At 31.2% G+C, this 51,920-nt stretch overlaps 5 protein-coding genes across 8 annotated transcripts; 4 read left to right on the forward strand and 1 right to left on the reverse strand.

Annotated features, from left to right (window-relative positions):
* Window positions 1-2,619: 2,619 nt before the first annotated feature.
* On the forward strand, window positions 2,620-6,842 carry LOC105761123 (uncharacterized). The gene is made up of 7 exons (XM_012578829.2): window positions 2,620-2,942; window positions 3,966-4,149; window positions 4,281-4,637; window positions 4,850-5,525; window positions 5,644-5,744; window positions 6,107-6,196; window positions 6,274-6,842. Exons 2-7 carry the CDS (start codon window positions 3,997-3,999, stop codon window positions 6,544-6,546), a joined length of 1,650 nt encoding a protein of 549 aa, XP_012434283.1. The 5' UTR covers window positions 2,620-2,942; window positions 3,966-3,996; the 3' UTR covers window positions 6,547-6,842.
* An 881-nt stretch (window positions 6,843-7,723) lies between these two features.
* LOC105761122 (uncharacterized) lies at window positions 7,724-12,707 on the forward strand. Of its 3 annotated transcripts, none has more exons than XM_012578827.2 (12): window positions 7,724-7,880; window positions 8,192-8,296; window positions 8,406-8,576; window positions 8,670-8,794; window positions 8,950-9,071; window positions 9,179-9,261; window positions 9,558-9,716; window positions 10,225-10,365; window positions 11,198-11,380; window positions 11,530-11,624; window positions 11,727-11,824; window positions 12,332-12,707. In XM_012578827.2, the coding sequence occupies exons 1-12, from the start codon at window positions 7,848-7,850 to the stop codon at window positions 12,433-12,435; spliced, it is 1,419 nt and encodes a 472-aa protein (XP_012434281.1). In that variant the 5' UTR covers window positions 7,724-7,847; the 3' UTR covers window positions 12,436-12,707. The 3 variants fall into 3 exon arrangements, with proteins under 3 accessions (XP_012434281.1, XP_012434282.1, XP_052480506.1); XM_012578828.2 differs by having other exon boundaries at window positions 8,222-8,296; XM_052624546.1 differs by having other exon boundaries at window positions 7,851-7,880; window positions 8,192-8,282.
* A 1,696-nt stretch (window positions 12,708-14,403) lies between these two features.
* On the forward strand, window positions 14,404-21,314 carry LOC105761121 (protein SEMI-ROLLED LEAF 2). Of its 2 annotated transcripts, none has more exons than XM_012578823.2 (19): window positions 14,404-14,744; window positions 15,093-15,229; window positions 15,770-15,844; window positions 15,957-16,072; window positions 16,190-16,304; window positions 16,545-16,673; window positions 16,821-16,868; window positions 16,952-17,148; window positions 17,300-17,777; window positions 17,865-18,014; window positions 18,188-18,595; window positions 18,697-18,846; window positions 19,118-19,196; window positions 19,285-19,409; window positions 19,553-19,744; window positions 19,835-19,975; window positions 20,054-20,191; window positions 20,274-20,486; window positions 20,639-21,314. In XM_012578823.2, exons 2-19 carry the CDS (start codon window positions 15,095-15,097, stop codon window positions 20,750-20,752), a joined length of 3,003 nt encoding a protein of 1,000 aa, XP_012434277.1. In that variant the 5' UTR covers window positions 14,404-14,744; window positions 15,093-15,094; the 3' UTR covers window positions 20,753-21,314. The 2 variants fall into 2 exon arrangements, with proteins under 2 accessions (XP_012434277.1, XP_012434278.1); XM_012578824.2 differs by lacking the exon at window positions 14,404-14,744 and adding an exon at window positions 14,787-14,902.
* An 11,327-nt stretch (window positions 21,315-32,641) lies between these two features.
* On the forward strand, window positions 32,642-37,471 carry LOC105761120 (homeobox protein knotted-1-like 1). The gene is made up of 5 exons (XM_012578822.2): window positions 32,642-33,338; window positions 33,425-33,535; window positions 33,678-33,816; window positions 35,951-36,201; window positions 36,954-37,471. Exons 1-5 carry the CDS (start codon window positions 33,081-33,083, stop codon window positions 37,155-37,157), a joined length of 963 nt encoding a protein of 320 aa, XP_012434276.1. The 5' UTR covers window positions 32,642-33,080; the 3' UTR covers window positions 37,158-37,471.
* A 4,490-nt stretch (window positions 37,472-41,961) lies between these two features.
* On the reverse strand, window positions 41,962-43,205 carry LOC105761119 (nicotianamine synthase). Its single transcript, XM_012578821.2, has one exon. The coding sequence runs from the start codon at window positions 43,087-43,089 to the stop codon at window positions 42,130-42,132; it is 960 nt and encodes a 319-aa protein (XP_012434275.1). The 5' UTR covers window positions 43,090-43,205; the 3' UTR covers window positions 41,962-42,129.
* Between the last annotated feature and the right edge of the window lie 8,715 nt (window positions 43,206-51,920).

Below are 51,920 nucleotides of genomic sequence, written 5' to 3' on the forward strand. Positions count from 1 at the left end.
GTAGTATATTAATAAAATCAAATAAAAGAGGTCATTTGTGAATCCAAGGCTTGGTTCAGAATCGAACCTCAACATTGTATCGTTTACTATCTGCATATTATTTTTTTATAGACCCCAAAGTATTGATTTCTTTGTATCACCCCCCCCATAAAAAAAAAATTGAAAGGAAATGTATATATAGGTGATTTCTTTGCACTTTCATTTTTCAAATAATTGTTGTTGGAAACTGAAAATTGGATCAATTAAACTACTAATGTATCTTTCTTTCCTTGATCCCAAAGCAGAGATGCTTTTCAATTAAGGTTGACTGCGCTAAATGTTTTTAAAATTTAAAATATTGTAGTTGAGTCCTTAAAAGATCAGTATCATATCAATCACGTCCTTATGTAAATTTAGTTGTCAGCTTGGTTGCAAGGGCAACATTAGAGGAGGACAGGCAGGGTCTGGTCCTCCAAAGTGAAAATTTTGTCTTTCATTTTTATTTTGGCCTTTCTAAAATTTAAAATTAAATTTTGATCCTTCCAAATATTATTATAAATTTTTGTTTGTATAGTGATAAAATTGCATTTCAGTTCTCTCATCAATTTTAATTCAAATCCAACCCTCCCCATGAAATTATTCTAGCTTCGTGGTCAAATTATAAACCTGTGGACAACAACATCTTTGATATAACATTTTAGTCCTCTTGAAATCTTAGTGTTATTTTTAATATATTATACCTAAGTTATTCATCGATTCACAAATTTTAAATATATTGAATATCAAATATGATATGAACTGGTATTGATGGTTAAACCCGCAAAAAGATACAATTAGTATAATTACTAATATTTTGAAGAAGGAAGTTTATTTAACAGCTAATCATACTTTGTACAAAGAGAGGAAATCTCAATATTGAAAGCAAAGTGTTTCAACATCAAAAAGGGTGATCAGTATAGTCATGCTGGCAAGTAGACTCATAAAAAAGGGTGAGGTCATGGTTCGTCGTTGGATATCTTATTCTTAAAAGATGATTCAAATGTTGATGGTGCAAACATCGAAACTTTCATGTTGCAAATAAATCAAAAACGTGTTTTGAACCAATTATAGAGAGGTCTCTAACTTTAGTCAAGAGTAAAAAAAAAAAATCATGTTAGCAATTCGTTAATAGATTAATGAAATTTTTAGAGGTAGTGACTCGTTTGAATAATTATCATAATTAGAATGACTAAATTGCCAACAAAATTAAAATAACCAAAATAAGAACAATGCTATTTTTATCTCATTAACCCGTCGTATCTCACCACTTATTGCCCAAATGGACCCTCATTCTATAACTCTTCTTAAAATTCACCTTTTTGCATTACTTTTTACAATATATTAAACGTTTAAATTAAAAAATAAATCAATTTACCTTCAAACAAATAAACTATCACTTAACTTTCATAAATTTTATTTTAAGCACCAAAAAAAATTAATAAAAAAAGGACATTACTATTATGAACCATTTACATTTTGGTCATCATCATTAATTTGAGGTTAGACAATGTTATTGTATACTAGAGGTGCTAATGGGCCGGGCGCCTCGGCCCGGCCCGACGGCCTGCCCGAAATATGGGAGGGTTTGGATAAAAATATATGCCCGAAATATGGGCTTGGGCAAAAAAATGAGGCCCATCTAGAAAACGGGCCGGGCCTCGGGCACCACTTTTTCGGCCCGGGCCCGGCCCGATATAATAAATATATTTATTTTTTTAATTTTAAAATATTTTTTACATACTTTTTTAATTTTTTTAAATTTTAAAATACTTTTTTTAAATTTTTTTAATTTTAAAATATTTTAAAAATATTTTTTTAAATTTTAAAAATTTTTAAAATAAAAATGGGCCGGGCCGGGCCGGGCTTATGATTTTTTCCCCAAGCCAGGCCTGGGCAAAATCTTAGACCCATATTTCGGGCCGGGCTGGGCCCGGGCCTAGGACAAGGGCTGAAATTTTTTATGGGCCCGGCCCGGCCCATGAGCACCTCTATTGTATACTTATTTTATATTTTTACAAGAATTACCTAGGTTTTTATAGGAAAAGCCTTGGGGTTTTATAAAGAAAAACCGTTTTTTCCCTTTTAGAATTATTTTTAGCTTTTTTAATAATTTTTTTTGGGTTTTTATAAGAAAAAACTTGAGTTTCATCTTTATAGTTGAATAACTCAAATCCTCGTAAAAATTCAATTTTTCTTTCTTTTTAAATAAAATTAATTCTAAAAAGAAAATAATTGACTAGAATGAAGATTTACTAAAATTAGATGACTAAACCGAGTGTACAATCAAATTACCTAACCCTAAACTAACAATAATGACCAAAATGAAAACGGTTTATCATGATAATGCCTTTTTTGTAATTTTTTATTTTTAGTACCTAAAATAAAAAAATTATGAGAGTCCATAACCAGAGTGAAGTTTACCCCAAAAAATCAACTTTTCACTTTTCAGTTTTCACTGTTCAGGGACCAATATCACAACAGCAATGCCGATGGGAGTTAAGCCACGTCAAGCCTTTGGATCAACATTGAAAAGGTTCCACCAACAGGGAAATGGTTCCAAAAATATCAACCTTTGTTGTTATGCTTTTGTGATAATAATTTTCTCTTTCAACAAGCCACCACCCAAATCAAGTTTCCTTCTTTTTATCTCTTTCACAGTGCTGTAATTACATGAGCCAGCAATTACTCAGCAGCTGGTCGGCACCAGTTCCTAGTCCAACCTTAACAAAACCAAAAACAAAATAGTGTTCTTTTACCTTCGACTCCGAACTTTCTCTATCCATTCACACCCTGCCGCGTGTATTGGTGTACTATCGCCAACACCCCCTTGGTTTTTAACTCTTCATTCTTTTTCTTTCCTTCTTCCCATGGCGATCCAAGGTGTTTTCCGTTAGGCCCTTTTTCATCCATTTCCACACAAAAAGGTAAAGTTCTCTCCGTTATCTTTTTTTTTCTTCAGGTTTTTCTTATGTGGATGTTTTGATTTTGGTTTGTTTATGGAGTTTTTGTTATTAGGTTTGCTTTATCTTCTGGGGTTTTCTTATTATGTTATGATCTTTATTGAATTTTGTTAACTGAGTTCGTTTTAGCCATATATTTGGGATGTTAGCACAGACGTTTAGAATTTAGATCACTTTTGGGAATATATAAGTCGATTTGTCTTGTATGTTAATCTTAGCTAAAATACTGCTAGTAACCATGAAAGGAACCGACTTGTCTCTCTGATATATTCCACTGAGAGCCAAATTCAACTATGTAAACTATGAAAGGAACTTAATTGACTCACTGGTTTGTACTGAGAGCCGAATTCAGTATTTGAAAGGAACTGGAATTGGTTGACTGATATATTACTTAGAGCCAAAATCAACTATGTAACTTTGGAAGGAACTTAATTGGCTCATTGATTTTATAGGGGCTGAATTGACTCACTGATATTCTACTGAGAGCCAAATTCAGCTATGTATCTATGGAAGGAGCTGAATCGACTCACTGATATTCTACTTAGAGCCAAATTCAGCTATCTAACTATGAAAGGAACTTAATTGACTCACTGATATTCTACTGAGAGCCGAATTCAGCTATGTAACTATGAAAGGAACTGAATTGGCTCACTGATATTCTACTGATAGCGAAATTCAGCTATCTAACTATGAAAGGAGCTGAATTGGCTCACTGTTGTGCTACTGAGAGCCAAATTCAGCTATCTAACTATGAAAGGAGCTGAATTGGGTCACTGATCTGCTACTTAGAGCCAAATTCAACCATGTATCTTATCGTATATGGTGTAGAATAGGGGAACATAAAGATTCTAACTTTTAGATTTCATCTATGCACTCTTTTCTCATAGCTTTAGCATGATTGATGAAGGTTTACTTCCTTTTATTTCCATAGATTGTCAATTGGCTAACATGACACTCTTAAATTTGTTTGGGATGCACTGACAACAGTCTTAGGCTTGAGCTTCAGTAGTTTGCCACAATGGAAAGCCTTGGAGGCTTAGGGTTTAGTAACGTAAGCACTGCCACAAGGAAGAAAAGGAGTAGTGTGTCCCGTCGTCCTCGGAGTGAGTCACAGCCTCATACGGAGTTCCATGATTTGTCTTCCTTGTCATCCACACCACCTTCAGACAATGTAAGCAACATAAAATGAGATGATCTTTATGATACAATTCTTGTACTTCTTGGTTCTCATTAAAAAGTGTTCTATTCGAACCTATGCAATTCAAGGCTTTATAATTAACTATTGACATTGAATTTATTCAGAACGTGGTCAATGTTGAAGATGAAGCATATGAGGACTCTGATGAAGCTTCCAATGATGGTTCTTTCCAAGGCAGCAGTGACCGGAGGCATGGGAGAGTTGATTCAAAAAGAAGCAGTGAAGGTGTCCTTGCCCCAACTAATTGGAAAAGTACGAGTATGGCAGGAAGTTTCGGAAGTGTTTCAGATGGATTAGAAAATGAGAAGAAAGTCAAGAAAGTTAAACTTAAGGTTTGTGGCGTTACGCATACCATTGATGCCAAATCTGTAGGTGATGGTGCATCTGGTGCTGGGTCTTCTTCTTCAAAATCCTCTCGCTTTTCGGATACCCCTCGATCACTGAAGAAATCAAGTATTAAGGTTGCTATTATACAGAATTCCCAAGTCATACTCTTTTCTCATAGTAGCTTTTGATGTTCGTGTAGCGGATGATTTGCATCTTTCAGCTCAATATGCATGGCTTGAATTCTCATAACCAATTTTTTTCCTGCATTTTTAAATTCTTACTCTCATGCATGCCCAGAAGGTTAAACTTGTTGAGATTCCTGTGTCTGATCTGTAATTTTATGCAGGATAACTCTGATGACCACTCCTTTACATCAGAGAGGGATAGCACTTTGCATGGGGTTCGATGGAAGGATTTCTCAAGAGGCGATTTAGGTGTACGGCAGGTAGATCATGCAACAGGTAGGCTACCTGCCGACAATATCTCAACAAAGGAAATAGACAAGCATGAACCAGTTCGTAAGAGTAAGCGAGTTCCTAAGAAACGCTCATTAGAAGGTGTGCTTGATGATGAGGAAGATGATGATGAGATTCGATACCTTGAGAAGGTCAAAACAGCCAGATTAACTGCCGATTATGGTATAGAACATGGAGAAGATGGAGGAAGAAAACAGCTGAAGATATCAAAGGTAGCGACTAGGAATATTGATGGTCTTTATGGCTTAGATGTTGGAGATTATGGTTCGTCAAGAATAAGCAAGGAAGCTAAGAAGTCAAGATCGGGAAGAACCTCTGAAGATACTGATTATGTGGAAGAGGACGAAGAATCAGTTTCAGATGTTGAGATAGAAAATAGGAGAAAGAAAACCAAAAAGGAGGTTGTTGATTTCCTGGGGGACTCTAAGAAGGAAATGACTGTTACTACGCGTCAGCGAGCACAGCAAGCTGGCAAAGATCACTCTTCTAATTTTGGTATTGCTCCAATCGAGTTCCCAAATGGATTGCCTCCAGCTCCACCCAAAAGTACGCATTGTTGCTTTTGCTTCATTTTTTCCCATTCATGCTATCGTCAAACATGGATTCCGTTGAACATTTTGTGAAACCTCTCTTATATAAGTATCTGTGCATAATCTGATCACAGAGCAAAAAGAGAAACTCTCTGAAGTGGAGCAACAACTGAAGAAAGCTGAGGCTGCTCAGAAACGTAGGGTGCAGGTCGAGAAGGCAGCTAGGGAATCTCAGGTATGCACCATTGTTCCTTCCTTTTCAATTTTGCTTATTTCTGAAAAGGCTAGGATGAGTTTGAGAATATGGTTCGACCAAGGCTCCCTCTTTCGGAATGTCAGTTAAGTTAGAGAGGAGGCATACAAATATCATTGATGTTTGTTTTGATATATTATGATTTAACAAAAGTCACAATTACGTTCACTCATTACAAATCCATAATGGAACTATGCACATAATAAACCAAAATGCACCCGGACAACTCAAACCTGAATAAATCTGGACATGGTGGGACCTGAACCTGGAATCTCAAGGTTCTCAAAGTCTCCTTCTTGCCATTAGCTGCCTATGTAGGGATTAATCTTCCTTGATTTATCTAGGCTGAAGCTATCAGAAAAATTCTCGGCCAAGATTCAAGTAGGAAGAAACGAGAAGATAAGATAAAAAAGAGGCAAGAAGAAATGGCACAGGTAAAGATCACACATGATACCTTCTTTCTATTCAAACCATATCTTCCATCTCTATATATCTTTATCTTTTTGTGCAGGAAAAAGCTACAAATTCTATGATACTTGCATCAGACACCGTAAGATGGCTTATGGGGCCTTCAGGAACAGTTGTAACATTCCCCAATGAGGTTGGTTTACCAAGTATATTCGATCCTAAGCCTTGCAGTTACCCTCCACCTCGAGAGAAATGTGCAGTTCCATCTTGTACGAATCCATACAAGTACCGAGATTCAAAATCGAAGCTTCCCCTTTGCAGCCTTCAATGCTACAAGACAATGCATGAAAAGATGTCTGCCCTTACTGCCTGGTAGTGAAATGCACTACCAAAACGTCATTTCTGTGTGTATATAAGTTGTGTAAGGGATAGTTTATTTATGATACAATGCTAATATATGGAGTATAGGAGAGAAAGGTTACATACAATTCAATAAGGACTTGAATGTCCCATTTGTACACTACAGTATAGTGTTGTGATATTTGTATGAACCCATTTTGTTGAATATGATATAGTTGAGATAGAGAGAGCTGAGATAAATTGTTCTAAAAATAATGTATGTTAACGGATTTCATGTTTATCTATTTACAATGAATGTTCCTTACAAGGTTATCCCTTATCCCTGTAATAAACATGAATTTCTAATTATTGATACTCTTATCCCAATCATAAACATGACTTTCTAATCATGGATATGGTTAAATTCCTATATGCCACTAATTGTCATAATGGTAAGACATATTACTTTTCGAAGGTAAAATATGAGTTCGAATTTTGGAGACAACGATGTTGAAAGTAGTCACAAACCTCAAATATAGACTGTAAAATAGATATGGAGAATACTAAAATAAAAATAATACGTTGCAATATGATTCCGCTCAATGTTTTTATTTTTCTATTTTTCTTTCTTTTCTTAAGTTTTATTTGCTTCTCTTAATTATTATTTTTAATAAAATATTGAACTGAAACCCAAAATGATCCATATTGCAAGTATTGTAACATATTGATTTCTTTTTTTTAATCTCCATATCCATCTTACCATCCATTTGTACTTCAATGTTATTCATTAAAACGAAAAAACAAAGACGAAAATGTTTTCCATTTCTTAAAACCAAATGTAATAGGGTAAATAAAATAAATACATACAATAACATTTTAAATTCACTTCTGAATATTTTATTCTACTAAGTCAAATAATTATCCTATACTTAAAACCTAAATTTTTGAAAAATTAAAATTAATAAATTAAAATTTCGTGCAGATTCTTAATTTTTTATCAGTTTTGAACCATTCGATTTATATAATTAAATCGTCTTACATTCGATTCTTGATTTAACCAATTAAATAATAGATCCAGTCCATAATTTACAATCATGACACACAGGACTGGACAGCATAATTTTGATATAGCAATACAACGGATGGGCTTTATTTTAGGCCCCAAAGCTCCACATCTATAAATCCACAAATAAAAGGACTTGAAGCTCAAATCAAAGTACTTTTTATCGGCCTCGTCGACTCTGGTTCTGGAGTTTGCTCACTGAAAACTCAACAGAGCAAAGCAATTCCGCACTCTTCCAGAATCTTCCTTAGCCAACTTTTCCTCTAATCTTTTTGATGGCATGCAAGCACAGCCGTGATCAAGCCATGGTATTTCACTTCTTCTTTTTGCTTTTAATGGGTTCTTTTTTCATTTTCATTCAAAGGTTCAGTATGAAGCTCAAAAGATGCTACTTTTTGGCTTCCCAAAGATGTTTTCTATGATTTTTTTACATTTATTGCTTTAGTTTGTTGAATTCATTATGGAAATTGAGCTTTGCTCGAGGACTGTTTAAGTTAATTAGATACAAGAGTTGATTTGTATTCAAGCTTAAAGGTTTGACCTTTGGAATTTGGATTACTGAAATTCTATTTCTTATTAGTTATCATCTGGGTTCTCTTTGTGTTCTTCTTCCTTTTAGGATTTCCAGGGCTTTTTAAATGACTTGCAGGACTGGGAACTTTCGCTCAAGGACAAAGGCAAAAACAAGAAAATGACATCTCAGGCTTCTGGTAAAGAACAATTGGTAACTTTTCAATCCTCACATTTTGTTTAAGTATGGGACTAATCTGAAGGGATAAAGAAAGTTCTGATAATTTGATATTGTGGAATCTTACATGGTCTCATTGTCACAGAATATCACTGAGAAAGGAAGGCCAACAGGGAAGAGGTCCCTGAATAATTCTTCGTCAACTACTAGTTCCGAGCAATATGATTATTTGAAGAATTATGATAAACGGAGCAATTTGTCAACTAGCTTTGTGACTGAAGAGAATATGCCTGATGCTGCTTCTGAGAAAGAACTGGTGAGAAGTTCAGTTTTCATACATTTTCCTTTTGACCAATGTCTCAGCTATATTTGGCGTTGACTAGAGTAAAATGCTTTGAAATTTTTGCAGGGAAATGAATATTTTAAGCAGAAGAAATTTAAAGAAGCTATCGATTGCTACTCAAGAAGCATTGCCCTGTCTCCAACAGCTGTAGCTTATGCTAATAGGGCTATGGCCTATCTTAAGATCAGAAAGTATGCCTGACACTCTTTACATGTTCACTTATATTGGTAGCCTCCTGTAGTTCTATTGTTTTCTTTTAATGGCCAAATGTTTGTGATTGGCTTGCTGCATGAGTAATATATTTGATGAGGAAATAACATGAATGTTATTTTTATTCTCTCTTTAGATTTCAAGAGGCTGAGGATGATTGTTCAGAGGCCTTAAATCTTGATGATCGCTACATAAAAGCATACTCCCGTCGAGCAACGGCTAGAAAAGAACTTGGGAAACTTAAAGAATCCATTGAAGGTATGTTGAGTGCAAGTTGTCTCTTGGATTAACTCCTAAGCTGATTCATTTCTACTGCTTTTATTTAAATTTGATAGATCTTATATGGTGGACGTAGTTGATTGCAGATGCTGAGTTTGGCCTGAGGTTAGAGCCTAATAATCAAGACATGAAGAAACAGCATGCAGAGTTTAAAGCATTGTATGAGAAAGTAAGCAGTTTTTGTTGTTTCATCTTCTTCTATATACCTTCTGATTTTAACTTTGAAATAGCTCAATGACCTAAAATTATCTAGAAAAAGTTGTGGTTGATCATAAAACTGGTTTCGAATCATGGATGTTAACCAGGCCATGACTGAGCTGAAGGCATGCAGCCTTCTCCTTTTCTTTTAGTTTTCTTAGCAAATTGACGGGGATGGTTTTCGGAAGATTTTCTGTTTTGTTATTATTTCTTTGTTTCTCTAAGCAATCAATTGGTTTTTCTCATTGTAATTTTCATCAATCCCAGGAGATTCTGCAGAAGGCATCAGGGGTTATAAAAAAGTCTATGCAAGGAGCTCAGGAAGTAGGGAAGTCTGCGACAATAGATAATGGACTTGGGATGCATACTATGTCAGACAGTACACAAAGGAAAGGAATTGCTGCAGTTCAAGGGTCTCAAACTAAGGTACCAACTTTTAGAACTTCTTTTTTCCTCTTTTAACAGTTGGTATTTAAAAAAAAAGTCAAGGATATTTATATGTTGAGGATGAAATGGTTTTGGAGTTTCACTGATATTCATAAATACAGTTCTTGTAACAATTTCTCGATTATCTGGTAAACCTTGGTAACTATTTAAGCACATTTTGCATGGTTTTTTTTTTTATTCTTGTTTAAGGCATAGCATTTCTTGGTAGTGATAGCTATATTCATGGCTGACAGTATATATTACATGCTGATGAAGTAATTAGAATCTGTTGAAAGGCATAGGTGGAAAGGAATGAATTGCTCGTTCATTTTTCTTCATAGACCAGTTTTGCAATGTGGAATGACATATAACTCTAGATTATTTTTCAAAGGAAAAGATGAATGTTGAGTTCATTTATATCTTGAAGCCCAAAGTTTTTCAAATGTACTTTTCTAGGCTAGAATAGGAAATTATTTGTTTTTACATTTAGCATGGTCTGTTTTGGTAGGTTTCTGAATGTGACAAGCAGAAGAAACCTGAGAAGGGATCTGTAACTTTGGAGGAAATAGGAAAAAGAAATACCAGTGCTGGAAATACTGCAGATGGTACTCAACTAGATGCAGAGATTGCTGGTCCAGAGAACATTAAGGTAACAATATATAGTTTTTATATATTATTTCCATTGAGACTTCTATTGCTCACACTTCCTTTACTTCTGAGAACGGTATGGTTTTTTTCTTAAGTAATTAAAATACTACAATCCCGTAAAAGGTGCATCTTCCTCTTGTATTGTTTGTACTTTTTTGCTGCCAATTCCTCACTCTAGTGCTCATCCTTATAGACTTCTTCCCTCTGAGGTGGTCTCCTGATGACCATCCCATAAAATTTTTATTAACCTTTTTTAAGAAACACCTTGAATTACTACTTTATGAGTTACAAATTGGATTTGAGTTTTGAAGCAGGGAAAAATTATTTCATAAGCAAATATATTATCCTGAATTTGAAATCCCACTACTTCATATACTCTAGAATTGCTTTAGGTGTTTTTTATTGGCTTAGGTAGGGAGTCAGTGGTGTACTTCAATGAGCAATTGTAGTTGCATTGCCTTAAATTATTTGAGATCAATCTATAAGGTCCGTCTTTAAGTGTCTTAGGGTTCAGTGTACTGTTTATTAATTTTTAAGATGAATTCATTGCATAAATCTATCCTTTGCAACTTACTTCTATAACTAATAGAATGTATCAAGTTATTTGTGTTCTCTTTCTTATTTCTTTTTCTCTTAAATAAAATTAGGTTGACTGTGCCCTCATTTGATCTTCCATAGAGAAATAGCAAGACTAGAAAGCAAGATCTGAAGACTTCATTAAACCTATTCGTTGCTACCTTTATAACTAATAGAATGTATCATGTTATTTTTGTTTTCTTTCTTTTTCTCTTAAACAAAATCGGGTTGACTGTACCTCTTTCAATCTTTCATAGAGAGATACCAAAAGCAGAAAGCAAGAGCTGAAGGCTTCAGTGCAAGACCTCGCTTCTCGTGCAGCTAGTCGAGCCATGGCTGAAGCTGCAAAAAGCATCAGCCCCCCAAGTACAGCATATCAATTTGAGGTTTCCTGGAGAGCCCTATCTGGTGACCGTTCGCTACAGGCTCATCTTTTGAAGGTCTGTGTTAGTTCATATTTTCTATTTCTGTTTTACATAATAAGGCACCTATATGGGGTCCTTTAAGATGAATGTCCATGTGAATGTTATTATTTCTCGTCCAAGTCTCTTCAGTTGTGCCACAACTGATTTTCTTTTTTAATTTGTAGGTTACATCTCCAAGTGCTTTACCACAGATCTTTAAAAACGCAATGTCTGCTTCCATGTTAGTTGACATTGTTAAATGTGTCGCTACATTTTTCAGGTAAATGAAGTCTTTCTATGATCTCTACTGCCTGGGACTCATGCCAGTTTATATTTATGTTTGGCCAGATTCTTAACTCCTTATTGGTTTATCAATTGGCAGGGAAGATGTGGATTTGGCTATTAAGTATCTAGAAAATTTAACCAAGGTTCCAAGATTTGACATGCTTATTCTGTTTCTTTCACCTACAGACAAGGCTGGTATGTTTATGTGATTGTTTACCAACTATACCTTTTTCTGAGTCATACAAATTCCTCTTGAATGTTTAATAATATAGATCTATTTCCTAATTAATATAAAGTTTGGATAACAGAATCTTTGGTTCACTAAAAAAGGGGTTAATTGCACCAGACAATCAGAAATCCCAAACTAGAGACTAAGTTCTAAATTGGTCCCTAAACTTCAAAACATTCCAATTGAATACACAAACTAAAGTATAGTTCTAATCTAATTAGGTCCTTTCGTCAGTATGGCCATTAGCTTTTGCATTAAATGCTAATATTTATTAATCCATCCATTCGTGTTTAAAATGGAACCATGTTAGATCCAAGCTGTCAGACAGCTAAACTGATGAAAGGACCTACTAGAATTTAGCTCTTAGTTTGGAGGCTGGAGCTACCTAGTGCAATTAACCCGAAAAAAAATCTCTTTATTTGAACAAGGTAGAGAAGTGAATCAGAATGCTGACTTGAGTTGCTATTGAACAGATCTTCTCAAGGTATGGGATGAAGTATTTTGTAATGAGGCAAGTGCCATAGAGTGTGCAGAGATCCTTGATTACTTACGATCCGTATACGGCCTCAAGAAATGAAGGATATGCATTTGAAGAAATGTTTTGAGAGCAGTGAAAGCTGGTCCCTTCTGTAAGTCATTCATTTTGAAATGCTCACTGCAAATTTCTTGGTAGTAGCTGCTATGGGGCTTGGCCTTTGGGGTGGGGTTCATATGAATTTCACCTTTTGCTAAATCTCATGATTAAAGGATGGAGAAAAATCTAGGAAAAAGCAAATTATTATGGAAATGTTTGGCTTGGATATCTTGTCACAATGTTCCAAAGACATAATCAAAGTCATTTTCATTTAATGCCTTTTCTTTTCTCATATGGTTATGATAATTATTATTAATGCTTCCTTCTAATCCTTTTTCCTGTTTGTATTCAAATCTTGTTTGCTTCCATGACAACAATGTGTTTGACCCTTTTCTTTTAAAAAAATTTCATTTATATATAATTTGGGGATGTTTTGTGCAATTAATCCATAATTTTGTTTTGATGGATGGTTATATATGAAGATGGAGTTGGGAATATGGCTATTTGTAATCACATGATATTATTTATAGGTGAAGCCAACTCTACTGGAAAGTAATCCATTTGTGGTCAATCATAGGTCCCAGCGTTTAAAGTTATACAACCTGTAATTCTTCATATTATTGTTAAATTTATTATGGTAGTTGAATCATGTATCCTCATTTTCCATTCAGGTCACTGTCAAACCCAGCTTGCCTATCACTCTCTCTCTATATATATTCTCATAATTCATCTACTTAATTCTCGTATGATAGCACTAGCATTTAATATATTTTCCCCATGTGATTTATACAACTCAAATTGTAGGACCTTGACTGACAACAATTCTATGTTGTTTTGATTAAATTGCATCAGACGTTGATTTACAACAATTATTTTGAGTTAAATTATGTATTAAATTTTAAATTGATTTATATAAACTTCAAAATAGTTTAATTGAATCCTCAAATTAAAGTCTTGTTCCCATAAAATTTTTGTCAAATTTAATTGTCTGTTTTGTCATTAAATACAAGTTTAGATATGTCATGTAACAAAAGTTGAATTTAGAGTAAAGAATTCTAGTAGTGTTAATATTGGACTTGCATCTTAAATTTGGAAAATTGGAGGATTAAATTTTTAATGCTTCATTTGGGAAGAATTTGAATTTGGATTATATTTATTACGCAAATTGTAATAAATATAATGCATGTATTACGGATAAATTAGTTAAGATCAATATAAAAATATAAAAATATTTATTAAATCCAAAATAATTTTAAGAAATCCAGATTCCTAATTAAATAAGCATGTAATAAATCTATAGATTAGAGAAACTTTCATGGAAACAAAAAATGTATACACAATATAGTAATTTATTAATTTAATTATACTCCATTCTAATAATGAATTCAACATAGATCAAGGAAAAATAATAATTAATTAAATCAATGCAAGTTGATACCGTACTTATCAAGTTTATTAACCTCTTATAGCTCTCATTCAAAATAAATGACCAAAAACTCAACAACTGTATATATATATATATATAGACATATATATATTTTGGTCACAAATAAAATCAATTAATCAAATATCATTTCAAATAAATTCTCTCATAATTTATATTTTATCTACAAATTTAAATTCGATATTTTAATTTAAAAACATTGAGTTTCTTTAAATAGATATTTACAATCATATGAGCTAGCTTTTGCTCTCATGCAAGAAAGGAAATTTCAAAATCTATGTAAATTAACAAAAACAGAAATTTCCTCATTTATTTTAGTAAATTAATGTTTTCATGAATGGAAGATTCTCAGAATGAATCCAAAGAGTAGCATCAAATACAATTATGGACCAAACACCATTCCTAACCATGATTAAAGTGCATAGTCCAAAGCCTAACAAAGTTTTACAATGACATGGTACAAAACAATCCATTATCCCCTACATTCAAAATAAAGGTATGTAGAAGACTTTTTTGTGTACAATGAGATTCCCTGTACCATAAAGCAAAAAATTCAAACAAATTCAAAGTTGATGAACAAGTGTGTTCTTTTTTTGGTTCTTTGAGTGGGTGGTGTTGTCTCTGAGTTTTGTGGTCTTCCAAGTTCTGGTACAAAGACAAAACATTTCACTTTTTAGTTTTTACCACCAAACAGACATATATTGGGAAAATCCTGACACACCCCATCACGTGATTCTTTGCTTATATGCACTCTCTTTGATATTGTTCCTTTGAATTCTCTTAAAGCACGCGCCTTTTTCTCTTTGATCGTTTTTTGGCTAAGTTAGCCTCAGCCTTGCAGATCTGCCAGTCACTGCTGCTGAGCAAGGTTTGTACTTTCTTTTTCATTTGCTCTTAGTATCCCATTAAATTTTATTTTTCAAAGATGGGTCTTTGATTTTTGTATTATACATTTGATTCGAGCTCTTTTTATTTGTTTCTCCTGCCTGGGTTGGTGATATTTTGGTCTCTACATTTAGTTTTAGGGTACAAATAGCTCATCCTTGTTCTTATTTTAGCTCGAAATTTTCGCCTTTTGTTTTTATCCAATACCACTACCAAAGATGAGACTTTTGTTGGAAATGATGGTTTCATGCTTTGGAGCATCAAAGATGAGACTTTTTTTAGGTTTATTTATTGTTTATGGTCTAAAATATCTCCCTTCTTGCATGTACAGATATGGGGTTCATCTCAAGGAAGATCTTCCCAGCTTGTGGAAGCATGTGTGTGTGTTGTCCTGCTTTGAGGTCAAGATCTAGACAACCTGTTAAACGTTATAAGAAATTATTGTCTGAAATTTTCCCCAAGTCCCCTGTGAGTAAATTGTTCACTCTTTTTTGTTCTTTTTGGCTTATGAATTTTGGTAATGTGTTGATGGCCAGTAGGTTCAGTACCCCCATTGTTTGATGATGAAACTTACCATTATATGTATGTATTTGAGTTTTTGGTGCAGGCATTTAAAGCTATCTAGTTGGGGGTTCTTTAGTTTTAAGGCAAGGGTTATAATAGAGAATCTTTGATTCTTTAATATGCCATTAATGGCTGGTAGAGTTATCTTCTTTTCTTTCAATGGGAGTCTAAGTTATTATTGCTTTTGTTATAATTGGTTGCTTTGGCGTGACTGTTCGTAAAGCTATTGAACTCATACAGGATAACATAGTTGATGGTTTTATAATTTTTAAAATGTCTGATCCTCCTGTTGGATCTTGGAATGACCGAGAGAAATAGCCAAATTCTTAGCTGAAGCAATTAGCAGTTTAATTGGTTCGATTTTGAAGAGTAGGTTCAATATGTGATGTGTTTACTTTTTGATAAGCTATAATTCTAAATTTAAAGCCTCACCGTGTATTGCAGGACTCCCCTCCCAATGAAAGGAAAATTGTCAAATTATGTGAATACGCTGCCAAAAATCCTTTCCGAATTCCCAAGGTACTAATAATAATGACTATGTTTCTTATTTGTCTGCAAATTAACCATAGTGCAGCCTTACTATTTTATGCCTGCACGCTGATATATTTACTATTCCTCGGCTTTTTAATAGATTGCCAAGTATCTTGAAGAAAGATGCTACAAAGAGCTGCGCTATGAGCACATCAAATTCATCAATATTGTTACAGAAGCTTACAACAAGTTGCTTTGCATGTGTAAGGCGCAGATGTAAGTAATCATTTTCCAATTCTTTTTTTTAATTCATTTTATTTCTGTGTGTTTGTATGGAGAGTCATTGACTATTTGCATGTTCTTGTATGATAAACTTGCTTTTTCACCTTGTAGGGCATATTTTGCTGTTAACTTGCTGAATGTTGTTACTGAACTGCTCGATAACTCTAAGCAAGATGCTATGCGGATCCTTGGATGCGAAACCTTGACCTCGTTCATCTATAGTCAGGTTAATGGTTGCTTTCCCTTTTAAGATAATTTTTAATTGTTTCCTGGGTTTTTACTTAGAGGGGAATGTACAAACATTATTTACTCTCTGTGCTATCTGATATGAAAATCATCTAGTGCTGCAAGTATTTTTTTTCTGACAAGGGATGCATATGAAATTTGTTTTTCATTTCCATGTATTGAATGGATATCCAAATGAAATTTAATTATTATTAGATATTTGTATCCATGCAATGATCAGGTGGATGGAACTTACACACATAGCATCGAAAAATTTGTTCATAAAGTGTGTAAGTTGGCACGTGAGGACGGGGAAGAACATCAGAGACGTTGCTTGAAAGCATCTAGCTTGCAGTGCCTTTCTGCCATGGTAGTTTAAAAAAGTTCATTTCCTTTTCTGTTTCCGTGTTATCAAAATTAATCATGTAATGAAGCAACTTTCTCAATTTCCAACTTTTTCCATCCATATTAAATCTCGAGATATAGTTTAACTCATTAGGGTTTTTTTCCTTGGTAGGTCTGGTTCATGGCTCAATATTCCTATATCTTTGCTGCTCTTGATGAGGTTAGTGCATTTCATAGTTATTTTCTTGTAATTCCCTCACTGTTGCCGGTTTGTTTTCAAAATTTTGATGTTCCCAACTGCAGATGGTATATGCCACTTTAGATAACTATGAGCTAGACACTCGTATTGATGATGATAATGAGAGAGAACCCCATCATAATTGGGTAGATGAAGTGGTTCGGTGTGAGGGTAGAGGTGCCATTGTGGTCTGTGATTCCAGTCCTAGCAACATGATTATCCGGCCTCAACCAGAGAAAAAGGATCCCTCTCTTTTGACAAGGTACCATTATTACTAAGCTGTAAAGGAGAATTTTTATATGATATAACAAACTACTTTATGAAACACAGTGATGATAGAATGGTTTTGTACCTTTTCGGGTCCCTTTCTGTTTTCCTAAACTGCATTTCTTTTTTCGTTTTCCGTTTTACAGGGAAGAGATTGAGACGCCTAAAGTTTGGGCTCAAATTTGTATTCAGAGAATGGTTGAGCTGGCAAAGGAGAGTACAACATTGCGCCAAGTACTTGATCCGGTATTTGTCTACCTTGATTCTCGACGGCACTGGGTTCCTCAGCAGGGGTTGGCAATGGTGGTTTTATCTGACATGTTGTACTGGGAGGCTTCAGGGAATCACCAACTTATTTTAGGTGCTGTTATACGTCATCTAGACCACAAAAATGTGTCCCATGACCCTCAGCTGAAATCTAATATCGTACAAGTTGCGGCTGCTTTAGCTAGGCAAACTAGATCTAGAGGGGTGCTTGCCGAAACTGGTTTCGTTAGTGATCTATGCAGGCATCTGAGAAAAAGTTTCCAAGCCACTCTTGAATCGGTAGGGCAGCAAGAGTCAAACTTAAATATCTTGCTTCAAAATTCCATCGAAGACTGCTTGTTGGAAATAGCAAAAGGGGTAAATTTGAAATCTTTTTTTGGTACATTCTGCTGTGTTTCGTGCAATGCTTTTAGTTTACTTGAGTTTCTGTTGTTTTTTTACTAGATTGATAATGCACTACCTCTGTTCAACATGATGGCAATATCACTCGAGAAGTTGCCTTCTTCTGGCATTGTTGCTCGTGCAACAATTGGATCATTGATGGTCCTTGCTCATATGATTTCATTAGCATTAATCTCCTCTCGCTTACAACAGGTACGATCTGTTTTATGTGCTGTAGCTTCCCCAATTACTGTTTGCAGAAATTTCCCTTTTTTGTATTCTTTTGTCAAATATCTAGACACTTTAGCATATGTAAATTACTTTTGGATAATGATTGAAGTTATTTTTAATCACATCTCGCCGAACCATTTGCTAAATAATCATAGGTGTTTCCTGAAGATCTTCTTGTTCAACTGATGAAAGCAATGTTGCATCCCAATGTTGAGGTCCGTATGGGAGCACACCACATATTTTCAGCTCTTCTTATTCCAAGTTCTAGTCATCCTCGACATGAAGTTGCATCTCTGCGTTCCGGTTTTGTCTATGAACCAAGAAGATGGCGTTCCACCAATGCTTCTGCATTTGCATCCATATCAGCGTTGCTTGAAAAGCTCCGAAGGGAAAAGGATGGCATCAAATTGGAGAAGAATGGTTGTAATATTCATGAAGATTTTAAAGGAAAGGACAATATGGAGGAGGACTCGAAACAAGGCCTTGTCGTGAAGAGTTCCCGTAACATCTATACTATAACCTCTATTATTGACCGAACGGCTGCATCAAACATGGTTGAGGCAGTAAGTTTTTTTTCTTCTCACAATTACGTTATACGTGCAATTATCTAGTCTACCACTTGGTCATTGATACCATCGATATGTTTCTATTAATTTTTGCTCAGGAACCATACATCATGAAGCTGACGGAGGATCAGATAATGCAGTTACTGTCAGGTTTCTGGATACAGGCCACTCTTTCTGATAATTTGCCTTCAAACATAGAAGCCATATCACACTCTTCCATGTTGACGTTAATTTCTTTACGATTGAAGGTAAATTGAAATGCTACATGGTGTTAACCTTGAGTAATTCGGAACTTCTTTTCCTGAATTTATTTTTGGGTCCTATGTTGCTTGGATTCTAGTGATGGTTTCATTTAATTAAAACATAATACGGCAGCTGCCGAGAGAGTCATGAGATGATCTTCACAAAGAAAACTTTTACCAAGAAAAATAACATGATAAGTGGCTGCTAACTGATCTGCATATATGGTTTTTTTACTTTGTCCCTCCGCTAATAGTATTCTAAAATGTGATGTCACAGAACATTAATGACAATCTCGTTGTCCGCTTCTTCCAACTTCCCTTGTCTCTAAAGGATATCTCCTTGGACCCTAGCAATGGTATGTGCTCTTAATAGGCGGGCTTTTATATTTTAGGACTGGATATTTAATTTGTTAACTTTTTGTTTTATTGTGTGGGGTTTCTCAGGGACGTTAACTCCAGCGTTCCAGCGATCAATCCTTATGCTGTCAATGAGCATGCTGATGTTTGCAGCTAAGATATATCAAATACCTGATCTGATCGATCTCATCAAGTCCATAGTTCCATTTGATGTAAGTTGTTTTCCTTGAATTGCTAGATAAGAACTATTTTTGGTTGCCAAATGCGAGAAAGTTGGCAGTTTTTGTGGTATAGAACTCATTAAATCGGTATACTGCAATGTCACTTATTTGCAACCATGCTTATCTATTTTCAGGCTGATCCTTATCTAGGCATCAATGAAGACTTTCAAGTGTTTGTAAGGCCTCAAGCGGATGTCAAATGTTATGGATTGGTTTCTGATAACCAACTGGCCTCTTCTTTGCTATTGGAGTTGCGGGATAAAATAGATGAATCCAACAACATCTTGATGGATATCTTGGTTCGAAATTTATCGACCATTACTGAGGTTGGATGCACAAAATTTATCCACTGCTACTTTAGAAATGCCCTCTCTGTCTATTAAGTTTCTAATACTACTTTTTTTGTGCTTGCTAAGCTCGAGATAGATGATCTTACGAAGCAGTTGACAGAGCCATTCACACCTGATGATGCATTCATGTTTGGCCCACGATCTATTCTTGACTTGGACCACAATCAAATGACTCCCTACTCAAAAGAGTCTCTTTCTTTTGATGAGGTAGCGGTTAAGCTGCGAAGTGTGTTACTCGAATAAATTTTTTCAAATCTACCTAAATGGTCACCGCTTATGTGGCAGGATGTTCAAACAAGTCAATTACTTGAAGATGATGCAAGAAGTGAAGCATCTGTCCTCGACCTGTCCCACTTCATTCCTAAAGCGCCCGCATCCCCTTCTATCTCCAATGTTATTAACATTGGACAACTCTTGCAATCGGTAATCTCTTGTAATTTTCTGCAATTACATGCCATGAATCTTTGTATGATCATATGTTTGTTTAAATTACCGTATTTTTTAGGCACTCGAGGTGGCTGGTCAAGTTGCAGCAACATCCGTCTCTACATCACCTCTCCCGTATGATACCATGGCTAGCCAATGTGAAGCATTCGGCACAGGTACAAGGAAGAAGCTCTCCAACTGGTTGGCCCATGAAAATCATCAAAATGAAGCTGCCAATAAAACTATACTGACAACCGATGCTGCTGATAGACACGTGATGATGCTGAAGAAGGTAAATAACAAATTCCTTAAAATGTTGGGTTGAGTTTCTAACGAGAACTGCTAAAACTTGGAAAAATGACATAGAGAACACGTTACTCAGTTTCATGACATTAGCATGATCTGCTTTCCTTTTGTAACCTTGTTTGCTGGTCTCTATTACAGATTTCAAACGGGAATGCTTTTAACGGTGCTGTCTTGCAGCTCGACCCATGCTTATCAATGAGGTTGCCTCCTGCTAGCCCATTCGACAATTTCCTTAAAGCAGCCAGACATTAAACAAGGATATTGTAGTTGTTTTTATGTTGTAAAGTTGAAGGAAGTAACTAGATTGTAGTAACCCTTAGGTTTTGAAAGTTAGTGATAATTTGAGGGCATACATTCCCTACTATTACTAATCCTTCTTGTGGCTTGTGTGTATCTTCTTCTTCAAAGTTGAATGAACTAATTTGAAGCCAACTTTTAGTCAGTTAAATGTAATCATGCCATTCTGTTTGGCTTTCGTGCTCCGGTAGATTTGGTTTTCAAGAAACTCTGTTGTGCTCAATGGGAGTTTCAACTCGGATCAAGTGGTGGACAAAGCCATGACCAAAGCAGCGGAATCCCATGCTCTATTGGTGCCTCGGAGGCATTATGGAGTACTGGGGTTGTAGGCATTCATGGAAACTTCTCCCTCCTAGATGGCACAAGTTAAACATCAATGGATCTGCCTTGTCGACCCCGGTAAAAATGGAACCTGAATGATGAGATAGTAATGGTGACTGTAACTGGGGCTCAGTCTTGCAAGAAACAGTAACATCTATCATTGTGGAACTTTATGCTTGTTTATCCCTCTTCAGCAGATCCTCTTTTTATTATTTTCCAGTACTTCCCTTATTTTATGTCAACAGCCATCGGACTGTATTTTACCCGTTATGCATGCTGAGGCCACTTTTGTTGGTTAAGTTTTAACGTTTATTTTGATAAAAAAAATTTGAAAATCAGAAATTAAAAATAAGATTAAGTTTTGGTAAAATTGATTTCTTATTTTTAATTATTTTTATTTTAACAAAAAATATTTTTAAATTATGCTTTAATTCATTTTTATTTATTTTTAAATATAATTTTTCATATTCTTTCAATTTTAATTATTTTTAATATAATTATTATTAATTTTATGAATATTTTATCATTAAGTGAATTTATGGTATAACAATGAACTTTGTTTTATTTTACACATATATTTTGAAAATTGATCAATTCTATTAGCAATAAATGCATGTGGCTTAGGCTTTTATTTTATTATATTGAGTTTAGATGCTTCAAAGATGACATCTATAGCTACCTCTTGACTTGGGCTTTGATACAATGTTAATGTCTATTTGTTTGATCACATGAGATGATAAATCAGAAGTTTACATTAGTATTATTAAATCACGTGCATAGTAAATTTAGAGTTTACTATTCCAAATATATTAACTTAGTTGACATGACCGGTTAGACTATCTCGATTAATAATGATGCGACAATATGATAATTTACATCGACATTTATTAAAAAACCTGAAGGTTTTTCATTTTTAAAGATTTCTCAAGTGCTCTTTGTTCTCAAAGAAGATGATTTATTAAAACCTCATTAACAAAAGTTGAGGTTTAATTCATTGCATTCTGAAAGAATATGAGTCCATTGATCCAACTAGTGGATGTTTTGATATAATTTTGGTAGATGTATATATAAGATAATCACATGAGTTAGCAAATTGCAATCTATTATTTGTGAGATCACTTATTCAATGATTGTTTAAGAACAAAACTTTTAATTATGCGATCGAGACAATTCTTGCTAATATTGGTGAGTTTATTTATCAAGCTTTAAAATATTATTGTATGCTAGATTGTTAATGCCAATAGCTATCGCAAAGATTGTTGCTTACATGTATAAAATGATTTAGTAGAATTAATGATTAAGTGCCTCTAGTTGGTAGCTAAACCATTACTTTGGAAAACAAAACTTTTGTATATATGTATAAGGATATGATATTTTATAGGAATAGACATTTGTACGTATCATGCCAATAAGTTTTGATTTCCCATTATAATTGACTTTTGGTCGGGATCAAATACAATCCATTTTAGAATTTTTTTTGAATGTGCGATATATTTTTAAGCTGCTCCATCACAATATACAAAATGGGTATTCAAAGAAAGTTGAAAATATATATTAGTTATGACTCTCCTTATATTATTCAATGTGTTGAATAAATTGGAAATTCAATTATAATTTGATAATTTTCCCAACATTAAGAGGAGAGAAATAATAGCTGGATAAAATAAGTTACTTGGAATAAATTATCATTATTTAGATCCTCATAAAAAGTAATTTAAACTGCTAGATGTATTTATTAATCTAATGAGAATAACCAAGTGTTATATACTAAGTGATGTTTGGAAATCCTAGTTGAACAACCTTGTTAGAATAAATGAAAGTATTGCATACCGAAACATGGTAGATCAATTAGCTCCAAATATAAAAATTATCGTAAAAGAAAATAATAAATCAAGATAGTCTTTTTTTTTGAACAATAAATCAAGATAGTCATGTAATAGAGATGAGTGCTCTAGAAGAGACTCAATACATAACTAATTATTAAAACTCTAAAAGAGATTCAAGTATCTAAAACTGACGATGGAAATAATGAAAATAAAGATATCTCGGTAAGTTATGTTAATACGAGAAATTATGAAACCACGAGAATGAAAAGTTGCCGATAACAGTTTTGTGCAATTTTTTATTGAAATATTGAAAGAAAATGAGGATCTTGAAGAAATTTGTTGAAAATTAAAGACATGGAATAGATTGCCAAAATGAAAAGACAAAATGAAAGTAGAATTAATTCGGGAAGTTTTTGGACCGGTCGTCCAAATATCTAAAGGTATAAAGCTCGTGAGGGTATAAACACATAGTTTTGCAAAAACAGAATAAGAAAAATAAAGTTTTTTCGTTAAGTCCTAACATCAATTATGAAAATATATAATATTCTTTTATGGTGGGTGAAATAACTTTAGATATCTTATTAATTTGACAATTTATGAAAGACTCGACATGTCTCTAATAATTATTGTTATATATATATGAATCACTATACGTTGAAAGTTTATATTAAAATCCTTGAAGGATTTAGAATGTTAGAAGCATATAAAATTTTTGAGAAATTGTTCAACATAGTTGCATAAATATTTGTATAAATTAAAATGATTTGAACATATGTGTTTAATTCGACTTCTTGAATAATAGTTGAAGGAATAATATAAAATGATCCAACATGCGTATGTATATAAGGATTGTGATCAAAGTTTGCTATAATTTTTGAAGGAACTCCTAAAGATATCAAAATATATTTCCCCGAAAATCTTCCTCACTCTTGTTTTCTAGAAGAATTATGATATAAGCTTTAGCAAATTGGTTCAAGTAATCGTTTGAAAAGTTAATATACGCACTGTACTCATTTTCCCTTAATTGAGATTTTGTCTTACTGGATTTTCTTGGTAATGTTTTAAATGAGGATGATAGATATGTGTACTCTTTTTCTTTCATTAGTAATTTTTTCCCACATGAATGTTTTCACATTAAGTGGATGTCCATCAAAATCAAGATAAGTTTGATGTACTTTAGGACTTTAATAATCATTAGAAGTAGAGTTTTATATCATGTATACTTTTTATATCTGTAAATATAGACTTTGAAAAAGTTTTGTAAACATCCCAATTTATCAGTAAAATTCAAAACTCTCTTTCTATTTTTTTATTCTTTATTGAATTTATTATTTATTTCATAACATAATTTTTTATTTTTTATTTTGAAATGATTGAACTGTATAGATGAACTAATCCTTTCTTTCTTTCTTTTTCCTATTTTTGCAATGAAAATCATGTTCTGAATCAAATTTATTTTAGTTTAATATATTATTTGGTATTTAAATTTGACATTTTTCTAATGCGGTACTGTATTATTTTTGATCCAATCTAGTGCCTATATTTGACAAAAGTTATATATATAGATACCTAAAGGTAACATTGTTAACTTTCTTAATGTTTAATTGAGTTTAGAGTTGATTTGATGAAAACCATAATTAGCTAATAACATTAGTAATTAACTTTCATCAAATCAACCTTAAAACTGAATTAAATCAGTCTACTAGATCAGATTTGAAAAATTAAACAAATTCACAATTAATACTAAATTTATTCTATTAACAAAATCATGAAAAATCAAACCTAATATTATTAATAATTAACTTTCGTCAAAATTAAATTTGAAACCGAATTAAATACTAAACAATTAACATTGTTATTTTTAGTATTAAAATATGTAACTTTTGTCAAATACTAATATCGGATTAGACAAAAAAAAAATATAATTGCCATATTAAAAAATTATGCCAAATAATATATTAAACATTTACTTTTTAACATCACTTTCATCCCCTATCCCTATCCCTATCCCTATACCCATCCCTAGCAATCCTTAGCCCTTTCCCTTTGAACCTTTGAAGTAATGTTAGGTTTTGAAGTATGAACATGTGAGGGCGGGGCCAATCCTCTTTGCTTAATTAAATTAACTTGCACTTCCACACATCCATGCCTACCTTCGTTTCAACCACCAAATTAATTAACCTATCTTACTCCTTCCCTCTTTTTCCTTCCCATATTTTCAAAGATGGATCGATAAGGTTGAGGTTTTAAAATTTTAACAATTCAAGTTCGAGTTTAATTTTTGCACCCATGTATGAATTCTCTTTAAATTTATTTTGCTTTAAATTCTATTTTGTGTAAATCTTATCCAAAAATATTTTAGTTGTTCCTACATTATGCCGTTGGATTATTTGTAATTGTGATTGTATTTACACTTACAAACTAAAAAAAAAAAATTTCACTCGCCAAACTCGTAAATGAAATACAAAGTTTTTCTTATATTTTTTTCGCCCACAAAATTACAACCCGAAACCTTAACAAGGTTAAACTTCATACTTACTCATTAATATTCTTTGGCTTAAACTATACAACATTTGATTATATATTTTTCATAAAGGTTAGGTTAGGTTTTAGGGTAAATCATTCCATCTTTCAAAAAGTAGAACTAGACTAATGAAGAGGAATGTGCTAGCTGTTGGTTTTACATGTGAAACTAATTATAATTTGTAACAGTGTTAGAATCAATCATTAATTTAGCTGCAAATGAATTTAAATTAAGGGTCCTTTTGGATAAGAGTTCATCTCCAGCACGGTATGTTTAGTTTTTTTTTTCGTGTTACAGTATTAGTACAATATTTAATCTCACTGCTATCCTTATTTTTATACATATCACCTTATCAAAAAAAACCCTAAATCTCAACCACGTATATTTGATCAAGTTTATACTCATTATTTCCAAAAGAAACAAACATAGTAAATTACCAAGAATCCAGAACTGGAAATGATTCCATTTGACTCAAATTAGGTCTATATTATATATTTTAACTCATGAGACAAGATAAGATATAATGGACAGAAGATTATGCTTTTATTGAAAAGGGTGAAATAATTATAATCCCAAAAGGTGGGGGATCTCTTTTCTTATTATTGTTTTATTTTGGTGCAAGCAATCTTCTTTTTCCACCCCTAATTATTTTGAGAGCAATGATGATAGATGTGTAGCCATAGCTAGGAACCCACTCATACATTATAATATCCATCCCATCAAAATTAAACCAATAATCATGTCAAATTAGTATTTCTTTTGTTTGTGTAAAGTGTGGCATATCATCTCCAAGATTTGCCTTAACACCCCACTTTTTTCACTTTTACAGATGCCTTAATAAATTATATATTCTTTTATTACCACACTTTCTTTTCTTGTCCCTCAATGCCAAAATCCACTCATTTTTGCTAATGAATTCTATGTTAAATAATAAGGTTGAGGTTCTGAAAATTCCTAGAGTTTTATTTATGTGAATATATGTGTTGTTTTTCAGATTTGTTTTGATTTATTAGTTAGCTAGATACATGCATTAAGGGACACTGATACACATTTGTTAAATATGTGCTAGTGTCACAGATCACCTAAACGAGTTTGTGATCAAGGCACATTTTAGTCTCTCTTATTCAGTGGGGGTCATTTGGCCAACATAACTGACTCATTGTTTGGAAGAGGCTTAAGGCCTATCTACTTGAATCCTGATTAAATTGTAAACACTTCAATAAATTGTATTTTTTTATCAGGATAATTATTGTAAATCTTTTAGGGCTCTTTTATGTAGATGAGAACTAATCTCAGCAATTGATGTAATTTGATCTATACCGTTGGATTTGAGTGAACTCAATTATAAATAGAGCCATCCTCCTTCATTTGTAATCATTTAATTTTTGAGTTAAAGAATACTTTTTGGAAGCATTTACTCATACATTTGATGTGCTATTATTTTCTTACGTCTTTTCTGTTCAAATTCAAGTCCCTTTGTTTTTTCGAGTTGCTTCTACTTTATTTTGGTGCCTTAAAGAAATTTCGTTGTAAATTCTCATTTTCGAGAGTCAGGTTGACTTAGACAGATTTGAAGCAAAGAAATCGTCTGAAGTCATACGATTTGTCAGACTAAAGTTCTAGTTCTAGCTTCGTGACACTAGTACTTTCATTTTAGGAAATAAAGTAGCCATGATTCACATATATATATATATATATATATATATATATATTTGGTTAAATTAGTGGGTTACATGGTTGTTAGTTATGTATTTTGTTTAATTTTTATTTTTAATTTTTTATGATTTTTGAAATTTATTATTTATTAATAAATATTATAATTTTGTAATAAATTTATTGTTTTTATAATTTTAACAATTTTAAATATTTAATTATTTTTCAATCTACTATTGGTCAACTATAGCCAAAGACCACGTTAGCAATCAATAGCCACATCAGCGGTCAATAATGTACATGTGGCATGTCCTAATTGATTGCTGTTTTGTTTTTCCTTTAATTTAGGATGAGTTTGGATGGATGGTGCGTTTACCTGCGGTTAGTGTAAAAATAGCGGTGGCGGTGAGATTAGATACTGTAGCGATACTGTAGCGTGAGACAAAAAGTAAGCTAAATGCACCGCACCGCACCTAATCGCTCATCCAAACCTACCTTTAGATTAATTTCAAGCACCAATACGAGAAAACAAGTATATTTCAAGAGCCAGGAATTTTTTTTTTTTCGTTTCAATTTTACCTTAGTCGCAACTCCATCAAACAACAAGTTAACTCTGAGAAGTTAAATTTTGCATCAATATGAAAAAAAAGAAGAAGTTAGATTTAATCTTAGTACTTAAAAAGTCAAAAAATTATGTCCTTTTATAAATATCAAACCAATCATTAAAATATTTAGTATTTCGTTAAAATTTGCTAACCGACATATTAATTAGGTTGGCTTCATATTACGTGACATATGATTGAAAGAAAATAAACAAGTTAAGTTGGAAATTTTGATGAAAAATTTTACTAGAAATTTTGAATTGAAAAGTAAGAAAATTTAATTATGGATTAAATCCCAAATACTGTAAAAATATAAGTACTACCAACATATTTATCCTATTAAATATCTTTAACTCAGACTTCAAAATATTATAATTGAATTTTCAAGACGTTTTAATGGAGAGTTAATGACAACATATATATGACACCAAACATATTCAAAATATATGAATGAAATTATAAACACGTATGTATTTACCACATGAATGATTTAAATATGACGTACTAAAAAGTAACCCGTATAAATTATAATGAAATTATTTTTTTAACATGACGATAATAGAAACATGACTACAAATTATTCTACGATTTAAATTATGCTCCAAGTCGAATAAAAGAAACATTTAAAATTTAAATTGATGATCTAATTAATACAATATTAATACTTTAAAAATTCAATTAAAAGATTAAAAGTTTAAAGATGAATTAAAATTTATGTGATAGTTTGAAAATATTTTCTAGAATTAACCTAGAATTTAAGGCTAATCTAGGAATGGGTAATTGTTATTTTAGGTCTTTAAATTTTTTAAAAATTAAATTAGTAAAGATAAAATTATACTTTGACCCCTTGAAATTATGAAAATTGATTTATTCCTTTAAAATTATAAAGATATAGTTTATAAAAATTAAAATTTCATTCGGCCGTCCTAAAAGTTATTCTAACTTTACCTGAATAAAATAATTCAAGCGATAATTTAATGATTGTGAAGGAAGATATATATTATGTATTCAGTCAATGGAAGCATCATTATTTCTTTTAGGCTTAAAATATTAACTCAAATTGGTAAATTTTTCACATTAGCTTTTGGATTTTCTTTTATCATATCAATTCTTAAAGTTGGCATCTGTTATCAATATTAGTCCTTGAGGTTAATCCTGTTTATTTTTTAAAAATTTTAGTGACGTGTACTCATATTATTTTGACATCTGTTATTTATTTTTCTTATATATTTATAATCATATAAAAAAGGTGTTACTTTTTTTAAATATTATTTTTAAAAAATATTTTGATCATGAATTTTGCTTTACAAATCTATGGTTTTCTTCTTCTAGACTCTTCCTCTCACTTCTCCTATCACTATCAAACACTTCATCAGTACCAATTTTGGAGGGTTTTTTTTTTTTACTTTATTCTGAACTTTGCTTTAGATTTCCTTTTTCCTCCATGGGCTGTTCAAATCCAAATCTTAAACAACACTACAATATATATATATATATATATATATCAAGACAACCCAATTTGATTTCCCCTTTCCATCCATATCTTATCTTCATTACTCCACAATAAATAAAAGTACCAATTTTATGATAGTAAAGAATTGGTTTAATTTCCTTTTTACTCTAATGGTTGAGTATTAAGTAATTTTTGGTTGTGTCTCATTAAAGGGAACAATAAAATATTTATATATATAGTTATTATTCATGGAATTGATGTTCTAAGTAGATTCTATGTATGCAGGACACATGTACTGTTTTGGGCTGCACCCTGTGGCATGTGCTAGTTGAGACAAAGAGCTCCCGTTGCTGACTTCTCACTGTAAAGCTTGCGCGTATTCATTCAATAGGACTTAGGCAAGACGCGGATAGACGATCCAGATCTTATCTGATTCTCGGGTTGGTGATCATAAGTAAATAAGAGCACTTTTTAATTATAATTTTTATTTTATTAAATTAGTTTTATATATTATTTATTTATTCATACATGTGTCACTACAAGGTTGATTGATTTCACCACAAATAACAAAAAAAAAGTTAACGATGGTAGTTGTAGAGGCTGATGTATCTAACGCTTGTTAACTTAGGGGCTAATATGATCCCAAAAAAGTGAAATTGATAACATTATATAATACTATAACATAAACATGCATGAAAAAAATGGGTATATTTAAAGTTTTAATAAATAAAAATATATAAATTTTTAATATTAACTTAAAAAGCATAATTTTAAATAAAAATATAAAATCAACATGCCAAAAATATGCTTAAGTTATCCCTTATGTAGATAAGTGGACTTAAAAGAAATATTTAAGATTCATTAAACTAAATTGAATTTAAATAAACATAAATTATATTAATACTATATAAACTCGATTTCTTCTCAACCTTACTTATTAAGACGTCATAATGATTTATTTGGCTCTCCAACTTTACAAAAAAAAGTTAGTTTAGTCCTTCATTTAATTTTCCGCCTTTTTTAGCCTCTTAAACTTGCATTTTTTGTCAAATCACCCAAAATGAATGTAAAAGTTAACATTTTTTTAACTTTGCTAACATCGCATACTCGTAGATCCCACATGAATGACACATCAATATTTAATTAATTTTTAAAATTTTTAAAAATTAAAAAATATAAAACTATTTTAAAAATTAAAACCATTAAAATTATATTAATTATATAAAATTATTTTTAATATTTAAAAATTAATTAAAAGCTAACGTACTATCTACATAACAATCTACATGTATGCCACAAAAGCAAAGTTAACAAACGCTTACTTTTTTATCCATTTTTGGTGATTTGATTAAAAAATACAAGTTCAAGGGCTAAAAGAGGTAAAAAATTAAATGAATACTAAAATGACTTTTTTGTAAAGTTAGAGGGCTAAAAAGTCATTATGCCTATAACATCTCTGATGCTACATTTGGTAGGAGTATTATTATTTTACATATGTTTCAATATATGAATTAGCAATAAACTAATTTAATTGGTAATATTTAGCTATTCCCATGACGTATTTTTAGTAAAGAAAATGAAAATTTCCCGCTTATTTTGAAAAAGTCTTATTTTTTACAAAATTTTTTATTTATATTTCAAAAAAAAATCAAACATTAATTTTATTATAGATTCCTATCTATCTGCTCTTCCCTGTCCAACCTTTAAATAGGAGGATAATTCACTTTAGCGCAATCGAACTCATGATATTTTGTACTAACAACAATGTCGATGCCAATCGAGTTAAGAGTTAATCGATTTTAGATTTTAAAATTTAAATTTATACGAACTATTTTTTTATATCTAATTATTGTAACACATATGGAATGAATACATTAACCAAACCAATCATTATAATGTTGATGCACGAGGCGAAAATTAGAACTTTGTTTTCAAAGAATCTATTTCCTCCGTTAATTTAGGTTTTACAAAGAATAATTGTTTCATAATGTACCCTTAAAGTTGGACCCAACACAAACAATTTCACCACTATTCATAAAAACTGTGTTTCATCTCGAATATTTTATTATATTAATTTTTATTTAAAAATTAGGTTTAATTGGTATTGACATTGTTGTAAATATAAAAAAATGTGAGTTTGAATGCATGTATTATTTTCCTATTTAAGGATTAAAAAGAACTATAAAAATTCTAAACAGAGTATACAAAAAAACAGATAAGATAAGAACCAATGTTAAAAAAGTTTATAATTGTTATACTTTCACTATACCTCTCTTCATTTGAAGTTAAAATTTAGTGGAGCTTAATTTCATGGCTTCGATTGAAGCATAGTCTCATCCTCGCTTTACTAAAACGTTACGCCATGGTACATACAAATTTTGATTCTTTTTCTCTAAAGGAGCATTAACACTATCAATGCACACCCAAATTATGGATGAATAGTACGACCTTAGGCTTTAATCTATGCATGTTTATATGTATTGGGTCAATGCAAAATTTTAGGTTTATTTATTTGGTCCGATCTGAAAAATGTGCTTAAATTTTTTTTAAGACCGACCCAGATAAAAAATGCTAAACTCGATCCGATCATTAACTTTTTTATATAAAATAAATTTTAAAAATATTATACACTGAATATACTAAAAATATTAAAATAAATATTTTCTAACAAATTGAAAATACATTAAAATAAAGTCTTTATACTTAAATAACACTAATATAATTGTAACTTAATACGTAAATGTCTCTAAAATAGTAGCAAATATAATAATAAAATAAGAGTTATATAATATCTAAACAATAATAACAAGATAGTAGCATTATAAAAACAAAATAACAGCAAACAAAAGTGGGAATTTTTTTTTGACAAATTCAGGTCAACCCGAGCCTGGATAAAATTTTACCTGAGACTCGATTTATTTAAAAAACAGATCTTATTTTTTTTCTAGACCCACTTTTTAGATTTATATTTTTATCCAAAATATTTTACTTTTCAAATGGACCGTCGGATTGAACAAGTGATCTCAACCATATATTTGTATATTTCTTTTCCTTTCCTTTTTGTTAGTTGATTATGGACAAAAAAAAAATAAATTGCGTGTATGTAATGGTAGATTTAATCTTACCAAAAAAATGTAAAATCCTATTATGGTACGTTCCAACAGGGTGGCTAACATTGTCGATGGCAACCATAAAGAAAAGAACAGAAAAAGAAGGGTACGTACAGTACAAGTATGTATGACAGTAAACATTGAGTGAACAGCATAGAACAGTCGTCCACAGTAGTTTCCCTTATTTATAGGGTCCTACAATATATATCCCTCTGTGAGACGACCAATGAAACCTTCACAATGCCATTGCCATTGTCCACTGTGGGTTTTTTTCTTTTATATATATCTTCTCTTTTGACCACTCAAATACATTACACATATTTTCATCATCTCTATCTATAACTATACCTACCTTGTTTCAATCTAATGAATGATAATCTTCACTGTTACAAAGCGTGTGAGCACCTGCAGTGAAAGACCCCTTCCTTCTCTATACTATCCTCTGTGGGTGTGCAACGTGCAAAAGCAATCCACACCCAACATTCTCTCTCTCTCTCTTTCTTTCTCTCAGGTCTTCTTGGAAAAGAAAAGCAAAGTCTGGTCTTTTTCATGTGTTTGATCAATCAACTAAGATGTGAAAACTGAAAAACAAAACAAAAAACCCACTTTTCCCAAAGCTCAATATATGTCTATGCTTCTTAGCTTTGCCTCTCTTCTTCTCTTTCAAAAGGTATTTGCTTTTGGTTTCTCGAAAGGCAGCTACAGTGTCTTCATCTAAGCTCACCCAACAACGTAATTAGCCTTTTTTTCCCCAATATAAACAAGTTGCATGTGTGGTGTTAGTCTTAGTTACCATGGAGGACATATACAGGCTTGATGATACAGTAATCGCGTGTTCAAACGATGTTGTAAGGGTTAATGACTTTGCTGCAGCCGTTACCACTGACTTTCTCAGTACACCAGTTGATGATCATCATTTACTTCAATTTGATCATCAAGAAACTGATACAGGTGTTACTGGACCATCAGCTATGTCTGATCTGATCAAGACCCAGATCGCCGCTCACCCTCTTTATCCAAACCTAGTATCTGCTTACATAGAATGCCAAAAGGTTGCTTTTGTTTTTCAACTCTTTATGGTTTTTGTTTATGATTTATTATCATAATAATATACATGTAGCTACATGTATGTATATAGGTTGGAGCACCGCCTGAACTGGCCTCACTGCTTGAAGAAATTGGCCGAGAGAGCCATACTATAAGTGGTTGCAGTGAGATAGGAGCTGATCCAGAACTTGATGAGTTCATGGTACTTAAATAGTCTAAGATTCTTAATTTTGTCTCTTTTTTCTATCTCATAATATCTTTGTTTGGTTCTCGAGAAAAACGTTAGAGGAAAAGGGACTTGTTGCATGAATCGTAACATCCATTATTATTATTTTTGCTTGAAGGAATCATATTGTGAGGTTCTTCATAGATACAAAGAGGAACTGTCCAAGCCGTTCGATGAAGCGACGACGTTCTTGACCAACATTGAATCACAGTTAAGTGATCTCTGCAAAGGAGCACTGACCATGGATTATCGCTCTGGTAAAGTTTTTAACTCTGCATTTTCTCTCTAAATGATTTTTTCATTTTCTTTTTTTCCAATGAATGTGGAAACTAAGAAAAGCTCAGTCTCTTGTTACTGTGCATGTAAAATAATGTATATATAATATTATTTTCTGATGATAAAGTTGAAATGTTGAAAACCCTTATAGCAAGTTCCACAGACAGTACTATCTATAATTATTTGGTGCTCCTTTTTGTCTACTTACCTATTTTCTAACCTTTTTTTTTGTTTTAAATATTTCTATTTAATATGCTTCTATCAATATTATCTTCAAGATTCGAATCGGAATCTTTATCTTAAGGATGCAATGTAACTTACCATTGTGATTCCTTCACTTGAGAGAGGACAATGTGACTTACCGTTTTGTAAACATGCTTGAGCTGTAATTTTGCTTCTGTTTCATGAATTTCTAGGGCCTGCAGGTTACACCACCATCCTGGGGAATAATGTGCTTTAGATGGCTTCATTTTTGTGAATAATGAAATACATAATGAGTTGAAGTAAACTTAGATGCATAATTTCCTTTTTAATTAGAAAAAAAAAACTTAAAATCTCTCTTAATATATACATAAATATTATTATAAAGGTATTATAAAAAAATGTTTAAAACAACTAAAAATAAATTGAGGGACTAAAGATAAAACCTGAGATTAGTACCACTCTTATGGTTCATTCAAGCTTAATATATCATTTACTATATGAGATTGACACTTTTTAGGGTGATATTGTGGTGCTAATAATATCAACTTTTAATGTTTAATTTGAGTCAAGGATTGATTTGACGAAAACTAACTGCTAAGATGATTTAATTAATTATGAATTTTCATTAAATAAATTTTAAAATCCGAATTATGCAGTAAAAATTATCAACATTATTTTGAAGTACTAAAATGTACTTATTATATCCACTCTTTTGATGCAATGCTTGGAATTATTCATAATATCTCTCAACTCTTAAATAAGAGGATAATGCGTTACAACGCATTTGAATTCACATCCTCCTGTCTCGATGATAATGTTGATAATGTTAAATTATGTTTAGGCTTATGTTTATTTTAGAAGTTATAATAAGGTTTGAATCATTGGTTTTATGATATCTACTTCTCATAGGTAGACCATACATTTTTATAAATGTTATAGAGGAACCTAGGTTTTGCATGAGCAAATGAGATTCATTTTTTTTCTTTTTATGGTTTTGATTTAAACATTTTATCTGCTTATTCATGAACATGCAATTCATCAAATTTGATATTCTTAGATTGACAATAGCTTAATTTATAAAATTAGTGAAATTATTGGTCAAGCCCATTAGATTAAATTAATTTCTTTATTATTAAACGAATCAATTTAATCTATTTACTATTAAAAATTTAATTAAAATTAAAATTTAACATAATTAATATTTATTGTTTAAAAATGACAAAAAATAATATATCCATTTCTAATTAAATTTCAAACAAAAATTTCATTTATATAATTATAATAGTTAAAAATATTAACTTTGTTAAAGAGTACATAGCATTTTTAAAAGGGTGAAAGTAAATGGTAGACCCTCTATTACAGGAGTTGTATCAAATTAGTCCCTTTATTATGAATGTATCTATTTAGTCTCTATACTATTAAAAAGAATCAAATAAGTTCAAATTTCTATAAAATTAAAGTTCATTGTTTAAAATGATATTTACTATTTGGAGTTGAATTGCAAAACGGAAAATCATTTTTTAAACAATAAATGTTAATTCTATAACAAATCGGCCTTATTTGACTCTTTCAATAGTACAAGGACTAAATTGATTTCTTTTAATAATAGGATTAATTTGAACATTTAAGGTATTGTTGTTAGCATAGGAGGATGTGGTTCGAGCATATTGGAACGCATTTTCCTGCTATTTAAAAGTTGGAAAGAATTATGGATAATTTTAAGCATAGCGGATATAAAATACAGGATTTATAATAATTGAATTTTAACTTCATATAAAACCAATATCTCATGTTCTTCTGTATTAGTAACAATCTCAATGCTAATTAGGTTAAGGCTTAATCAGCTGTTGTTGATATATAGTTGAACGTTTAGCATACAAGTACGCACGTATCATATGCTTTTCTTTGCAGATGAAGGTGCTGAGTCTTCGGACGAAGAGTTAAGTGGCTGGGAGCTGGTGGAAGCTTGTGAAAGTCAAGAATGGCACGGCGGGCGTCGAAGCCAGGACATCAAAGGAATGCTGATGCGCAAATATAGTGGCTACCTCAGCAGTTTAAGAAAAGAATTCTTGAAGAAAAGAAAGAATGGTAAGCTACCAAAAGATGCGAGGCTCACACTGCTAGATTGGTGGAACAACCATTATAGGTGGCCATATCCTACGGTAATTGCAGTTCCGGTTTAATTACTTTTGAGTGTCTTTTCTTCAGCTTTCTTTCTAGACATGATTACATGACACAAAGCAATAGAGATACTTGAATGAGTGTTGAAATTGTCAGATATTGATTCCATTTTTTTAAAATTTATGTATTTACTATTAATACAATATTAAGATTATGGTGGTTTATGACAGTTTATTTAATGGGCAAAGAGCCATAGATGATAACGAGTGATCGTAATTTAAGTTCTTGTCAGGGCTGGGTTCGAGAGGAGGAAGAAAGATGGTTGAGAGTGTGAGTATAGAAAGAGATCTTGGTTCCTTGGTCTCTACGGGCCTTAAAAAGGGATGCTTTTGTTCATTTTGCAGACACCATGTGTTGTCTCGATATTAGTTTCTTACTCTTTGGAACTCGAACAATGGATAAATATGATGTATAGTTGGTAAACATACTGTTCAGGACAAGGGTATCATCTCCATGATGTGTGCTCATGGAGCCATGAGCTCGCGAAGTTGAGGGCTCACAAGGTCTTGGCTTTATAGGCATCCTTAGCTCGCAATGTGATTCTTAGTCTTGTGTATTGACTTTTGAGGTTAGTAGGACATGTAAAAGGAATTAGGTTCTGATTCATGATTAGTGATTGTTTATTGGGTGCTTTGAACTTCTTGTCATCTAATAGTTCATATTTGATTTTTTCTCCCATTTGTGGTTGTGGATCTGGTCCACATTAAATATTACCTTCTGTGTGGTACTGCAGGAGGAAGAGAAGCTGAAATTATCAGAGATGACAGGACTAGACCAGAAGCAAATCAACAACTGGTTCATCAACCAGAGGAAGCGCCACTGGAAACCGTCGGAAGATATGAAATTCGCTCTAATGGAGGACGTTGCCGGAAGTATCAGAGGAGGACCTCCGTACTTTGATACCGGAGCTGGAACCGGAAGTGCAGATGATATTTGATCAGAACCACTGTATGTATTCATTTTAGGCATCCTTTCCCACATGTAAAATTATTTACTCTCACAATATATTGTACTCTGCAACCCATACAAATATATGTACATGTTACTCTTATTTTCTTGTTCATTAAAATCCCACCGTTGATGTAAATTTGAAACTGCTGGTTTCCTTATGGAACATACTGATGCTTTTTCCTTTCATTTGTACTTCAATGTTGTATTCAAGTGTGTAGCTTTGTAATAGGAACCTGTGCAGGCATGCTGGATTCTGTCAAGTCATGTCTGCTTTCACTAAAACCTCATCTTTTTGGTACACTTGGCTGCTGAGCCTTATGTTTGCTTTTGCTTTATTTTTTTAATTTAAAGGATAGGGTAAACTGTAAAAAATAGTTATTTTATTTGTTTTATGTACATTTTAGTAATTTATATTTAAAATATTATGATTTAATAATTTAGTTATCTTATTACAGCATTTAGTCACTAAACGTTAATTACTATCAATGATGTAATGGTAATTGTAAGTTGGCGTGGCACATTAAATCATCATTTTAAATAAAATTTATAGGTTAAATTATATAATTGGTTTCTATTTTTGAACTTTCCTTCATTTTTATTTATTTAACGTAATTTTTCTATTTTTTATTTGTTAAAATTAATTTTATGCTTTTTTTAACAATTTAAATTGGGAAGATCAATCAAAGAGAGGAAGAAGCATGAGAGAATGCAAAATAGAGGAAAAAAAGTTAAAAGAACATAAAATAAATAAATTGCTCAAAACGAACAAATATAGAGATCAATTGTATAATTTAACTTAAATTTTTGTTTGAAATGATTATATAACGTGCCACATTAGCTTACTATTATAATCGTTAACGATAATTAACGGTTTAGTGGCTAAAATGTAACATGAGGTAAATAAAAGTGACTATTTTGGTAATTTACCCTAATGAAAATGTATTGTTATCTTTGTCTAATTTTTTAATATTAATCTCATTATAAGTTTTATCTTATCAGCTCTTTTTGATACAATGCTTAGAACTACCTATAATTCCTCCTCAATCCTTAAATAGGAAGATAACACTTGAACCCACGATTTAGTAGTCGATGTCAATCGAGTTAAGACTCAATTGACACAAATCAAAATTTTAAAATATTGGCTTTAATAGTTTAAATTTTTATAATATATATTTCTAAAATTTTTAATAAATAATAGGTCAAAGTTATAAAAGAATTTACTTCTAAAAGTCAAAATGTGACAAATTTAGTACAATGGAATACATCGTTTTATTTAAAAAAAATTAAAATTATGAATTTGGATTAGAATTTTATTTTAAATGATAAATCAGTGAAAATAGGTTGAGTTAGAATTTTGGGTTTTGGATATAAAACATTTTGTATAAGTCGATTAATGAGAAATTATTTTATAGATCTTTCTTATTATATCATTCATTATTCATTTTCAATTATTTAATGACATTTCAATAATTTTTTTATGGCATTGATACATGATTTTAGTATTTTTTTTACCTTGAACCTTAAACCTCGAATTTTGAACCTGAAATCTTAAGCCTCAAAATTAAACCTTGAACTCAAACCTTGAATCCCAAACTCAAACATTGAACCTCTAACCCTTAAACTCTAAATCCCAAAATCAAACATTAAACCCAAGTTCAAGGTTTAAGGGTTAAAGTCCAAGATTCAAGATCTAGAGTTCAGGGTTCAAGATAAAAAATTATTAAAATTATGTATCGATGACATAAAAAAAATGTTGAAATGTTATTAAATAAATAGAAATGGATCGTATATGATATAGTGGGAAGGATGCATAAAATAATTTTTCGCCAACTAACAAGATTTGTTTGACCATATAAATAATTTGGATCAAAACAAAACAATAAAACACTATGATATAAAATAGAGCTTGAAGGATCAAACTCTACTCTAATTAGAAGGATTCAATATATACTAGCTTACGAAAAAAAGTGGACCTTGAAATATATCCCTAGAGAGAATAACAAGATTGCAGATGCTCTAACAAAAACGGCTCTCTTAAACGACGAAGTTTTACACATGTTTGATGATCTCTATGGAGATTAAAGAGATTCTAAAAGATGAAAACACTACTGGCAATTTATTTATCAACATTTCTATGTAATTCTTCGTTTATTTTACCAAAAAAGAAGAAGCATGTGTTGGGATAATTAGGCCCAGTTGGAGTTCTTGCAAGCTGCAGCAATGGGTTACAATGGCCACACCATTTATCCTTATTTACCAGCTTCATCTGATACCATTATTCATTCCTTACGGCCCAAGAATACACCGACGTAACTATTTTCCAAGTTTATCCGACATGTCTATCGCCAATAGGTGAATTTAAGTTTTAAATGTTTTTTCTTTATCATTTTGATTCGAGTTTGAATTATTTAGAGTTGATGCTAGATTTTTTATAAGTAATTTTGATTCTTTCGAGTTCGAATCACTTTAAATTATTTATTGAATTATTTTAAATTTAAATTATTTGAATTCTGGGATGGATTCATATTATTGACTATTTGTAATCAAATATGTGAGTTTCTTTTTGTCACATTTGTTTGATTTGGTTAGCTTATTAGTCATTGTTAAATTAACTGTTTTCCGATACAATATTAGGATTAGGGGATGGGGCAACACGATTTGAACTCATGTCAAACGGGTGTTTAATAAGAATTTTAACCACCATTTCATTTAAGTCAAGTTTTTTCAATCATTAATCTTATTATAGATTCTTATCGTATCTGTTCTTTTTAATACAATGCCTAAAACTATCCATAACTCCTCCCAACCCTTAAATAGGAAGGTAATACTTTTATATAATATATATATTTTCTCTTATAAAATAACGTCTTTTCAAGTTTCAAATTAAAAGAGAAAAAAAGAGTAGTGGAAGAAAGCAATTAACAAATTATAAGAGAAAGAAGAAGATATTATCACCAAAGACGAAGAACAAGAAAAAATATATAGTCGGTATTTCTGGATCTATCATTGCTTACTCGTCCCTCTCCATTAATCAAAACTTATAACTTGATGAGAAATACATTTTTGTAGATATTTATATTTCTTATGCAATACTTATTTTATTTATAAATCCAAAACTCTTAAATTAGAAGAAAAAACTACTTCATTAGCCTCGAGTTCACATTATCTTTATTGTTGCAATAGCAACAAATACCAATTGAGGGTGGGTTTGAATAGACGGTTGAGTGCACGTACAGTATCACTACAGTATCTAATCTCACCGTCACCGTTATTTTTAAACTAACCGTAGATAAACGCATCACCCATCCAAACTCACCTCGAGTTAAAGTTTAATTATCCTAAATATTTATAAATTTAAAAATATATTTTCATGTACACTATAAAGACATAAATAATGGAATTATATGTGATTTGAAGTTTGGAATTGTGATGGCAGATAAGGAAAAAAGACTGCAGAATCCAACAAAAATTAAGGTCTTTTCAAACTTTCACCTTTGCTTTGTGTAACTTCTCTAACTGCACTTTCCATATAGATAAGCTTTATAATTTTGTACAAAAACGTCAAATTCATGATTCTCTAATCTACTTTTTTTTCTTTTCTTTTCTTTTACAACTCTTACTCCGAACTCAAAATTATTTTTTTCGAGAAAAAGGAATACCCGATCAATAGGTCATAGTTATTTATAACTCTTTATCAACTCATTCGAGTTATTTTTGTAAAAAGTGAATACCCAGTTAATCATTATTACACATAATCTTTTCTCAACTCTTAAATAGGAGGATAAACATATTTCAATGCATTTGAACTAGACCTGTTTATGGGTCGAGCTACCCGTCTAAAATTTAGGAGGATTTGGGCAAAAAAATTAGGCTTGTTTAAAATATGGGTCGAGCTTGGGCTTGACCATTCAAGGCCCGAGCCTGGCTTGACCTGTTTTAAGTTTATAATACTTTATATTATGTTATTTTTATATATGATATAATTTAGAACACATTAAAAAATAAACCTATACTAAATATATAATACTACTCTAATGTAAGCATTAAAATAATGTTAAGATGACTATATAAAAAATTTCATTAAGAAAAAATGTATAAAATTATTAAATATTAAAATAATATAATATAAATATTTTTAAAAAAATAAAAAAATTAATATGAGCAGATCTAAAATGAGCTTGGGTTAGTCATTGTAAATATGGGTGGATTTGAGCACAAATTTAGGCTCAGATTTCGGGCTGAGCCAGGCTTGAAGAAGCATAAAATATCATGCTTAGGCCCGACTCAAACCCAACTCAATCCGGTCCATGAACACCTTTAATTTAAATCTACATCCTCTTGCATTGACAACAATGTTGGTGTCAACCGAGTTAAGACACAATCAATAGTTAAAAATAATAATTAATGTAAGGAATTTTAGATTTTAAAATTTAATTTTAATCGGAATTACTTTTATAATATTAGATTTGGACTAAAGAATAATATTAATAATAGTATAAGCAAATTATATCAAATTAAAATAAGAAGAGAAAATATTTTATGGTACAAGAATTAAAACTATAATTTATTTACTTTTTATTATTTCGGCTGGCAAAATCAATGATACAGTAAGACCTTAGGCTAAAGGTGAGCAAAACAAGTGTACTTGGTTGCCTGCTTATATGGCAAGCAAAGCAGAAAATAAGACCAATCATTGAAATATGCATCACCTTTGATATACCATTTCTGGAACTTAACTATAATTATCTTAATTACATACTGTGCAATAACATAAAACCCACACATAAAAGTTGTTCAATGATTGAAATCGAGATTAATATTAACTAAAAATATTAATATATCAAATCTCTCATCATTCCACCCGTCAACGAAAAGATACAAACATAAAAGATACATGTTTGTAATAAATAACGTGTTAGACAAGCAGCAAAAACACAGCAAAGGGTACATTGAAGGCTTCACGAGAGTTGGTCCTCAATATCAAGTTCTTCCATCAGGTTCACATGGTTTAAGAGGGGATTAAGCATGTCAATGTCGAAACACTTGTTGGGAAGTTTCATGGGCCCAACAGGATGCTCAGCAGAGCAGTGTTTAGGCATTGGGAATTTACGTGCAATGATCACGGAGTTAATGACTTCATCAGTAGGATGGAATATAGAGAGGACTTGGAATCCTCGTAAGTCACAAGGATCAACAACGGGATAAAGGAAACCCCTAGCTCCATGAGCACTTCTCAACATCAAAACAGCCCCAGGGTTCATGTACTTAGCCAAATGTTCAACGACTCGGACTTTTTCGTCTTTGTCCATCCCAACAAGAGCTGCTAAGAAAACGACATCGTACTCTTTCAAACCATTCGTGACATCCATTATGTCTGTGGTATGAAAGAACATCCGTCGAGACAAATCGGGATCCGACGAGACTAATCGAAGAGCTTTCGACTTAGCCGAAGGGTCGATATCGTAGTTGTGGAACGAGGTGGTTTTAAGGTGGAAAGAAGCTAACACGATCGAAGTGAGCGGAAGGGGACCAGAGCCGACGAAGGCAACTTTGTTAGGCACATTTGAGCAGTGTTTGGTGAGGATATTGAATTCGAGTTGGCTGAGTTTAAGGTAGTTTGTGTAGTAAGGGAAAATATTGAGATGGTGAAGTGGGTTATCATAGGATGCTAAGATGGTGGAGAAATGGGTTTCTAATAGTCCCTCGGCTTCACCACATAGTCGAATCAATTTGGACCTCATCTGTTGAACCTTTTTGCAAAGCTTGGTGACATCGATATGGGTGGGTGGCATGCATGTGAGGACGAGTTGGGTGAAGAGCATGTTGACATCTTTGGAGGGTTTGAGACTGTCGAGGGTTGAGATTTGGTCATATAAGTCGGTGATTTTTTGTACCAAGGGATCTTTCTCGCAAACCATTGTCGACGCTACGAGGTTATGGGAAATTTAACAGAGACTTCCAAAGGGAAAATGAAGAGAAAAATGGCAAAGGAAATAAAAAACACCCAGTTGAGAGAGGTAGAGACAATCTCAAAACCACCAATGGCGTCGTTATTTATGGGCAATTTTTGGGGGACCACACCATGCCTGAGGGTGGGCTTTGTTATTTTACTTTAGGTTAAAATACGTTGTTGGTCCTCTCTACTTTAACAAATTTTGAGATTTAGTCTCTATACATTAGAAGTTAATATTTTAATCTAACTATTTTTTTTTAAATTTAAAAATCCTAGCTAATCATTATCTTTGTTGGTAATTTTTATCAAAGTTTATCAACTTATTATATGTTGGGGATAAACTCGAATTAAGCAACGAGCAAAAACGAATAGCGAAAATTGGACACAAATATTTACGTGGAAAACTCTTTTGAATAGGATATAAAACCACGGGTAAAGAAAAACTTCACTAAAATGGAAAAAACCCAAAGAGGAGTACAAGATGGAGAAACAAAAACAAACCCAAACTCAAAACAGAGAGTTCTCCGAAATTCACACAAAACTCTCTCTTAATTATGTTGTTGAATCAATCTCTCTAGGGTTGCTAAAAGCCCTTTTTATAGGCTAAAATTTATGGATTAGTCTGATTAAAATATCTCCAGAGTTATTAGAGTTCGATTGAGAAAAGAAAACAGAGTTTAACTAATAGAAAAAAACCCGGTTTAGTAGGGAACACGTAATCACGTCGTGACGACATTTATCAACTTGTCGGGACGTCGACTCTTCCTCGTGGCGACATGGACCCTATTTCATCTAAAATGCGAGGCATACTCCACATTATATTTTTTTCTGTCAATCATATGACATGTCATATAAAGACAGTCTAATCAAAATTCCAAGTTAACAAACTTTGATAAGAAATATTTACTATTTTAATTACTGGACTGAGATTTTTAAATTGAAAAGGTAGGAAGGTTTAATTTTTAATTTTTAAAGTATAAAATTAAATCTCAAATTTTGTCAAAGTACATAAACTAATAGCATATTTTAACATTTACTTTATGATCAAATAAGAGAGGCTTACTTTAGCTTTTACCTTTTCTTGCATTGTTTATGCCATAACTATAAGCATAGACAATCAGCCCTTTCAATAACAATGACCCGCTATAACAACAATTAACAATACCAATCAAGGTTTTAGTAGTGTCGATTTTTTTATGTTTAATAACTCACGATAAATGAATTAATTTAATTTGATAATCAATGCTGATTAACTAAGCTTGCTAGATTTATGATCTTTATAACTAATAATGAGAAACAATGTAAAATAAAACATGTATAAAAGTAATAACACATGCACCTGTTATATGCTTTTTAATTTTGTTGATCTAATTCACAATTTATTTTAACATAATTCTCACTTTCTTTATTTGATGAATTTTGAGGTATATTTACGATAAGTAACTCTCTATAACAACATATTGTTATAATTGTATAACAATCATCTTTTATAATAGGCAAATCTTAATAGACAAGTGGGATTATTATAGAAAAGTTTGTGTGTATACATTATAACATACAATTTGCTTTGTTTTAAAAATTTTGGGTTAAAAAGTTTAAGTTTTAAATAAATAAAAAAACTAATGAGATGTTAATTTGTGATTCTCTGTGGAATGTCTTAACTCAGTTTATATTGTTCTTGTTACAACAATTTAAAAGATTCATGTTCAAATGTACCTAAACACATGGTTTTATACTATAAAAATAAAATTGATTTAACTTGGATAATCTCAATTCGGATCGATTTTCATTTTCTTAATTCTTTTCTTAGCTTTAATAAATAGTTCGGAGAATAATTAAGATTTTTAGCGTAAATTACAAAGATAGTCACTCAATTATAATTTTTTTTCATTTTGGGCACTCAAAATAAAAATTTGTAATTTGAGCACCTACATTACATAGTTGGCCATTTTAGCTACTTCACTAAAATTACAAATGACAAGCTGATGTGGCAATTAAAAAACAATATACTCTTAACTTTTACATATTATATCGACTTAGTCATAATTTAAAAAATTAACCCCAAAATTTACAAATATTCTCAATTTGGTCCTAATTTTAAAAAATTAAATAAATATATAAAATGCATAAATATTTTAAAAAGTATATAATAAATTTAAATTTTATATCAATAATTATATTAATAATAGTTCAAGACTTAAATGAAAACTTTCAAAAATTCAGTTATCATTTTGTAACCTTTTGAAGTTAAATGACCAACACATAAACTTATTAATAATTTAGCGACCTTTGATGTTGTATACCCTTATAATTATTTTATGTTTAATCTTTATGTAATATAAAATACATAATATATAAAAATGATATTATAAAAATAAATCTATTTTTTCCAAATTCATTTTTGAATCTAAAATCTTAATCAATTCTTTCAAATATAAGATAAATCTTGATTTAGATGAGTAATTTGTTCTTAAATATATTATTTTTAATAAATAAACGTAAGTGCAATAATAAAATACTTTGTAATTTTATATAGAGAAATTCAATTCGAACCTTAAAAATAAGATTGTTTAAAAAAATCACGAATTTAAAAAATATTAATATAAAATAAACATGAAAAATACATGTGAATGTTTAAACTGAATATCAAGATTCTTTACGCTCTATGCTTTCACACTACGGATTCTCACGACTTCACGTTTGGGACTACAAACTCATTACATTTGCCATTTGGAGAGCCAACAAATGTTAACCAAATAATAATTTCCCTTTTCTTTTCTTTTCTTATCCTTTATTTGAGAGGTTGTGAGTTCAATATTTTATAACCACACTTATAATTAATATATTTATATAATTATGTTTGGAATTAAATATAAATATTATAAATTTTTTAACATTAATTTTATTATGAGTTTTTATTATATCGGGTTCTTTTTTATACAATGTTTAAAATTATCCATAGCCCCTCCTCAATTCTTAAATAGGAGGATAGCGCACTCGAATCCACGAGAAATTGTTTTATGGACCCTTTCCACCACATCATCCATGGTCCCTTCCTAATTATATAATGACGTTTCAACGATGTTTTTCATCTTATTGACACATAATTTTCGTAATTTTTTTACCCTAAACCTCAAACTCGAACCCTGAATCCCAAACTTATTTGGGGTTCAGGGTTCAGGGTTCAGGGTTCAGGGTTCTGAGTTCAGGAATCAGGTTCAATGATTGGTGTTCAAGGTTTGAGATTTAAGATTCAAGGTTTAGGGTTTAGGGCTCTAGGTTTAGAGTTTGAGGTTTAAGATTTAGGGTTTGAGATTCATGGCTTATGGTTCAAGATAAAAAGACTACAAAAATTATGTGTCAATGACATGGAAAAGATGTTGAAATGTCATTATATAATTGGGAGGGGCCCATGGATGATATGGTGGAAAGAGCCCATAAAATAATTTCTCCGAATCCACATTGTTTTGCACGGACAACAATACCAGTCGAGCTAAAACTCAACCGACATATAAATACTATAAATATATTTAATATATTTATACAATTACAATTATATGCATAATTATAACCAACATGTTCTTATAAGTACGACCATAATAAATTTTTATGGTACACAAATTAGGGAATAATACAGGCAAATGGTAATGGGAGGCTAAGACTAGAGGTGTTCATGGGCCGGGTCGGGTCGCTCGGCCCGACGGCCCGTCCGAAATATGGGAGGGTTCTGGTAAAAATATAGGCCCAAAATATGGGCTTCGACAAAAAAATGAGGCACGTTTAGAAAACGGGTCGGGCCTTGGGCACCATTGTTTTGGCCCCGGCCCGGCCCGGCCCGAATATAATAAATATTTTTATTTTTTTAATTTTAAAATATTTTTAAAATAACTTTTTTAAATTTTAAAATAGTTTTAAAGTACTTTTTTTAATTTTAAAATATTTTTAAAATAATTTTTTTAAATTTTTTTATTTCTAAAATAAATTTTTAGTGTTTATTAAAAAAATAGGCCGGGCGGGGCTGGGCTTGGGCTTATGTTTTTTTTGGGCCCGGCCTGACCCGGCCCATGATCACCTCTAGCTGAGACCTTGCTCTCCCCCAACATTTTCTGAAATTTTTATTAGGATCTCAATTTTTTAAAAAAAATTTTAATTAAACCCTCAAGATTTTTAAAAATTCTTATTACGCATTTTAAATTTAAAAAAATTCAATTGAACCCTTTTAAATTTTTAGAAAATTCTTTAAGTCCTCAAAATTCTTATTAAAACCTCTAGAAATTTGGAAAAATTTAATTAACCTCTCAAAACTTAATACCCGAATCTATCACTAAATTGACAATCGAAATATATTTAAAATTACATTAAATAAAATCAAATAATAGACCAGAATTGAAAACTCATACGTAATTTACACAAATCAAAAATCAAAATTAAAATTCAAAAATGGTGGAATGTGAGTTTTGCAAGGCAAAACCCACCATTGACGCAAGCTACAAGCATCACTCACTCAATTCACACGTAACGTTGGCAATCAATTATGAAGCCAATAGGCATATCCTATGGACACAGAATTTTGGTGACCCAAAATTATACTGATTGACTGTTTTGTTTTGGTTGGGGACAAATGTTGACGTCTTTGTTTGATATATTATGTTCTTTTCCCTTAGGTTTATTTATTTATTTATTTATCAAAACCAAATCTATATATACAGACGTCCAAAATAAATTATTGTTGTGGGAAAATAATTCATTCTCTTCCAAATCCAAATATATTGCTTAATTATAATCAATGTATCCAAAAAGTTACATAAAATGATATCTCCCAGAGTTTGAAATTTTTTGGGCCGAAATTAAATTATATATTTTTACGATAACAAAAATATAATTTCATCATTTTAATGTTCTATATCTTTATAAGTTTTAAAGGTTTAAATCAAATTTTTACCGTTTTAGGGGGGGTTTATGGTCCCATGGATCTCCACTACGCTCCGCCACTGAGTGATATATATATGCAGCGGCGGAGTCAGAAATTTTTTTTTTGGGTCAGAATTAAATTGTATATTTTTACGATAGTGAAAATGCAATTTCATTATTTTAATAGCCTACATCTTTATAATTTTTAAATGATTAAATCAAATTTTTATAATTTTTAAGAGGGCAAAGTACAATTTTACCGTTATAAATTTAAAAATTTAAGGGGCCTAAATGAAATTTTTCCATTTTAAGGTAGGGCCGAGGCTTTAGATTTTTGAGTTTGAGATATTTGAATTCTTTCTCAAATTTATTTTGTTAGTTAATTTGAGTTGAATTATTGTTAAGTTTTTTCTTGAATAATCTCATTATAAGTTCGATAAGCTTATATTACATTCTAAGTTTGATTTTAAAATTTTTATTCTACGGAGCCGGAGTTTAAAATGATCAAGTAACTTATTTTATTATTTAAAAGTAATAAAATATTAAAAAATTCATATTATTTTTATAGTTAGGTTTAAATAAGAATATTTTAATTTTTAACTTAAATTTACAGCATACATGCGTTTTTAAAATTTTACTTGAACTTATCGAATCATCTGGCACGTAAATAATCTAATTTTAAAAGAGAGAAAAAAAAGGGAGTCAAACTTCGCACAATCGCTAGATTAATAAATTATAATATAGACTCAAACTTAGGCTTTGAAACAGCACATAATATACCCATGACCCTTCCATCTCAATTCCATGTGATAGTTCAACCATCTAAAGGACAACATGCCTCTACACATATTGGATGGCCAGTTTTGAAGCTCACTGTGCATAGATGTTGACATTTCATATTATAATTTCAAACTTAATTTGCAATATTATCCATTCAGATAATAATGATTATGTCCACTATTAATGGAAGTAAAATTAATTTATTGACATATATTTAAAAAAATAAAAATTAGTGGAAATGATAATAGATACAATATTCCTTGTTTCAATTTTTATATTATATTATATTATATTCAATGGTGAATATTAGAGATGATTAGTGCTCTTTATCTATTTATCATTACAATTCATCCACTTTTGGCTTAGGAGGTAGCTCCTACTAGTAATTTGTTTTGATCTCCATGAAATAAGGATATATATTCTCTCTTTCAATGGTCTAATATCACATCAATAATTTTATCTTAAATTTTATAATTTTACTTGGATTTAATTTTTTTCAAGATAAAAATATTGATGTAATATTACAGCTCTCAGAAATCTTTTTTCCTTTTGGAAGATACAGTAGCAAAACAATCAACCTATTGATATTGGAAGACCCAAAAGATTCTTCCAATGTTTCATTTCTGGGTCCAATAGGAAGAAGCCTTGTCAAATAGAGATTTTTTCTTTCGACCATATTTCGATTGTTAATACGATATATAAGGACCGCTAGTACGAATAAAACTATTGAAAAAAAGATACAAATGATGTAACATCACTGTTTCGTACAATCATTTTCAATATAAAATTAAGTTTAGAATAACCACCTCACAAATTAAGCTTTCGATTTGATAGGTAGTTTTGTGAGCTTTATATGCAGAGACTGATCATTATTATTTTTCATTCTTTTCCTTTTTATAGATAAGTAAAAAAATTATATTATAATTTAAGTACTTTTAAATTTATAATTAATTATAAAATTACTTATTTTTATTTTATTCTAAAATGTTTTCTATTTTAATTTCATATATTAATAAATATAGAAAACTTAGTTTGCATATAAATTTAAATTATTTTTAAAAATAAATACCTTATTGGAATAGATTGATTTATATTATTGTAAACTATTTCCCTTTTATGAATAAAATAATTCTATAAAATAAATTATTTATGAAATATAAGTATTTATTTACATAATTTAATTAAGATATTGTCTATTTTATTTGTGTTTATTTCTAAATATATTAAAAGAAAAAATATAATAAATATATGAAGAAACATAAAAGTAAGGTTTTATTTATTTATTCATTTTATGAAACAATGAAATTTGTTTGTTTTTGTTTGCAGTTTAAAGAAGAAACTAAAAATAAAGAGAAAAATAAGAATGAAAATAATACAAAATATTATTACTAAAATATAAATTATAAATTATTTCAATAATTTTATAAATTGTTTTAAAATGTTAATTTAAATTCTAATAGGAATTATTATTTATTTTCTATATTTATTTATATAAAATGGGTGATTAAAATTAAAATGCTTTTATGAAATTAATATTATTAAAAAATATCGTAATTAATTATAAATCTAACAATTATTTTAATTTTATACATAATTTCTTTTCATTTTTATTTATTTATGCAAAGGAAAACAAATGAGTAATGAAAAGTGAAAATAAAAGAGAGTGTTGGGTTCAGAATAAGCAGTGCCAATATGAGGTCTAATTGTTTTAGGCACAAAAAATGTAAAAAAAAAAAATCAAGACAAGAGATATTTACGCAGTTTGGTTTCCCTATATTTGCATGCCGGCCTTACCTAGAATAATATTTACTATCTTAACACCTTGGACACCAAGTGCATTCAAGCCCTAACGCTCCAGTTTAGACTTCTCACTTTTGTACTTAAGATCTAAATATTTCCCCTCTAAGTTTTTTGAAAAACTTAGGACTCTTAACCAAGCAACACACTTTATTGTTACAAAAGTAATGCACTCTACAAATACATTCTTCACTAAACAAAATAAGTGCTTTCTACTCAGTACCTCACCTATACAAATTCGCACACCATATATTTGTATGAACTTGCTAACATACTAAGGGTGGGTTTGGATGGGCGGTTGGGTGTGGTACGTTTAGCTTACTTTTTGTCTCACGCTACAGTATTGCTACATTATCTAATCTCACCGCCACTGCTGTTTTTACACTAACCACAGGTAAACCGTCCATCCAAACTCACCCTAAATCTTATACAATCAATTATCCTTTGAAATAAGTAGGATAGATATTCCAAAATCCTTAAGATAAGTCTTCTAGTAGCTAAGGATATCTTCCTTACAATAGGCTTGATTCGATTTTCTCCTTAGATCAAGGGATAATAATTGCTTAGATTTGATATCAATAATAGGTTAGCAAGAGTCTTAATCTTCTAAGGAAATCTCAACCCAAATATATTTGTTGCGAAAATTTGTCAATCCAAACATAAAAGTTTTTTAGAATAACTAGTGCTATAAGCAGTTGGTATTGATTCAGACAGTAAACTAGATATGTTGAGATTATACCGTAACATATGTCACCAATTGAGATTCAAAAGAATATTTAATGGAATGGTTGATGGGAGAACCTAATTATCTTTGATACAATTAATCAAACTTTTTTTTTGAACAATCTTATTATTGCTTCTTCTTTTTTTTTTTGTCACAATACTTAAAACTACTTATAGCCCCTCTCTAACCCATAAATAGGAGAATAATGCACTTCAGCGCACTCGAACCCATATCTTCCTGCATTGATAATAATATTCATGCTAATCAAAATAAGACTCAACCGACACCATTAATTAAACTCTTAATTTAGTTTTTATGTATATTTTATGCGATCTTACACTGTAAATGGTGTATATGCATAAGAAGCAGAAGAAGAATCAATTTATTAAAACTCTCATAATGCTCTCCATCATGTGCATGAGCTTTTTATTATATTTAACAAATAAAACTCTGGCTTTACAAAGGGAAAAGTAAAAAGTGAAAGTATACACTGAGGAGGAACTCATCATATGCATAGAATTATTATATATTGGGTTGATATCATCCTTCAACATGTTTCAAACTCAGTTATAAAATTCTTAAAT

This window comes from Gossypium raimondii, chromosome 11 (assembly GCF_025698545.1).
Source record: "Gossypium raimondii isolate GPD5lz chromosome 11, ASM2569854v1, whole genome shotgun sequence".
Classification (NCBI taxonomy): Eukaryota; Viridiplantae; Streptophyta; class Magnoliopsida; order Malvales; family Malvaceae; genus Gossypium; species Gossypium raimondii.

Bases quoted from the DNA above. Each gene is read 5' to 3' on its own strand.
- LOC105761123 (XM_012578829.2), top strand. From the start codon at position 3,997: ATGGAAAGCCTTGGAGGCTTAGGGTTTAGTAACGTAAGCACTGCCACA. The intron at 4,638-4,849 runs GTTGCTATTATA...AATTTTATGCAG, and splicing joins TGAAGAAATCAAGTATTAAG to GATAACTCTGATGACCACTC. The intron at 5,745-6,106 runs GTATGCACCATT...TGATTTATCTAG, and splicing joins AGGCAGCTAGGGAATCTCAG to GCTGAAGCTATCAGAAAAAT.
- LOC105761122 (XM_012578827.2), top strand. From the start codon at position 7,848: ATGGCATGCAAGCACAGCCGTGATCAAGCCATG. The intron at 11,381-11,529 runs GTCTGTGTTAGT...TTTAATTTGTAG, and splicing joins TACAGGCTCATCTTTTGAAG to GTTACATCTCCAAGTGCTTT. The intron at 11,825-12,331 runs GTATGTTTATGT...GCTATTGAACAG, and splicing joins TTCACCTACAGACAAGGCTG to ATCTTCTCAAGGTATGGGAT.
- LOC105761121 (XM_012578823.2), top strand. From the start codon at position 15,095: ATGGGGTTCATCTCAAGGAAGATCTTCCCAGCTTGTGGAAGCATGTGT. The intron at 15,845-15,956 runs GTACTAATAATA...GCTTTTTAATAG, and splicing joins ATCCTTTCCGAATTCCCAAG to ATTGCCAAGTATCTTGAAGA. The intron at 19,745-19,834 runs GTTGGATGCACA...GTGCTTGCTAAG, and splicing joins ATTTATCGACCATTACTGAG to CTCGAGATAGATGATCTTAC.
- LOC105761120 (XM_012578822.2), top strand. From the start codon at position 33,081: ATGGAGGACATATACAGGCTTGATGATACAGTAATCGCGTGTTCAAAC. The intron at 33,817-35,950 runs GTAAAGTTTTTA...TTTTCTTTGCAG, and splicing joins GACCATGGATTATCGCTCTG to ATGAAGGTGCTGAGTCTTCG. The intron at 36,202-36,953 runs GTAATTGCAGTT...GTGGTACTGCAG, and splicing joins ATAGGTGGCCATATCCTACG to GAGGAAGAGAAGCTGAAATT.
- LOC105761119 (XM_012578821.2), bottom strand. From the start codon at position 43,089: ATGGTTTGCGAGAAAGATCCCTTGGTACAAAAAATCACCGACTTATAT.